Consider the following 72,089-nt stretch of genomic DNA (forward strand, 5'->3'; position numbering starts at 1 on the left):
TAAAGGTCAATGGGCAATTGAAGAAGATAATCTTCTGAGATAGCTAGTGCAGCAATATGGAGTGAGAAAATGGACTCAAATTGCTGATAAGTTGTAACATCCGTGTCCAAAATTTAATTAATATGCTCAATATTAGATTGGGTTATATTATTAGGTGATGAAATAATTGGTTGAATAATATAGATATAGTTTAAAAACTAATTTTATGTATTACATGTGAAAAAAATTAAAAATTTAAAGTGTGTATTAAAATAAATTATAAATTAAGGACTTTAATTAATATTTTGTAATTAATATATAAATTTATTAAGCATCATATGTGTAAACCTCATTAATCCTCCACTAAGCTATTAAAGTGGTTGTTCAAAAAAAAAAAAAAGCCTATTAAAGTGATATTTCTGATTATGATAATAAAAATTAAATAAAAGAAAAAAAATGAGAATGAAAAACGTGGCATGTAAATGGCATTGATAAAAACACATGTTAATCTAATGCTTATCTAAGTACATCTGTTAATTTAATAGTTATCCACCTAATCATAGATAATGATACATAACACATATAAATGTCTTTTATCTTTTTTTTTAATTATTTTAAAGATAGATGAAAATAGATATTGAGAAAGAGAGGGAAAGAAGGTGAATTTGGAAGGAGTTTAAGTGTTACGGATATTAGGAGCTATCAACGGACCACACTGATGAATTTTTGGTGACCGACGATGACATTTCGGTAACAAAATTTTATACTCAAATTATTTTTAAAATGCTATAGGTATGATTTTGTATAAGTTTGGTTCTGTTTCGTTAAATTTTAATAGATTTATTTAGCGTCTATCAATTACTAATAAAGTTTAGACTAGTTGTCCTTTAGATTTATCAAAGTGAAATTCCGTATTAAGACTTTTAGCAATGTCACGAGTTTAAAGGTATAATCCGTCTAAATTAACTATGTCGGTCTAAAATACCGGTTTGAGTTTACCAGGAAGAATTGGGAAACAGTGTAGGGATAGATGGCACAACCATCTAAAGCCTGATATCAATAAAGATTTATGGATTGAAGAGGAGGATAAGATACTGATACAGACACATAGAGAAATGAGAAACAAATGGACAGAAATTGCAAAAAGATTGCCAGGAAGAGCTGAGAACACAATTAAAAATCACTGGAATGCCACAAAAAGAAAACAATATTCCAAGAGAAAGTGCAAAACTAAATATCCAAGAGCAACACTTCTTCAAGATTACATAAAGAGCTTGAACTTAGACACTGTAGAGCCTAGTGCTCCTGAAACACCAAGTTTGAGCATGTTGGAGGTGCAGCCGCAACCGCAACCGCAGGCCAATGAGTTTATGGCATACTTGTTGCAAAAGTTTGAAGGGTGGAGGTTTGGGCATTAAGGACTTTAGGATCTTACACCAGGCTCTCTTGTGTAAGATGTGTTGGGAATTAATTCAAGGCACCAGTCTAGCTATTTCTCTGATGAAGTCTAGATTTCTGGCTGTCTCTGGTTTGCCTAAAGGTACCATTGCTCCTTCCTCAATTTGGTCTTCTTGTAAGTTTGTTTATTCATCCATTTGGGACCAGACCTTTTGGTGGATTGGCCAGTCTTCAACGCTCAATTTCTGGACAGATAGGTGGATCATTCCATCGGTGGCGGACAGATTGGGTCTTGATAGGATAAGCGTTCTCGCTATAATTCTGTTGATGATTTTTTGGTAAATTCGGAGTGGCTTGATTTAGGTACTCTACCTTCGGTTTTTCAAGATAGTATTCAATCTATTCACCGGGGTAGAGATGATATTGATTTCTGCGTTTGGCAGCCCTCTATGAAGGGTATTTTCTCTGCCAAAGAGTATTATTCGGTTATCAGTTCTAGTTCCTCCTTGGTGGACTGGTATAAATTTGTTTGGAATGCTCACACTCCCCCTTCTCGTTCCTTCACTTTATGGAGAGTTTTGCATGGTCGGGTTCCGACTCATGACCTCCTGTAGCGTATAGGATTCTCCATTGCCTCTCATTGTGTTCTATGTGGTAGGGATGTTGAGTCCATTAACCACTTATTCATTAGCTATTCTTTTGCAGATTCTCTTTGGAGGGACCTTGAGACTCATTTTGACTGCTCTTTGCCTCGTCATTCCCAATTCATCCACTTCTTCAACACTCTTCGTAGCATTCATTTTGGCTCACAGGTGTCGATGATATGGTGTGTTGCCGCTGTCATTTACATCTGGTTAATCTGGCATTGCAGGAATGAAGCAATCTTTAAGAAAGTTTCTCCTGCTATTCAGCACTCGAAGATCACCTTCTTTCGAATGATTCGAGAGTCCTTTGCCACTTCTAAAGGTTTTTGCTCTTCGCGGGGAGATGCTGTTATCTTATCCCGTCTTCTAGAATCTCCTAGACTGCCTCCTGTTCCCAACATTATTCCGGTCCATTAGCTTAAACCTCCTCCGGACTGGGTTAAATTCAACATGGACGGCTCTGCTTTTGGCACTCATGGAGAGGCAGGAGCGGGAGGTATTTTTCGCAACTATCGAGGCTTCTTTTGCTTATATGGCTGAATTGAGAGCCGTTATTTTCGCAATTGAACTTGCTTGGGAGAAAAATTGGCATCAACTTTGGATTGAGTCAGACTCAATGTACGTAGTTAATCTGCTTAGACATCGTTCCATGGATGTTCCTTGGAGTATTCGACAATAGTGGTTGCATTGTCTCAGCATTTGCTCTAGGATGAACTGTCTCTTTTCACACATCTTTAGGGAAGGAAATAGAGTTGCTGATGTATTGGTAAAGTTTGGAGTGTCTTCCTCAGTGATCAATTGGTAGCCTTCAACTCCTGCTTTTTGCCACAGGTTTATCAATGATGACATTTGTAGTATTTCACATTTGCGTTTTTCTTGATTTTTCCTATCTTTTCTCCTCCTCCCTTCTTTTTGTTTGTTCTCCTTCCTCTTTTCTTGTTCAAACACTCACTTTTTTCTTTTATTAATATATTGCGGGTTTGTCAGTTCTTGGACCATGAGTGCTCACTCCGCCCAAGTTCTGTCTCGTCCCAATTTTTATAAAAAAAAAACAAACAATTTAAAAAAGGGTAAATTACAAAACTAGGTCAAATGGGAGGCCTATTTATATATGTAACCCATTCACTCAACCTACTACATATCTAGACTGTTTCTGTGTGACTTTCCCATAATACCCTCAATATTTACGTGCGTCTGTCTCCCTCCCGTCTGACTTCGCAGATTTGATCATATGCGAAGCCTGCGAAGCTAATGTTTGGTTTACTTGATGAATTTAATTAGCAAATGCGAAACCTGTATGTGTTTTTAAGCTAATTTGCGAAGTGATATATAACAAAAAATGCCAAACAACAACGAATTCTAACATTAAAATCATAACATTATCAAAATTTACAACAAGATTGCCACAATAAACTCCTAACAAATCATTTCATAATACATAGGCTCCTATTCAATACCAATGGATGGATGTGTCTCACGGTACAGAACAAGATTGCCACAATAAACTCCTAACAAATCACTTCATTATACATAGACTCTTATCCACCACCGATGAATGGATGTCTCACAATACATAGGCTCTTATTCACCATTAAGGGATGGACCTGTCCCACGGTGTAAGCTCTTATTCACAACCGATGGTTGGAAGTCCAGGCCTTTTTGAAATGGATGTCTCTCATGGCACCCCAACACGTCGGCTTCCAGGAATGAATATTATGTATTCAACCACCTTCAGAAACATTTAATCGTGTTAGTCAGAAAAAAGGAAGATTTGGCTTCGCGAAACGAGGATTCGCTAAGTATGCGAACATAAATGTGCAAGGAAGAGAGTGATTTTACTTAGCGAAACAATGATTTCGCGATGTCTGCGAGGAGAAATGTGACGCTCTGACTTCGCAAAACGATGATTTCGCATAGTCTGCGAGAGAAATTTATCGAATTACCTCGCAAACTTCGTGTAATCATCGTTTCGCGAAGTTAAATCATAAATTTCTCCCCGCAGACTTCGCGAAAACAACATATGCTAAGTGAATTTATGGGAAAAATGTAGAAAAAACAATATATACTTACATTTTTCGACGAAAACAATATGATAAACTGGGAAAAATAATGAAAATAACGTAGAATCACCATTTCTTCGATGGTCACAAGAAGAAAGAAACCAAGAAACGAGCAGGAAATGGAAGATGAAGAACCATGACATCGTTTTCTAGGATTAGGAAGTTGCAGAATCAAGAGATGAAAAGAGGAAGAAGAGAAATACATTGTGATTTGGAGAAATGGTGCAGATTTCGTGCAATTTAAAGGAAGATAGGAAGGTTAAAAATCTTGGAATCATTAATGGAGGAGCCAACTGTTTCGCGTAACCAAGGAGAATGGGGAGAGACTGTGCGTGTTGGGGGAAGTGGGAAGGTTAGGGGTATTATGGGAAAGTCACACAAAAACAGTCTACATATGTTGTAGGTTGAGTAAATGCGTTAAATATGTAAATGAACCTCCCATTTGACCTAGTTTTATAATTTACCTCTAAAAAAATGTAATTTGAAATAAATTGAGTCGAATGAAACGGAATAAAAATAGGAGAAATTTTACAGTACTTCTAAAGTAATACTTCCAGCCAATGAATTCACGATATATACATATATAGTTTTTCTTTCCACCAATCATGTCCATGTAGTGAGATTTAAAACGATTTTCATTGGCCGGAAGTATTAATGTAAAATTTCTCCTAAAATAGTTACAAATAATTTAATGTAGTTTCACAAAAATTTAATATAATAAAAAACAATTTCATCTCGTATGATTGATTTCACTTAATTTAAACAATTTTCTTTTAAAATTTCATTCCATTTCTTCGTATTCAGTCGAATTTTATATAATTTTATCTAATTTAACATCCAACAAATATCTTCAAACAAACACAGCAACTGTTTCAGAATGTACTTCAAGAAAAAAACGTTTTTGGCATCTTAACTGTCCATGTCAGTCAACGACAGTGAGAAAGCGCGCGCTCCGCTTTCTTACCTTACCTAATAATTTCGACATAACCATTGTCGTAAGCACAGCAGCTTCGTCGAGCTCCAAATTGCCAGCAACAATGGCGAGAAAGAGAGGCCCCAAATCGACGTCGTTTCTACTTCTCGTCATCTCTCTAATGGCATTTGGAGTCTTCGTTCCTGTCTTCGCTCCTCTCCCTTCTCATTCTCACTCTCACTCTCACTCTCATCGCCACAGAAAGGTCTTCCTCAGAGTAATTCTCTCTTAAACTTTTGCTTTCTTTCTGAGATTTGATCATAATTTGATGGGTATGATGTTAATGCCTCAGGCTAAAGATCGAAGCTTTGAGATTGAGGATGATATGTTCTTGAAAGATGGTAAGCCTTTCCGAATTATTGGTGGTGATTTGCACTATTTTCGAATTCTTCCTGAGGTATATTTCTCTCTCTGAGAAATGAGAATTGTGTTTCCTGATTTTGTCAATTTTATCATATCTAATTATAATCTGCAATTATATCTCCATCTTTTATTACTCGACCAAAGCTACTGAGATAAGTATACAAGATTGATCGATTAAATTAAACCAAAATTGTTGTTTTGGGTTGTAATTTTGGTTCATTTTTCCAATGAAGTACTGGGAAGATAGGCTGATGAGAGCAAAAGCTCTGGGGTTGAATACAATTCAAACATATGTTCCTTGGAATTTGCATGAACCTCAACAGGGGAACTTGGTTTTTGAGGGTATTGCAGATTTAGTTTCTTTTCTCAAACTTTGCCAGAAGCTGGATTTCCTTGTTATGCTTCGGCCTGGACCTTATATATGCGGAGGTTATTGCTAACTATAGTGTGTTGAAGTTTCTTAGTTAGGCCCAGTGAGGTCGGTTCAATGTGTCAATGGAATTGTTGTTTCTATTGCAGAGTGGGACTTGGGAGGTTTTCCTGCTTGGTTACTGGCCGTAGAACCAGCTCTCAAACTCAGATCATCTGATCCTGCTTATCTACAATTGGTACGTCATGACAATTAATTGCTGCAGAAATTAGTTATGCTGTCTTTTGTTGATAACTTGGTACATTTTTTTATATTTTGCTGAATAAGGGTTTAGAAGGATTTTTTTTTTTTTTTAGTTATTCATTGATATTGACTAAAATTTGGTAGGTTGACAAATGGTGGGGAATTCTACTTGCAAAGGTTAATCCTTTGCTTTATAACAATGGAGGTCCTATTATTATGGTTCAGGTATTTGAAGATACTAATTTTCCTTTTTCGTAGTATAAGTTATGTGATTTCCAACAGATTATAAATAGGAACATTATATAGATTATATTGGTTGAAAAATTCCAACCTGTAAAGAATTTGAACAATGGTGCTTCTTAGGGAACTTTTCTTTGAAATATTGAACACAGCTCAGTAAGGAAAGGCTTGCCCCCAATACACAGCTTAGGAGCGGCCTCTTGCCAATCAAATTGGTAAGGGAAGGCTTGCCCCCAATACACCCTTGTGGTGGGACCCCTCCCCGGACCCTCGCTCAGCGGGGACGCGTAATGCGACCGGGCCGCCCTTTTTTTTTTTTTTATTGAACACAGCTCAGAGCCTTACTATTAAGAGCTACATGTTGTTACTAATAACCTAATAGTATAGAGAATAGAATTTTCTTTTTTATTTGGAAGTATCTCTTTTATGGTTCAAAGAATCTTTCTCTTTGATTTGAGTAATTTATCATCAAATTGACTGTATACTTTCGAATTGATAATGTCAAGTATTCCTTACTGAAACACTACTAAGAAGATCATATTGACAGATTGAAAATGAGTTTGGTTCATATGGAGATGACAAACCTTATCTTCATCACCTGGTCAAACTGGCCCGGGAACATCTTGGGGATAACATAATCCTGTAAGAGGTTCTATGTCTTCAGTCTTATGTTGATGTTTTCATGTAGAATATGTTCTTTCTTGTTTGTATGCATTGTAAATTTTTGTTATTGCTTGTGTAATTTCACTTGCAAATTCAATTAAAGTCCTAGGTTGTCTTTCTCTAATCATAAACTCTAGAATGTAGGACCGTTCCAGTTCATCATACTATACCCTATTCAGTGAACCATTCTTGGAGAACAAGTTCAGTATCATATGCTTTTGGATTTGTGTTGGCCACATGAAGTTATTCACTTTCTTATGCATTTATATGATTTTCGCCTCATCATCATAACATGTTAGGTGTCATCTTCCAAGGGCACATATTCCTATCTATTACATGATTTTCTTCTTTCTTACCAGATTACATTTTATCTTCCAGACATATTATTCTGTTGTGTATTACATCCCCGCAAATTTTGTAGATGTCTAGCTTCTGTTTTTTGGCATATCATCCTTTTCTTGATAAGTATTTCTGTGTTTAGATATACCACAGATGGAGGTTCTAGGGAGCTTCTTGAGAAAGGAACCATTCGCGGAGATGCTGTATTTACAGGTAGATCTCAAATATCTTACTTTGATTGTAATCATTGTATATGAATTTTATGTAATTCTTATCATGGTTTTTGTCATGTCTTCAGTGAGGAGTAATGCTATGGTCACTTTAACATATATGTTACTAGATAGATATATATTTCCTTTCTTTCCTTCCATACTTCCCTCATAACAAACATACCATAAATGTAAAAGTGTTTTTTCTGATTTTGAGTAAGATATATTGTTGGCTCCTTTCTATAAAGTATGATGATATATCTTTGAAGTACATGTTCAAGTGGTAATACCCATACTAAATCATCCTTCTCTGCTTTTATAATTTAAGGTAGACTAAAGATTCAAAATAACTATGAACTTCTACATGAATAACATGTTTTGCTTATTATTTATTTCCTATATGCAGCTGTCGATTTTACCACTGGTGATGATCCATGGCCTATATTCAAGTTACAAAAGGAGTACAATGCCCCAGGAAAATCACCACCACTTTCTTCGTACGTTCCTTGTAATAAAATCATCACTTCTTAATCATTGTTCAATGCTTGTAATGGTCATAGTTCTCAGGGAGTTCTATACTGGCTGGTTGACACACTGGGGAGAGAAGATTGCACACACAGATGCTGATTTTACAGCATCTTCATTGGAAAAGATTTTGTCACGAAATGGTTCAGCTGTTCTTTATGTATGTCCCAGGGTTTGAACTTTTTACTGATTTAAAAGTTGATCCTCTGTGATATGCCAAAATCTCATCTATTCTGATGTCTAGATGGCACATGGTGGAACAAACTTCGGTTTTTACAATGGAGCAAATACTGGTGGAGATGAGTTTGATTTCAAGCCGGATCTCACTTCCTATGATTATGTGAGAACAATGCTAACTTGGGTATTACATATTTTGGAATTGCATTTGCGGAGTACTTGTTTGCACCAAACCTAACAAATATTGTTTTTACAGGATGCACCAATTAGGGAATCTGGTGATGTGGATAATGCAAAATTTACTGGTATTGATTCTTTTTACCCAAGTCTTGATTTGTATGGTTTCTCTCTCCCTTTTTTACCATTATGCAATATGCAGTGTGCAACGTTTCTTCTTGCTTAGAATTTAAGATAGTCTGATTACCAATTAACTTCTTGGTGACAGTGACCTGGGGAATTAGGGGCTTATATAGAACATAATGCAAAGCATGTGTTTTCAGTTATTTACTTAATATATCTTAATCTGGATCTTGTGGCAAGCTTTTGTTTCTCATGATTTTGTCTTACCTTGGGAGAATTTAGCCCAATGCTTTCTTAACTTTTCAATGTTTGCTTCAGCATTGCGTAGGATTATAGGGCTTCATAGTGCATTACCACTTCCTCCAGTTCCTCCCAATAATGAAAAGACAGGATATGGACCTATTCGGTTGCAGAAAACAACATTTTTGTTCGATATGCTTGATGTGGTAAATCCTGCTAATGTGGTTGAATCCCAAAACCCAGTTTCTATGGAGTCTGTCGGACAGGTGAGTAACTTTGTATAGGTTTATGAATTTACATGACTGTACCAATCCATAATTTATCAAGGCTAGTCATAACAAATACTTTTTATTTTGTTTTCAGATGTTTGGATTTTTACTATATGTTTCAAAGTATTCTTCAAAGGATGGTGGAAATACTTTGTTCATACAGAAGGTATTATTCGTTCTTTTTAATTTCACTTGTATGTTTTCGTTGTGTTTAGGTAAAATCTCCAACATCCAACTATCTTATTTTGGACTCTCTTTTCTAGCTTCAATTATGACAACAATGCAACATTTAAGCACCTCATTTAAATGTAGTTGTCTTAGCTCCACTTCTTTCTCTGAGGCATTTTTAACTTTATTCATATGGACATGTTACAGGTACATGACAGAGCTCAAGTGTTTACATTGTGCCCTTCTGATGGTAATGGTGGAAGGCCAAGATTCGTTGGGTCAATTGAAAGGTGGTCAAGTCAAAAACTTGGGCTTCCTAATAATGGCTGTGCTTCCGACATCAGCTTATTTGTTCTGGTATTGTCTATTCCCGATAGGTAGATGTTGAAACTAACGTGTTCATTAAACATAAAAAATATTTAGCACTATTTTTCTTGTCAATTTCCTTGGGTATTGTGCTTTTCCTTGGATAAGCAGGAACCTTTTTGAAAGTTCCTGTCATGTTTTATGGTCCATTATTGACCTTTACTGTTGAAAACGCTCATGTGATTGGCTTGAAAGCTGTAATGAAAATGGCGGCAATCAAAGCTTAAGTTTTTAATAGGTCCTCCTTTCATGGTTGAGGCTTTTGCCTGTGGTCAAGTAATTTTCCAAAAGAATTGTTATTTGATGTAAAGTACTTTTTATTTTGATACCCAGTTATTTTGTGCTGAGAATCATACCAATATTTTGATTAAAATCAATTTATTTTTTACTCTTATAGGTGGAAAACATGGGCCGCTTGAACTACGGGCGATACCTTTTCGATAGGAAGGTAAAGCTATTTACGGAAACTGTGTTTCTTCCTTCTTTCAACTTTATCATCATAAGATGAGAGTGTTATTTATCTAACAGATCAGATATGGCTGTTAACTTTCTCATTTTTGCAGGGCATTTTATCATCTGTTTATCTAGACGGGAAAATTTTGCATGGATGGAAAATGATTCCAGTTCCACTTCACAACCTGAATGAGGAGCCAAAAATCAACCCCATCATTCAAGCTGCACATATGGGATCCAGTGTAGCATCAGTGGTTACAAAATTAGAAGAAAAGCGACACAAGCCTAGTACGTCCCAAAATTATATAATGCAAGAATAATGTTACCTTTCTTATTTAGTTTTCACCATCCAGTTGAATATGGACTCAAGTCAGAATATCATTTTTTACTTTCTAGTCCTGAATGATCTTGGTTGTGCATTGACATGACTCCTTAGTCCATCGTTCGGAGAGCTAATGTCATTTGTTTGGGGCATGATTACAAGCAATGATCGAAAATAAGAAAACTAATCAGTAAGTTTTCGGTTCCTTTTGTAGGGAGTATTTCCAAAGAACCAGCATTCTATAGAGGCCAATTTACTATTGAAAAAGAACACCAAATCAACGATACGTTCATCTCATTCAATGGTTGGGGTAAAGGAATAGCATTCATAAATGATATTAACATCGGAAGATATTGGCCGGTAATTTTAATGCTGAGCTTCTCTATCAACGTTGCGACCTTTTTACTTTGTTGGTTGATTCTCTTATTCTTACACATAACTACTCCTTTCCACTACTAAGATTCCATGAATGGCTTCTTTTTGCAGTCATTTGGACCACAGTGTAACCTTTATGTCCCTTCTCCAATCCTTCGGCATGGAGAAAATGTTCTGGTATGGGATGTCTTTTCTGCACATACACATAATCAAAAGTTAAATTTTGCTCTATATACTAAGCACAATTCATCATTTTGGCTCCTCTTCTTTAATTTGGCACATTCTGTCTCTGTACTTTAGTTTTTTTTTTTTTTTTTACCAAATTGAGTCCTTGAACGATTCCTTTAACAGTATATATACTGTTAAAATGTGCATGATTGAACTATGTCTTTCAATTGTGTAATGTAGCGTGTAATAAACCAATAATGGAATCGCTTGTTAAGGTCCAGATTTTACAAAAATAGGAAGTACATGGGGACATATATGTCAAAATCAAAGAACAGGATGCAAAGAGACGAAATGTGGCAAGTGGCAAGTATAGGGCCAAATTTTTGCCTTTTCTGATACACATACATCCGAAATTGAAATTCCGAAGAAAGGGAGTCATTAGTTTCTTCTAGCAGCATTATTAGCAGTCCAGGGATGGTTCTTTATTGCAAGTGACTAATTGTATTTGTAAATGCACAGGTTATACTGGAGTTAGAATCTCCTCATCCTCGGCTTGTGATACATTCAGTCAATCAGCCAGAATTCGGTTGTGGTTCAAGTAAATCGAGTGTACATCAACTTTAATGGCATATTGCATCTACGTATAACTCTTCTTGGAAGGCGACAACAATAAGCTGAATGCGTGACCGCAATGTCTGGCATGCTCGACTTCTAACTGAAGTTCAGGCATATGCAAATGGAAAAAAAGAAAGTGTGACATGTCTCTTAGAACGTAGGGATTTGGGTGAATTAGAATACACAATGTAGGATGTTGATCAGTTGATGAGAAGAAATAAATTTGGAGATTTTTAATTATCTTTCTATGCAACCACAGCAGTTTTACTTTTCAAGTAACCTCACTTGGGTAAAACTTCATTCACTAGCTCGAATTTGTGAGCCAATTATTGTTCAGCCATTCCTGTACATTATTTGCACTCTTTTCTCGTGGCTTGGGCGTACCTAGTTTCAGCAATGCTTTTAAGTAGGGGGTACTTAAACAATTTTTGTAAAAATGTAAAGTATTTCTCATTTTGTATTGCTTTTGAAAATATTTCTGGATTTGTGACATTTTTTTCCCCAAATGTTTGTTTGGTAAGCGGATGAATGCTCAGTGGATTTCAGAATTTCAAAAGTAATCTGTCTATAACCATTGAACATTGCAAGGAGAGGCATTACTGCTTCCTTACTACATTTTAATGGGATAAATTCTACTTTGACACTAATTTTAATCCTCACTATCAGCAACAGGATCACCCTTATGCATCAAATTCACAACTTCACATCAGAGGCTTCAATCAAAATTATATCTCTATTCATTTATTTCTCTCAGTTAATGTTTTCTTGTGATCAAGATCATCACACAGCTCAAACATACATTCTGCTCCCGAGATACGCAAAGGGAACAGACAACTACAGTACAAATGCTACTACAACAGACAACAAAAGAAAAAATAACAATGATCATTTTGAAGGTGAAGGTGAAGGCGAAGAAGGATCATTGGAGTCGTGTTTTCCTCCTGACATAGCAGCACCTGCTGCAATTGACATGGCAGTTGCTGCAGCCCCTAGCTTTGCGCCTCCAGCAGCCTTCATAACACCGGCTACCTTTGCAAATATAGCCACCCCTCCAACAAGTATAGCCCTCAAAGCAACTGTTGGTTTTACCTCCATTTTTTATGGTTTCTGCAAAATACATTTGCATGTCAAACTCAAAAGATAAGAAAATTACTGAAATATTGAATGACCATAGCACATCCTGCTAAGGCAAGCAACCTGGAAGTCTGGAATGATAAGAACAAATTATTAGAAGGGACCAAAAACAATGTGAAGAACCCTGCAATGTTTCCAAAGCAGCAATTTTAACATGTATTCCAATATTTTTCTGCTACGAACCACATAGTTAGCAAAGCGCCTCGCTATGAGAATCGAGTTTCCGCTAACGCGGCTAAGTCTTGAACCTTCACACTGACCATTCGTTTTCTCAGTAGCAAAAGACACATCTTTGCCCCTTAAGTAGAAGGATAAGAGATTTTTGGTTTTATTGCTCCATGCTCGTCAAGTCAGCTTTGCTTTTTAAGACGTGAAACGGCAGCATCAAAGATGTGTATATTTACGGTTATGGTTTCTAGACTGTGTTTCAGAAAAAGTGGCCAACTTGAAGGGGCGGGTACTCTTGTGTTTCAACCCCACTATACTATTCATAGTTGTGGGCCACTGTGTACTTACAGCCTCTACAATAAGCAAGTGAAATGGGGACGGTGTTCATCAAAGCCAAATGTCATGCCTAAAGTGGAATTAAAAGTATCAGCCACTGTTATGACATGCACCTATAATTCAACAGTTTCAGCTTTTTAAAGAAAATAATATCATAGGAAAAATGTCCCTAGAAACTTGTTACCTCACTTATCATTTAAAGGTTTACGAGAAGATTACTTTCTAATAGAAACTACTTGGATCAACCAGTTCAAATCTTGCAAATTCAAAATTGTTGTATTTGAAATGCCTAATAATGTCCAAAAGGCAATCTACTCGTAACGAAAAGTACCTGAAAACATATTTTTCTTGATCAATAGTCAAAAACCCTAAAACTCCCCAATCCTCTAACTTCTGATCTTTAATTAACAATCCATTTCAATACTGTAGAAGTAACTACAGACTAGTTTAGAAACCTTAGATAGTAAGAGCGTTTTCCTCTCCTAGATTGTTGATTTACGTAACCATCTCTGCAGCTCCAGTCTACAGCCTTATTGGAAGAGATGTTGGATATGGATAGTTACAGCCCAGTTTTAGCGTTGACCTTCACCCTGAAGGGCCAAATATGAACAACTACCAAAGAAGCTAAAGTCTAACATATCATAGTTCCATCCTTCCCCTTCTCCTGATATTCTATTTGAAAACCATAAATCAATTTGAGTTAAAAAAAAAGGATGTGAACGAACAGTTTGACTATGCACTAAAACATTCCTAATATTCCCAGCTCCTTTAAGTACTATGAGAGCAATTTCACCTGATGTTGACAGAACCACGCTGCCCGTAACTCCTTCCCCTGAGTACTAAAAGAGCGATTACACCTAAATGCGAGAAAACCAGGCTGCCTGATGACTCTTTCCCCTGGAGTTCTACCAATGAACAATTTATGAAAGGCTTAATACCTCTGCCGCCCCCTGAACTTGTCCCATTTTGTCACTTAGCCCCCTCTACTTAGTGGTCAACCTATCAGCCCCCTCAACTCAAAACTTGTCATACAATTGGCCCATTTTGTGCCTACATGGCATTGAGTATACCTCCCAAGAGGCTAATCAATGCCATGTAGGCACATAAAGAGGCACTAAGTGTTACATTTGGTGAGTTGAGGGGCTGATAGGTTGGCCACCAAGTAGAGGGGGCTAAATGACAAAATTGAACAAGTTCAGGGGGGAGGCGGAGGTATTAAGCCTTTATAAAACAATCAATTGAATCTAGGAAAACCTGGAAAGTCAATGATGTGAACTTGTGCTTGCAAAATACCATGATCTTTTACACTCGCAAAAGCACAGAATGTCATTAAGTTTCAAAGAGAAAAATGACATAGGTACAAAGAGATAACAAAAGCTTTCCTCATGACAAAAGTGCAGTCTGTTATTCTTTTGTTCTTTTCTTCTTTGAACAGCCTTCATGCTAATTTACAAGACTCCTTTATTTTACATTCCCTCACTCACCCATAAGAATTTTCATTACATGTAATCTAATATTTCAATACACTAATCATCTATGCAAATAACCCTAGTTATACTATGAGAGAAAACATCCTTTGCACTAATTTCCTCCTTGATTTTGGTATAATTTATGTCAAACTTCCTTAAAAGGTAAACAATTTCAGACTATATCAGCCACAAATCAACAATTTTCAAATAATAGTAGGGACTCATTTCCTCCTTGATTTTGGTATAATTTATCATTCACTGCAATTATCTAAACTTTCCCAGGGGGATTCAAAAAGCAAGGACAATCTCATGCTGCAAATTGATTTTGTTAGTTTCCTTAACATTTTAACATGTACACAGAACAAAGAACACAAAAGGCTATTTGGACTATAGGCAAATCCTTCAAAATTTCCTACTGATGCAAAAATAGCCGAATCAAAAAGGCCCAGATCATATTTCAGCTTCATTATTCCACATAACATAAAATTTAGCATGTTTCAACACCCATGCCTGCATTCATATAGAAAGAGGACAACATAAAGCTGCGAAAGAGGGAAAGAGAGAGAAAGAAACACCTAAAATTCAAAATCGAAGAAGTCCCTTAGCAGATGATGATACAATTTGCAGCGCAGAAGAGGAAAGACGGGAGATTTTGCGGATACTTAAAGCACTCCTATTTCTGCTGAGCTACAATTAAGGTCTTGCATTTGTTAATGGCAGCGGTCCCAATTGATCTCGTGAAAAGAGGCAAAAGTCCTCTTTGGATATGCCCACAACAAATACGACATGGCGTTTAGACGTTTGCTGAAAACAGTACGGTTTATGGTTAACTATATCCAAAGTCCTCCAAATTTTTAGAAATTTCACGTTATTACCACAAATCTTAATTTCTTAGCATAAAACTTATTTTAATTTAAATAAAATTTCATCCATAGTTGTTTTATTCAGATATCAATAAATACAGTCTCCGGTGATGGCAAATGGAAGACATCCAAACAAAAAAATTCGATGTGAAAAATACTAAAAACAAGATTAAGTGTCAAAAAAGAGTACGGTGTTGTTATAATTGTATTTATATGACATATACTTTCTACACAATTATATGTCATATAAATACAATAAAAATTGTCTCGATTAAACGGATGTCCTTTATAAATCATATTAATTTATAAAAAATTAACAATCTAGTCGAAAATTGCGGATTTGTTTACACCTGATAATTATTATGTCCGAGTCGTGTTTGTGTCGTGTTATTTTCAAGTTCGCGTTAAAAAGAGTAAAATCAAACCCAATCCAAAAACTTTCATACAATCGTGTTAACATGTTTGGGTTAGTATCAATTTCGTATCGTGTTTTTGGGTTACATCTAATTTTATTATGCATATATATTAATGATAACTAAAAAAAATATAAGAAGATATGATACTATTTTTAAATATTTTATGTCATTCTTAGATTAGTATGTTAACACTAACCATTTAAAAGTTCGCTAATATTTTCTTTATTAATAAAGTGATATATAAAAACATAGGAGAATATAACAATAATTTTAAATATTTGTATTATTTCGTATCGTTCTCGGGTTAGCATATCAATCCTAACATAAAAATTTGCGTGTTAGTTTCGTGTCAACCCAAAAACGACACATTACCTACTAAGTTAAATCTAAAAAATTTAAACAGAGTGTTTTACTGTTATTTAATTCGTTATTTAATTATCACATTAGACCTTGCAAACATAAATTGTCTAAAATATTTATTATATTACTAGCACAATTACAAATAACTTGACGAAATAATAATATTTAAGTCAGCCACATATACAAGTTAATCACCAAAAAAACTGCATAAAATGCTTACTTTGTTATTAAAACATGTATAACAACCAATCAAAAAAACATATAACTACGTTATTTTATCAACAAATTTGTTTGAAAGATACTACATCTAATAGTCGAATAACTATCAAATCAGTCAGTTTAAAAATTCTATTCTATACGAGTAAATTTGCACTATTAGAAGCACATTATCCCTAATTTTAACTTCATCTCCCAAATAAGGTGGAGGATGACAATTTATTTTAAAATCCTTCATTTGATCCCAAGCAATGTGTTAGGCCTTATTTGATAATAAAAGAAAAACACTTAATTGAATAGTTTACACTTATTTATATTAAGCAAAACCCATAATTAAGTCTCTAAATTTTAGATTTACTTTTCCATATATTAAGTTATTAATCATTGTTGAATTCGTTGTTGATCTAATCCTTTTCTAACTCTTCCATCCAATTTGCTCTTAAAACTTAAAGATGAATCAACATAATGACGTGTAATTTTTTTGCCATATGGAAACTCATGAATTGAAAACTAATTGATGACTAGGCAATGTAATTATAGCTATTTATCAATAAAGAAATTTGAAACAAGGTTTACTAGTCTACTCTAACAAAAATTGACAACTTCATAAAAGCCGAGAGAGAAAGAGAGAGAAATGGAAGAAGATAGGTAGTTGTTCTGATTCAGGAGAAATTATTAGAAGCATCCGGTTCTCTATATCAAATGGAGGACATTCCATATATATTTGGATACGTGTAATATGGACTCACGTAAATTATAAGAGTCTTCACTATTTTAATTATTATGTAGGGTCACAATACACGTGTCCAAATATGAATTAGGGGTCCTCCGAATGACATGGAACACCAAGTGTTTAATATAAGAACTCCTGATTCGGTGGTGCAAGTTGGTGAGAGAGTTAATATTCATACCTATGAGGAAAAGTCAAATACTTAGTGATGTGGTAAATGGATTCAAACCCATCAAGTGTAGTAGAAGGGCGGAGATAGACCCATGAAAGGCCCAACCTTCGACATTCCTAAACAACCAATGGCCTAAGCCCAATAGAGTACCAAAACGATCCAAACTCATCCATGGCCAAAAAAGGCAAATTTTAAGGGAATTAAGGATGTTCCATCTTTATCCGACGCATATAAATATTACATCTGAGCTTCCAAGGAAGGGATTCAGGCTATCTTGTTCTCTTTATACTATTATAATTTCTCTCTAACTTGATGACTGAAGTGTATTCAGGAGACTGCCCCCGACGCAGACTAGAGCATTCCAAAAAGGAAAAAGAAGTCAATCTCAATACCTTATTATTTGGTGCGGTGAGCATGAACAAACATTCTCTCTTATCATTCACTATGAACAAAGATAGCGAAAATGACAGAATCTCCTCCTCCTGAAATCTCCCTCACGAAGGAGATAGTCGAAACTAGTGGGCAAGCAAAAGACAAAGAAAATGAGAACCATTGTATGAAAAACCTTTGAAGATAATGTTTGTATTTAGGCAGACTCGGAGGATGAAACCATAGACCCCACTGCAAAACTAATGGAGACTCTTCAGAGTTTCCAAGCCACACAAGTCTGGTACGATGAGATCTAAAGACACATGATCGAGACTCAAAATGTGATCCATGAGTATAACAAAAACTTTAGGAATTCCTCTGAGTCAAAAACCTGTCCGAATAGGAATTGTGTTAAACCTAACCAATCAACTTACAGATGCGATGGACTCCCCACAGGAGCCCAACCTTTAGATGAGCATGCCACCACAAGCACTCACCGAGCACTCAAAGTTCAATACAAGACATCGTTTGACCAAAAGGACACTTGGAAAACAAAGTTCTAAAGGTTCCTAAATAGGAAAGCCTTGGATGCGGTCATCAGAGGCCAAGTCACCTCAAGTAAAACCCTTTTGGTCCTCCCGATCATTGAGTCAAAACTTTCAGTAAAATTAGAAGACTCTTAAATTGCCTTTATATACCAAATTCGAATATCACATTGAGCAATATGCCGCATTCATGAGTATAGTCTATCTATACTCCAAGGAAGACCATGTCATGTGTAAGGTTTTTCCGATGACCTTGGTTGGGGTGGTGCAACAATCGTATAACAATGGTATAGAGGGAAGGGGGGGGGGGACGGAAGAACGTAATCCTTCAGCGGGCTTATCGGGTCGAAGACGATATCTTTTTTAGAGTTGAAATTATTGAAGAAGCTAGTTTCAATGTCTATCTCTCTCCTAATCATTATTTAATTCTCAACTCAATAAATATCAACGTGGTAAAAAAGTTCCACATCATGTTGATTTAAAATTAACATGAGGGTTAAAAAAGGACTAATCAATAACAAATTCGGTAATTGAGAGTTAAAAAATAAATATCTTATAAACTTGAAAGATTTAATTAATTTAAAAATTAATCCAATATTTTTTTAATTTATCTGATTTCTTAATTCAAAATTCGTTACACTCTTTAGGTGAATTTTTCATCAATTAAAGCTTTTTGCGTATATCAGTTTTCGAATTTTAGAATGAGATTAAGTGACTTAAATTTTTAACCACTTAAACCAATCTTTTTTTATAATACCACTCTAACCAATCTTAATTTATACTTAATTAAGTGTTTTTTATCCTTAAAATATGCTTTGCTTTTATTTTAAGTGATGTTTGGTAATTACAATTATTCTCAACTAGTTAAGTTTTTTTTTGAACCAATTAGTAAGTTAAAAATTAGTCATGTTTCAAAAAAAAAAAAAAACAAAAAAGAGTTAAAAATTAGTCAAAGTATTTATTTATGAAACAACAACCATATCATTTAATATTTTCTAACGTTTTTTTTTTAGTTTTTTGGTCATCATCATCTTGTGACGGCAGCGGCAAATTGAACAAAATTGGTTCATTCCTATAATTTCTGCGACTGTGGTCTGCGATTCAGGTAAGGAAGAGAGAAATGGATCATTCGTATACAGCAGGAGCGTGGACAATGATCCCCAACGTGCCATCCCACAGTAACTCACCTGCTCATTCTAATCAAGACCAATTTTACCTCCATCAACAGTCTCAACAGCAGCAGCAATTTAATCAACTTCAACAACAACAATTTCAGCAGCAGCAACAGCGTCTGGTTCAACAACAGCAGCAGCAGCAGCAGCAGCAGCAACAACAACAGCCACCACAAAATCAACATCACCAATCACTCGCTTCTCACTTCCACCTTTTACATGTGAGACCTAACTCTTTCCCCTAATTTGTGTTTCTTTTGATGTTTTTGATTCCAAATCGAACAATATCTATGCGTTATATGATGCAGCTGGTCGAGAATTTTTCTGAAGTTATCGATAATGAAACTCGAGATCAGCAATCTGATGCTTTGGTCTGTTGTCGTTCTTTTACCTAATTTTATTTGCTTTAATGGGTTATATTTTACTATTGCGAAACTGGCATGAACTGTTGAAAAGTTGCTGATTTTATTTCTTTTTAGATTAATGAGTTGAACAACCACTTTGAGAAGTGCCAGCAGCTATTGAATTCGATTTCCAGCTCCATTAATGCAAAAGCTATGGTAATCATCCAAGTCCTATTTTTGTTACTTAGTCCTTTTTTCAACCGTTTATGAGATATTTTTTACTTTCATACTTGGTTTGTCTTTGTAATGGTTTCAGCTCACGAAACAAGAATATGAAGAAATTTGAAAGTTTAAGTTCCAACATTTGATGTCATTTCTGATGAAGTTGCTATTGATTAATGGCCTAGTCCATGGCAAACGTGTTTGGAAAATCAGATGAAATAATTTAGCTTTTATGAGATAATAAGGATATTCTGATTCTCAGTTATTTCCTTCCAATATCAAAATTTGTGGATTGAGTTGTGGCCTTAAGTTTCTTAGCTATTTAAGATTTTCTTGGTATGATTTATGGTCATCCCTCTGATGTATTGATGCAGACTGTAGACGGGCAGAAACGGAAGCTGGAGGAAAGCGAGCAATTACTAAATCAACGGAGGTTTGTGATAAGTAATTCAAGACTTTTTCTTTAGTTATTAGTTTCAATTTGCTATTTACACGAATTGATCTATTCCAATAACAGGGATCTCATAAGCAAGTACAGAAACTCAGTTGAAGAGCTTCTCAAGTCTGAGCCATGACTTCCTGTTGCCTGGCATGGGTAAGAGCTTACAATAATAGAACCAAGTTTCTTTACTAAATGAAGATTTGAGAGCTCTTTTTACTTGAAGAGGAACCCTTGTGTTTCGGACAGTGGTTGAGCTTTTGCAATTGTATATTATAATATTGAAGATCACATGAAATTTATAGTTAAAATCTTGTTTATGATAAGATATTTCCTACCATTTTCTGTTTTATGGCAGGTCAAATATAGTCTTAGGCATAGGTTTTATAGCTTCTATATATTGTGTTTCTGAGGTTCAGATCCTTTTCTATTTGCTTATTCCCTTGCTAAACTACACCAGACTTGGTTACACTGGTTGTGAATCTGGCAAGTGGCCTGTGAAATTGCTGTGGTTTCTACTTGAACTTGTAATACTATCATGAACAAAATATTATTGCATCTTTGAGCTGCCTAATGCAATGATAATCATTCAAAACTTCATCTTATGTATCCATAAAACTTACCTTTGGTATATAGAGATGCTAATACACATAAAAGGTAATATGGGAATTAAGGGACTCGTGATTTGGAGCCAAGAGAGTTAGTTATAGGAGAGAGAGTGCTTTATTTAGTATATATAGAGGTGTAGAGTGAGAAGGAGGGGGTAGGAAGAATTGTCTCGTAAGCACATTTTTAGTGTTTGGCTCGGTTCTTTGAGCAGAGAGAGAAGTTTATCTTCCTGTGGGAGTTGAGACCTTTCTCAGCTCAATTTATCTTTCAGTTTCTGTCAATTTTTAGTGTTCAAGCTTATCAATACAATTCTATTATTCCTATTTGTTGTGTGTGTTCTGTTTACATTTCTATCAGTGCTATTCACATTTTAGTACTCATCTAAGAAGGCTTGTTCTTATTGTATAACAATGGAGTAAATATACAATTCCATGACTTGTTTCAAGCAACAAAAAAGAGTTGTAGTCTTCCAAAATCTTCAACGTTTAAGTACTTTTGATGAATTGAAGTGCATTTCATTTTGGAACAGCCAAACATAACTTTTTTTAAGGTAAGATTTCAAATTAGCGTTGTTATTTTCAGGTGTGGTTCCGAGAGAGCATGGAATGCTATTGTTCAAGGTCTGAATGGAAAGGCAAGGTTGAGTGAGTCTGGAATCAGATTCAGCTCTGTCTATTTTACTCCAGATGGAATTTCCCAAGTATAGCATTTTGATGCCCATCTGTTCATTCAGTCAGAGTTCTCGGATCTCCGGTAATGACAGAACGAAAATTGCTGACACTTGTAGTTGTAGTCCAGTGCTTATGTTATATAGTAGTTACACTTCCATTTTGGTAACATTCACCACTCTATTCATTACTTACAGCCGCATAAACGTCTATTCCTAACTCTCTTTCAGAATGCACCACTTTTTTTTTTTTTTTCTTTCTTTCTTAATCACTTGCTTTTGTTACGACTTGCAATGGAAAGTACAAAATACTAATAATAACAACAATCAAATTGATCTCAAGGTAAATTCTAAAAGAAAAACCTTTGTGGTTACACGAATTGTTAGACGCATGTTTGTGCTTTTTTTGTGATAAAGAATAATTGAGGTTTTTCGTTTTGCTAAAATCGACGCATATCCCATATTTAAATCCATTGGAAGGGGAAGGAACTATGTTGGAATTGGCTTGGAGTGCTGTTTGAGGTGGAAAGTGTTTTTCTTGGGTTGAGTTGCGAGTGTTTTTCTCCGATTCAGTTGTGCACATGAGCAGGCTAATGTCTTGGCTTATTGGTTAGCCTCTCGGGCTATTAACCTTTCTCAAACCGCCTACTAATCTTTCTCAAATAGAAATTTTTAATCAAATGAATTTGTTTAGTTACTAGATTTCGACTTATTATGATTTTGATCTCCAGAAAAATACTCATGGAATTCATTTGACCAATCAAACTCAAAGTCTTATGTGAATATAAGAGCTTCTTTAAAAAATTGGTTGTGTATTTTGGAGAAAACTCTTGAATTATTGTATTTTTCATGTTTTTTTCGTTAACTCAGCATAGTCAAACTCCGGAATCTTTTTGTGTTCGATTAATCAAGTTTGAAGTAGATAAGACATGTGTCACTTTAAAGTTTAATATAAGCGATTATTAGAGTTTTTTTTTTCTTCTCTCAAACTAACTCTAATTACTGGCATAAAAAAAAAAAAAAAATTAGAGGGTTAGTTTGTTTCAACTTTTCGAAACAGCGTTTAATGTGTCAATCCAAATCACAAAAAATATAGTTTTTTTTTTGTTAGGTATATACAACAACTTTCATTTTTTTTATGAAAACAGTAGCATTTTTTGGAGGTTTTCAGGAAAATCTAATTTTTAGATATTTTCATGAAAAACTGTTTATATTTATTTTATGTTAGATAAAATAATCCTTCTTATTTTTCACAAAACACGTTTCTTCTTTAATGTTATTCTTATTTCTAATATTATTTCTGAAAATAAGTTTTACTCCATTCAAAAAAAAATATTATTTCTAATTGTTATTTAATTATTTTTATTAATTTAGTTATTACATTTTTATAATTTATTTATTAATTAATTTAAAACATGCCGTTATTAGGTTTTTTACATAGTAACACAACATTTTATCATAATTTTCAGTAGTAATTAATCTGCAAACAAGAAACAACTAAATACGACTGTAAACGACTAATAAAAATAGCAAAAAAACCGAACTAAAAAGACCCTTAATGAGATAAGTTGATTAACTAATCCTCTTTATCACGTAAGAAAACAAAAAATTCTCTTTGTACATCAAGAAGCCTCAACTTGGTGCTTTCCTTTCCCCTATATAAAAAAAGTAAATTACATATTATTGAGTTTCGTATTTGATTTTAATTAAGTTACAGCATAAATTATGTATAAAAACTTACTAGAATATTGATATGAAAAGACGTTCCATATATATTAACTAAGCACTATGTTAACAAGAACGCGATATTTAAAAAAAATATGACTTGTGATGTGCGATATAGCTGTCATATATCTACCACGTCACTTATAAAAGTTCACATATATTTATCATGACATTGATCGTAATGTCTTTATTAAAACCAAATGTGAAATTAAGTGTGTAGTAAAAAATTAATTACATATAGTCACCGGAGTAGAACGAATTTAGTTTCAACTTACAAAACAATACAATCTTAAGTACAGGGGCGGATATAGAAGGGTCAAAAGGGGCATTTGCCCCCCATTCCGTTAAATTTTTTTTTTAATTCAAAATTAAGGGTTAAAGTACAAAAATATCCCTAATGTTTTAGGTCAGGAGCAATTTTATCCCTAACATCTAAAATGGTACAATTTTATCCCTAATGTTGGAAGCCAAGAGCAATTTTACCCCTAACGTTGATAAATTAGCTCAATTTGAGAAATAATTCATCAAACTGTCTTCTCGGTCATGAATAATAGTGTCTGAAATTGATCCAATTTATCAACGTTAGAGGTAAAATTGGTGCAAAATTACAAAATTGATATTCAATTGGTGCAAAATAAAGAAAAAAATGACTGTATTTTATAATAGTGTCTGAAATTGATCCAATTTATCAACGTTAGGGATAAAATTGCTATTGGCTACAAACATTAGGGGTAAAATTGTACCATTTTAGATGTTAGTGGTAAAATTGCACCTGACCCAAAACGTTAGGGATATTTGATGCGTAACAACCCGAGAATCCCGGAAATGGATGATTACGAGTCAGAAACATTATAATTTACGTTTTTTATCAAAAGAAATCATGAAAATAATGCATGACAATTGAACGATTTTGCATTTTTCGTCACCAAAAATTGAACAATTTTGCATCTTTTGTCATAAAAAATTGAACAATTTTACATTTTTTGTCTAAATTTTTTTTACGTAAAATTTTGCCCCCCGCTCCCTCAAATCCTGGATTCGCCACTGCTTAAGTATATCGTTTACCAGACGGTGTAATTTCAAGCCTCGTTAGAGGGTGAATAGAGTATGAAATTACATAATGAAAAAAACTCATTTTTTGTTAATAAAACTTAACAAGTGATTATTTGATTTCTTTTTCTCCTCGCTTAGGGAACGGGACTGCACATGTTGTTGCACGTCATGTCTGTTCCAATACTAGCTTTTTTCATTTTTCTCTAATTCCTAATCGGCTAGGAGATGCTCTTTGTAACGATTCGGTTTCATTCGCTCTTTTCAAAAAATAATTATTTTCTAGTGTTAAGAGTAATAGCTGATGTATTAAAGTCATTACTTCCAACTTCCTTATACGCCAGAAATCATAAAAATTAGTATCACAATGAGGATTCGATTGGAAGATTGCCAAAACTTCAGGGGCCAAAGTTAGATTATAAATTTACATTTACCATCCTATTAACAATAGAACGTAGCGTCGTTTGTAAGCCCTCTAACAGTATCGACATTGTTTCCTAATCCTAATTGGAATGAGTTTCTAATCTTTACATGGAAAGGACTAAACAAAACACAAACTATATATAAATCTATACCATGTTTTCTTCATTAATTCACTCGTTTATGTTTATTAAACTCATGATGACACTTTTATTTACTCTTTGTTGCAAATATGATTGCAAATAAATTCAACTTTGAAAGCCTCAAAACCAGCAATATCCAACCCAAATGCATCGATCAAGTTCCGAAAAATAATTTCAATCATAGCAACAAAACAACACTCAAACTTACCATTGCCTCTTTCTACATACCGAAGACCAACAAAGCGAGACCACAAGGCGAAGATGCGCACTTCATTTGTAAAGCAAGTAATGTCATTGGTGTCGTTGATGGAGTTGGCGGTTGGGCTTCTCAAGGCATAGAGCAGGTAAATAAGCTCAACAGCTCATGTAAAACTCTCTGTATGCACTACGCAATCAAAATAAAGGCTCGATCAATCCAGTAAGAGTCATATAGAAAAACTTGTTCTAAAGGATCGTCGACAGCTTGTATTATTGCTCTTAACGACTATAATGTGTTGCGGTATGCGAATTTGGGAGATAGCGGATTTATTCTGTTTAGAGACAAAAAAATTCTGTATCAATCGCGGGTTCAACATCATGAGTTTAACTGTCCAGTTAGGCAGTGGTAGCAGGGATACTCCAAATTTGGCTTACAAGGAAGAGATTCATGTGGAAGATGGGGATATTATTGTTGCCGCGACTGATGGATTGTTCGATCAGGTGTATCCGTGTGAAATTGAGAAGATTTTGAATTGTAATAAAGGCAATGATGTTAACAAGTTAGCCTCAGAAATTGCTGAATGTGCTTTGGTTAATTCAATGGACAAATGTTACTATTCTCCTTTCCCTAAAGCTGCTGAAATGGAGAGATTTAAGTTCAAAGGGAGGAGGCAAATACGATGATATTACACTGGTTGTTGCGAACATTGAACCCAACTTATCTCCGTCTATATTGATTACTTATCAAATTAATCAAATTATGTATTCTGATATAACTTGAAAAATTACAAAACATCCATGAATCAATCACTATGATGAAATGACTAATTGTGTAGAAGGCATATACTTCCTGGTTTCGACTAAGTCATCTGCTTCAAACTTGACATCATTAATATCCAGTAACGGCTTAATATCATCGCAATCATCGACGAAATTAGGCTGTTTAAGATGCAGAGATGAAGATAATATCGTAGAAGGTGAATTGACACTAGTTGAATTAGACTCTTGAATAGTTAAAGAATTGACATTATTGTGCAACTGTTGATAATCTTGAACATACTCTTGTTCATCTTGAGTCGAACATTGGGGATAACTAAATTGCATCATAGAAATAGAAGAAGGATCATAAATAGTCTCTGCACCGTTGACATTAACCATCTCACATCCTAAATTGGCTGAATCGTCAGTTTCAACTTCGAGCATATGAAGCTGTTGAGTTTGGGCGCGACAAATTGCTAATTGATGAAGAACAAGATCGAGTTCGGCCTGGTGAAATTCAATCTGGCGTTGAAGATCACGAATGATTCGATAACATCCTCCAACAGGATCGTTAGCACGAACATCAGATTGGAAGATAATAGTACGCATAGCTTCGTCTTTGTCAGGTTGATTTAGGTTCTTGATGATTTTAGTAATGTTACTTACGCCGAATAATTTATGTGCATTAAGAAATTGGCGTTGTCGATCGTGAGGAAAGTAAGGAGCGAGAATACAGTCAGGAGCACACTTTCTTCTCTGGTATTTGCAGGCAGCGCAAGCTTGGGTTGTGCCATTGCCAATCCTTGGAATACTCATAATTAATTGAGAGAAATAGGTTGCGTTGCCGGGGATATCTGGCTTTCTTTTTTTTCTCTGAGAAGCGAAGAAAACGAAGGAAAATGGGAGATGGAGAGAGATGGGAGGAGAAGAAACAGAGATATATTGTTTGAAAAAGATAACAAATTCTGTTAACCGATGATAATTTTGGATTAATCTAACAGCTTGGAATAGGGGTTTGAAATTTCTTCTACTTAATTTAATTTAATTATAAATTAATTAAAGCCTAAATTTAGTTTTGGTATTGAGTTTGTATATATTTAGTAAATTTGGACCTGTTTAGGACGATTTCAAATATGAAAGTGAAACCAATCATTAATGTTCTAGAAAAAGCACAGACATTCCAATGTTATTTTCACAACTTTTTTTTTTTCAACTTTTGAGTTTATCTTCATGAGTTATACATATATATACTGTTCAAAACGAAGTCCGCCTCGATCGTCTAGGTTCCGTAGTCGTTCGAAATCGAGAATACGTCCCGATTTTTTCCAAATAGTCCTTCTAAAGGTTTTTTTTTGCTCATTGCCGATTTTTAACCGCTTGGGTTCTGCCTAGACCGTCTAGACGCTACCTAAATGACTTGTGAATTTATTTTTTGTTTATTATAATTCACTTTTGAGTTGTTTCAATATATTGTTGTTGAAATATTGATGTTTGCACATTTTTAAAGACATAAATATACGTGTTTTTCTATATTAAATAATTTTATACTATTGTTTTTAGATACTATAATACACATTAATTGAATTTATATAATAATTTGTTGATTAACAAAGAAAAAATATAAAAATAATACAAATCCGATTAATTCTTGAGGATCCTGTTCGTTCGACTAGCGTCTAATATTTTTTACAACCTTTTATTTATATATATATATATATATATATATATATATATGAATTAGTGAAGTTTGAAATATGTTTCATACAAATAATTTAACTTTATTATTTTTTATGGGATCAATACAAATCTCTCCTATAGTTGCTAGGATAGAACGGATTTTACCATTCGCTATTTGTAATTTTAAATTTAACATTTATAATGATAGTGAAATTGTATTAGCTACGAGTTGTTTGCTCCGGATAATATATTACCAAACTCGGACCAATAGGTCTTGTCTTTGTGTATACTGTCAACAAGGAAGATGGCATCACAATCAAAAATTATATTTGTGCAGTTCAGAGATAAAGCCCACTTAATCGCAACCCGAAGCATCACAGCCTCGACAACTCGTGCCTATGCAACAAACACTAGAAAATAATTAAGGGATAAGGTACAAAAATACCCCTAACGTTTACTGCTAGGAGCAATTTTACCTTTAACGTCTAAAATAGTGCAATTTTACCATAATGTTGACAAGTTAGGTCAATTTAAGAAATAATTCATCAAATTGTCTTTTTCGGTCATGAATCTTATCATCTACAGTTCATAATGTGCATCATTTTATCACTAATTAATAACAAGTCACAAACATATGATTAAACGAGAAAAAAAATAAAAAATAAAAAAAATATAATGCATTTTGTACAAGATGGAAACAAATTCAAATATTTCACCGAATTTAAAAATTTTAATTTTCAATTCTATTATTAAATCACAAAAAAATATGAAATCTTTTTTTTTAGAATCAACACACATGCAGTTGGTGCAGAATAAGAAATAAAATATCTGCATTTTATAATAATGTATGAAATTAATCTAATTTGTCAATGTTAGGAGTAAAATTTAAGGACGTTTTAAGGACCTGAGTGGCGTGTTTCGATGTGTGAGGCACTATAGCTGAGGTTTTCGATCTCCGTCTTTTGACAGACCATATTTTTGCAATTTAATTGATTTTTTGGAGTATTTCATTTAAGTTTTTGGGTGGACATAATATTTATTTTGATTTTTTAAATATTTGAAAATTATTTGAAAATTACAGAAAATAATTTTAAATTTCTAACAAATGTAGAAAATTAAAAAAAAAAATTGTAGAAACTCTAAAAAAATTATTTGGAGCTAAATAGAATTAATCAAAATATGTTTTTGACTAATACAAAGATACAAGTAGACGTACTTTAATCTTTTTATATTTTCTATATAACAATTATGGCTATCATTGTTTTGAGTTCATGTTATTGTTTGATATTCTAACTAAATTATGAGATTAAAAATTTGAGAAAGGAAATCAAACATTGTAAAATGAGTCGGTTTGTCAGAAGAAATGAAGTAGTGACAATATTGTCTTATATAATAAAGCTGCAAACATTAATGCAAGAAATTATTATGGCCGGAGATTTAGCTTGTGGACTAAATGATAAACTGCTCTTCAATAGATTGAAGAAGTCATTTTCAGTCCCGAATATGAGAGTGTTTGTTAAATGAAAGTTAGATATTTAGTAGAAAGTGTTAGAGTCCAACGTATTAACTTTTTTGGTATTTTTTTTTAACATAGAGGATGTACAATTCCTAAGGGTTGTCACGTTTTTAAAGCTTTAGTTTCTGTTTCTTAAAGAGAAAATAGAAAAATGATTGTGTTTTCTAAAAAAAAAAAATGGAGTATTTACATGACATGGAAGAAAATGAGGATTCAATAGGTGATCTAAGAATGGGGGATTTAGTCCGTTATTCTAGCTAGAAACATGTTTTTTTTAGTATAATCAAACAGAAAAATAATAAAGCGGGGAAATGTTTTAGCAACAATTTTTGAAAAAAATTCCCCTCTTCATATGCTATTTTTTCAACGGTTGATCGTCGGTCAACCAACAAATGGACCAAAATGACCAGCCAACACAGCACACGAACTTCGATGAAGCTTTACTTTCACTTTTTATGTTCAAATTGTGAACCATCAGTTGTATAGCAATTATAACAAGATAAAGAAGAACTCTATGTATTACTATAAACCAAATTGAAATCCTAGAAAAAGTATAAGAAAAAAACTAACCTTCAGCTGTCTCGAAAAATCTAAAACTTTGGACATATCATAACTTTTTCTTTAAAAATTGAAATTGCATTCCTTAAATCGAGTTGGAACCCTTATAAAAATTAAAATGAGTTTTGAGAATAAACCTAAAGTTTACACCTCAACCTAATTTTTTTTAAGGCCAACTGACAATTTTTTAATGTAATAATATGTAACTATATTGTTTTAATATATCAATGTATCAAATATTGAAATAGTAAAATAACTTGCAATATTATACATATAGTAATTAGAAGTGTTGATGAGTATGTTGACTTGTCTTTTAGGTTGGAACTAGATGTGTATATTTGATGTTGAGCCTAATTTGACCCGAGATTGCACGTAAAATGGATTGAGCTTATAATTTTTTCAAAAATTCAAGTCCAACTTGATCCGCCTTTACATTACGAATCAAAAGAGAATTTATTTTGAGATCCTAAAAATATAAACAGTTTTTTTTTTTCAATAAAGCAATAAAATCCTAAAATAAGACTCAAACAAGGAAGCAAAGAGTGAAGTGCCACAAAATAATTAACGTATCAAACATCACCAAATATAGTAAAATAATTTGTAATGTTATACATATAACAATTAGAAGTATATATATATATATATATAGAACAATTAGAAGTGCTTATGAGTTTATATTGGCTTGTATTTTACGGGTTAGATTGTCCATAAATATAAACACTAAAAAAGTCAAGTCTAATTTGACCAGTCCTTATATTATATATTTTTTTTTTCTTACCTAAATGTAATTTTTTTTTTTTTTTTGAGAAAAGTAATTATTTTTTTTCTTTCTTTCTTTTAAATATTTTTATTTGTTTAAGGTTATATTGGTTAAGTTTTGCTGAATTTATTAATTAAATTTTAGTTTGTTATATTTTTATTATTCATAATCATATTTTAGTTTTAATTTTAATTTATTATTTAATATATATTAGTTGGTAAGCTGGATTGGATTTGAAAATTAGTTCAATTTGATCAATAATGATTCGAGCCAATGTAAAACAATACGGATTGAGTTTTGACAAAATAATAATTACATGTTAAGTTCGATTAGATTGAACTCCAGTGTAGTCTAATCTAACCTATGAAAAAATCTAATAATAATAGCAAAAATTATTTGTAACCACAAATATAATATATACATTATGAAATTAAAATTATTACATAAATAAAATTTTCTTCATCTTTAGAAAAATATTTTCATGGAAGGATAACATTATTGTTTTCATTAATATAATTATATGGTATATGGAGACAATAAATAGTTAATTTTAATAAAATTTAAGAATTTTATAATTTATTTTTTATTAGCTATATTCTCTTCGAACCAAATAAACCGCGAGCTTGAAAAGTTATTCAAAATAAGAGTATTCGAGAAAGGTAGTCAAATCAAATATTCAAATTAAGTCAACGATACGAGAATTAATTTAGTGCAATCAGTTAGCTATAAAAGGAGTATTTGAGAAATGGTATGACTCTACTTTTACTTTTACTCTATTGAACCAAATCCTATATTCTTCCTCTATCTCTCACTCTCACCATGTTTTTCCAGTCTCTCATTGATTTCTGTTCTAGGGTATTATCTCCTCCTTTTCCGGTAATGGCTAACCAAGTCCGGTGCGGCAGCGCAACAACCGATGTGGATATGGTTCGTCCAGTTCCTCATCAATTGGATCAGACAAAAGTCAGTTTCAATTTCAATTTCTTCTTCTTATGTAAATTAATGGATTTCAGAAATCCTAATATCACCTGTTATGGTTATATAAGAAAGCACAGCTTTCTATATTTTGGTGTTTGTTCTATGAATAAAAATTTGATCTTGTCCATCATTTTTGTAACAAATATTTGACCTTCATATCTGTTCTTATAAACCAGGATATCTCGGAAACTGATCAGGGAGCAGCACCAGCACCAGCAGCTCCACAGGATAACTCGAAACCTGATCAGATAGAAGCAGACGGACCACTTCCACAGGACAACTGGGAAACTGATCAGATAGCAGCACAAGCACCACTTCCATATAGATCTGCTCAAAACAGGAAAGACCCCAAGATGTTCATACGAGGAATTCCAACAGAAGGGCGGATAGACAGATTACATGTTTGTGATTTAAATACTGGTGTTGAAGAGAAGATGGAGAAACCGTATAAAAATAGTGCTAAGCCATATGGTTACTGCAATGGTTTAGTCCTTTTGCTTGTTGATTCATCCAGACTTGTTGTATGGAACCCCTCCACCCAGCAGTATCGAACACTTCCTCGTTGCCCTATCAAAGTCCCACAAGGTGGCCATTGCAATAAAACCGCAATGGGTTTGGGTTATGATTCGACTACTGATGAGTACAAGGTTGTGCTTATTGAAGAAGTGAAAACAGATAATAATGTTCTTGATTCACAAGTTTGGATTTTCGGGCTGAGGTCGAATTCCTGGAGGAGGAGTAGTCAGACGTTTCCTCACAAAAGAGATAAATTTGCATACTTTGGACACTTTGTTGATGGCTGTCTAGACCAAATAGGCTTGAATATGCTCTTGTTGCATTTGATATGGAGAAAGAAACGATATCTGAAGTGTCTGAACCTCTTTATCCATACAAAAGCCGAATGCCTGAGACTGATATACATGTTCTAGATGGGCGTTTATGCATGAGTTTCTTCTCTTGGAACCCATTGGAATCTGTGTTTTATGTGAGGGAGAAAGATGGGAAATGGAATGAACTATTTTCTATTACACCTGAAATACCATTACTGTTTGATATACACCGGTTTAAGAAAGTGAAAGTTTTGGGATATTGGAAGGAAGGAGAAAAGATCATGTTGGGTCTTGGATTTAAGTTTATAGTATTGTATGATCCTAAAGAGAAGACATTTGCAACAACCGAAAAGAGAAAACTAGTTGATGATGACGATGATGATAAAGGACTTTGCTACTATCCATTCATTTGTCATCAAAGTCTCGTGTCTGTACAGGTTGAACCATTATCAGGACGGAAAAGGAAAAACAACAGCCTTAATGAAATTGATGCTAAGAGAAGAAGGAGATGATCCATATTCCATGTCTCTTTCTTTCTATGTATTTTATAAAGGCTAGTTAAATGTTTATCTGGATTTTGAAGAAAAATTGTTTAAAATTACATATCTTTTTTGCTATTTTTTTTAGTTATTTCTGCTAATACTAAATCAACTGATATGACTCCTATTTTTGCTGGGGAATTTGAATTAAAAACATCCAGTGGATATGGCTAATTCTGCTTGCATGAATATGGTAAGTGGACCATCATTTAGGTGGATATTACTTGTTTAAATATTTATTTTTTAAATATTCATTTGACTAATAAGGAAAATACTGAAAAAAAATAGAAAAGGAAATCAACCATGAAACAAATAATCAAGCAAGGAATATGGTAAAAAAACGAAAATGGTAAAAAAAAATTAGTGGAAACATGAATTTTAATTATTTAATATTTATAAAAAATTTACAGAATTTTAACAAATTATTTGTTCATGTGGTTTAACGCTATATCTTAACTCGTAAAAAAGGTACATATTCATAAGTAAAATGTTAAAACAATTAAAAGAAAAGCTTAATATACCAAGAGTCCCTAAATTTATAAAATGTCTCGTTAGTCCTCTCAACTTGCTTAAAATAATTTATTGATCACCTAAATTTATTTAAAGTGACTTATCAGCCTCCGAATTTGCTTACAGTGATCCATTTTCCATCTAAACTTATTTAAAATGATATACATTTTAATTTGTCACGATATGTAAAAAGAAAATTCAAAACTTAAAAAATAAGGATAAATTCGTGATCTAAGTCTTTAAAACAAATTAATTTTCTGTTTTGTACATTTTTATGGTGTTTCTATAGATTTGTAGACTTAATCATAACGTTTTAAGCAAGTTTATAAAGCCAATGAGATACCATATAAATTCAGTGAGTCAATCAGCTTTTTAGACAAGTTCAGATGATAATTGATGTATTAAGCCTAAAAAATTAACTTTTAAACTTTCATTAATATTAAATATAAACTTAATTTGAGACAAAAATGTGTTGCGTAATTTTCTCTTTAAAAAAATAAAGGAGGGGGTTTTCATTCTAAATCTAGTAAAAACTCAATTAATTTAAGCTTCTTTTAGGTGTCATTTGGTTAATGGAATGAAATAGAATAAGTATTATTAAAAAATTGAATAGGGATAATAGAACGGAATTGATATTCCTTAGAAATAATTATTCTTATATTTGATTAATAGAACGAGATTAATATGAAATAACTATGTTGTTGTTCAAAATACAACTTTATCCCTCAAGTGTAATTTCCTATTGATTTTCAAATTTTAATTATAACTATAAATTATTCAAATATTTAATATATATTATTTAGGGATAAAAATGAAAACGATCAAGACAGAAAAATGCGAAAAAAAACGTGAAAACGGTACAAACTTGAAAAATATGAAAAAATAGTTAAAACGTGAAAAACGATAAAAACACGAAAAATGAAAAAAAAAACAGGAATGATAAGGGTAATTAATTTATTAGTCCCTATATTTTGATAAAACACACTGTTTAGTCCCTGTATTTTTAAAAACACATGGTAAAGTCTCTAACGTTTTTCTCGGTGAACTGTTTAGTCCCTAACGTTTTTCTTGATGAACTGTTTAGTCTCTGCCGTTAGACTCTCATGAAGATTCTGTTAGTCAATTTGGATTTGCGTTCTTCTTTTCCTTTATTTTCATTTCCTTTAAACTATAATGCATCATGAAATCAACTTTGAATGTTCTTCTTCTTGATTTTCTTCTTAATCGTTCAAATTCGTAAGCATTGAGTCTGTTCTTTTTCTTGTTCTCCGTACAAATAGCCCTTCTTCTAAATTGGATTTCCTCTTCTGAAGTTTGAAGGTAAATAGTAAAGGATAATTTAGTAATTTCCGAAGTCATAAACGGTAAAAAATCTAACAAACAGACGGAAGGACTAAACAGTTCACTGATAAAAAAGGTTAGGGACCTTACCATGTATTTTTGAAAATACAGGGACTAAACAGTGTGTTTTATCAAAATATAGGGACTAATAAATTAATTACCCTAATAACAATAATAATATTCAAATTGGATTTAATTAGTTAACTATTTGCATAATATGGTAGTTAATACTGGTTGTACATATATACCATATATAACATACATAACTTGAAATTAATAATTACAATTTTTGATTTTTTTTTATAGTTTGACCAATTTATTAGTTCGAGACTCATCAGACATCTTTTAGTAGGATTGTAATCGAGCCCGAGCCGAGCTTTGGCTTGCTCAAGCTTGGCTCAGCTCGTTAGAAAATAAACGAGCTCGAGCCGAGCTTCGAGCTTGTTTCAAACCCAAAATTATCTTTGGACTTTTTCATTAAGAAAATTATCTAAACATAAATTGTTTGTGAGTAAATCATTAATTATATTTATGGAGTTTGCTCACAAATAGTGATATAACACGGGTTGAAAATCCGGATTCTCATATGGAGCGACTACGGTTCGAGGCACTGTTTCTCATGGGTTCGCATCAAATAGCTCTTTAATTGTGTACACAAATAAACTCACAAGCAAAATTCGTAAATAAATAAACAAGATGCTTACAAATAGTTCGTCTATTACTCATTTATTATATTTGTAAACAAACTCATCTAATAGCAAATGAAATAATATTAAGTTTAGATATTTATGAACTAACACAAAACTATATAGTTTTCTACAAAACTAAAATTTGTTCATAAATGTTCTAATCGAGCCTGCTCGCGAGCTTTCGAGCCGAGCTTTGGTCTGCTCAAGATCGGCTCGTTTACGAACCGAGCCAGTAAATCATGCTCACGAGCGGCTCATTACAAATCGAGCCGAGCTTTTATGGAGCCGCTCATGAGCGGCTCGGCTCATTTACAGGCCTACCCATTAGGTGGATACTCTCCCAATTAAATCTTTCTACGTACGTTAAGAGGGTAAATTTCATCAATGGTATACAATATTTACCCTATTTCACATTTTGGTGTACGACTTTCAATTTGTCTCAGTAATATATATGAACTTATAGGTGACCTTCCACTTTGATGTATGACCGGTTAAAATGACTGGTCAATCCAAAGTCAACGTGCCACCTCATCATTTTTTTATTACCCATTTATAAAATGAGACCCAAACATAGTGAAATTACAAAAATAACCCTATTATTAAATAAAAAAAATAATCTCACCATTTTCCGTTTCTCTCTTCATCTTTCCCATTTCTCTTTCTCTTTCTAACTCCCCTCTCTCTCTCTCTCTCTTATTTCTCTCTCGTTAAATATAAAGCTACACACAGATGATATTATAGCAATGAAAGTTAAATATAATAGTGGCTTTTCATTCGAAAAATAATCTTTATAAATAGCTTCTGTTATTTCCATTGTAGAAGCGACTCAAATCACGTCTGTCATCGGACATTGTAGAAAAAAGCAAACAGGAAATCTGCAAATTTAAGATATGTAAATAGGACCGCCATTACTAAGTGTTTAAGCTTTTTCGATCCAAAAAAAGTGTTCAAACTGTGGCTTTTTGTCTGATTCATCCTTCATTAGGATTTGAATTTGGCCAACTTTGAACACATAAAGATAAAACAAACATCAACTCTTTGAAAGATAAATGGCATTACATTAATTATACAACAAAAGGGGAATGAAATAATAAAAAGATGAATTTCACTTCTCCGTAAAGATGAAATAATAAAAATTGAAAAGTATATTTAAGAGAAAAAATATTAATTAGATGGTGTAAAAGTAATTTTGAATTAGTGGATCCCACAAATCATTTTTAAGGAGTTGAAAAATGTTGATGTGGCAGTTTGACCGGCGTTGACCGGTCATACACCAAATTGGAAGGTCACCTATAAGTTCGTATATATTAGTGAGACAAATTGAATGTTGTACACCAAAATATGAAACGGAGCAAAAGTTCTACACCATTGATGAAATTTACCCTACGTTAAGACTTAAACTCGATATCTCCCTTAAGTGACTTAAGACTCTTAACTACTCAAGAAAATCTTAATTGGTACACTTTTTTATTCTCATTGGATGAATTTTATTTAATTTGGGTTTCATCTGTTAACTGTTTGCATTTTAAGTATTTCATAGCTTATAGGAAAACAAATTGGATGATGATTCAAGCCTTCAATTTTTTTTAGTCTCACATAAAGTTTTCTCTCAGTCTAAATCCTATTATCTTAGAAAATCAAAAGGAATTTATATCAGTGAATTTCTAAGATTCTCTATTATCTTAGAATTACTAACGTTAACTTGATTACACAATTCAACTAATTCATAATTCAACCTAATAATACATTTATTTTAAAATTAATTAGTCTAACTAATTTAATTAATCCAACTAATTAAACAAAAATCCTAAATGAGTACAAATTATAAAAAAACCCCTGTATTCTATAAAAAAAAATCTAAATTTAACTAATCTAATCTCTCAAATTAAATAAAATAAACTGAAAGAAAATAATAAATTATTTAAATATTTAACCAATATTTTTTTTAATAAAAAAACTCTTATTCAAATCAGAATCAAGCACATCAAGAAGAAAAGCGGGTGGGTTATCCCACTTGCCACGTATAGATATAGAACTGACTGCCTTAGCTAACGTATGAGCAGCCTGGTTCGCTGAACGTTTAACAAAAGAAATATCTATAGAATCTAAATCTTGCATAATTAAAAGACAATCTACAATAACATCAGACATATAGGAAAATTGCTGCATTGGATGTGTGAGTGCCATCACAACTGATAGGCAATCAGTGAGTATCATAATGTTGCTACGTGAATTGATTTTCAGCCAAGAGAGTGATTCTCGCATCGCCATCGCTTCAGCTAGGATAGGTTCAAAATGATCCGCAATCGCCCTATGCATAGCATACTCGCATTCGCCTTGGTGGTTCCGCAATAGAAAGCTCACTGAGCAATAACCTGCTTCTGAAAATACTCCAACGTCGACATTACAAAAAAACGCATCGATAGGTGGTCGATGCCAGTCCGTAACCCTTGGTGAAATATTCCGCACGCCCCTCATGCAATCAATTGAGACTACTTACATGCCTCGAGATCCTGTTTTGCTTCACAAATAATACGATTTGGTCGAGTAGTTTTCTACTCCCAAACAAACAGATTATGTGCCTTCCACATGGACCATATTTACATTGTTACTCCAGCAGCCTTTTGTATAGCCATACGCGTTAAAATCGTTGCTAGCCAAATACGGAATGACCTACCTGTTGCATTCAGTTATCACCAAAGTATAAGGCCCAAACATCTAGTGTGGTTGGAGACCTAAGAAAAATGTGCTCGTCATCTTCCCCAACTGTTTGACAGCGGCTACAAACATCATCCATTTGGAAATGACGACGTATAAAATTAGCAATTGTAGGGAGTGTAGTAGTGAAAAGGCGCCAAAACCAATTTCTGACTTGTGCCGGTACCTGTAATGCCCAATAAATTTTCCAGTCCACTGGTTGGGGGAGTAGTAATAAGCAATGAGGCGTCTGTCTGGTAGCCACTATGAACCGTATACTATCCATTCTTCCCAAATATCCAGTACCAGCCGTCAGGATGAGCAAGACGATGCCATGGAATGGACATGATTAAGCGTCGATCCCGTTCCTTGAAACATCGAGTAATAATTTGATGATTCCATTGACCATTATCGAGTAAGAGGCTACGTACCAAATTTGGCGGATGAGAAATGGGGATCAGACTTGTTGGGTACGGGTAACTGACGTCTGGCAGCCAAGGATCCGTCCAAGTATTAACCCTAACACCATTTCCGATTTTACATCGGATTCCTTTTCAGAGTAGCTCATGGCCTGCCAAAATACTGCGCCAGATAAAAGATGGGCTATGGCTGAGCTCACCCGATATGAACGATGCGTTTGGATAATATCTAGCTTGAAGCAGGCGTGAAACTAAGGAATTGAGATACTGAAGAATCCTCCAATCTTGTTTAGCTAGCAAAGCTAAATTAAAAGTCTGAAGATTTCTAAATCTCATCCCTCCATTAGCTTTAGTACAACATAGCAGTTCCGAACATTGCCAATGAATACTAGAATTAGATGTCCCCGAGGATTGCCACCAAAATTTGTTGAGCATGCGGTTAATTTCAGTACAGAACTGTTTTGGCATAAGGAAAAGGCTCATAATGTAAGATGGAATGGACATATTTGATTAACATCTCCTTACCTGCCTAGGAGAAGAGTTTTTCTTTCCATCAATTAATCTGTATACATATGTGTTCCTTTAAGTAGTTAAATATCCTAAGATTGCCTCTGCCAACAGCTATCGGTGCTCCCAAATAACAACCCATATCCGCAACTTCTTCAACTCCAAGTATTGATGTAACTGTACCCCGCACTGCACCATTAGAGTTATGACTGAAGAAGAGAGTGGACTTGGTAAAATTAATTTTCTTGCCTCATGCAGACAAATGTAATCGGAGAATCTCTTGTATAACAGAAGCTTCCTGATGATTTGCATAGAAGAACAAATAACTATCATCAGCAAAAAAAAAATTTTAAAAAAGAGAGATTGAGGGGGCAGACCTAGCAATCTGGCATCCGTGAAGAGATCCTTCCCTCTCCTTTGCCTGAATAAGCGCTGACAGACCTTCAGTACACACTAAAAAGAGGAATGGAGACAGAGGATCTTCCTGGCGTAAGCCCCGAGAGGGAATATTTGGTCCAATTTCTTTACCATTGTGAGTGATGGTATATCTGATTGAAGTATCACACATCATCGACCATTGAGTTTTCTGAACGTTAAATCCCATTTTCTGCTAAACATTCTATAGAAACTGTCATTCGACCCTAGCATAAGCTTTGCTCATATCCAATTTGAGTGCTGCAATGAGATGCTTCCCCTGTCTCATTCGTTTCAGTAAATGTATAACCTCATAAACAACAATAATGTTATCAGTATTCAATCGGGTGAACAAAAAGGCACTTTGAAACTCCAAAATCAGTTTGGGTAAAATTTGCTTGAATCTGTTTGCCAATACTTTGGATATAATAACTAACATATGAGATAATTTGAAACAAAAAAACCTAATAGTATGTATTTGTAAGAATTTTTTTAATCGAGCAAATCTCCTTCATTTTTTGCCAAAAGGTATGGAGATTTAGTTTTTGTAGTTTTTGTCTGTGTACTCTTGAGATTTTATTCCATGTATATCTTATCTCATAAAAATCTCATTTTATTTTTGAAAACAATCATAAGTCATATGTATTTATAATTTTTACATGGTTGAATTGCTAATATTTCAATTCTTGATAATAATAATAAATAAAACTTGATCATTGCACTTATAAGTCTCTAATTCTTTTCAACCCAAAAGTCTTAGTAAATCTGACCCACTAGAAAGCCTCACTTGCAACATATCTATGCTAGGGTTGTAAATAACGGCTCGGTGATCGGCTCGACAAAAGTTCACCGCGAGTATAATTTGTTGGCTCGATTTGTAAATGAGCCGAGCTTAGCAGACCAAAGCTTGATTGGAAAGCTTGCGAACAGGCTCAGTTAGAGACTCGATAAATGTTCATGAATAAACTCGATTATAATATTTATGTAGCTTTATGTTAGTAATATTATTTATATTGGCATGTCAAGATATAATATATTGCTATGTATATTTTATTTATTTGATTGATTTATGTTTAATTTATAATATATCTATCATTAGTTATTAGAAGTGAAGATAGAAGTGCTAGTATTTGGCATGGTTTGGATTCTTTTCATGTTGTCCTATCTAGAGTTTTAATTGAATATAAAATTTTTGGTTCTTTAAATCTTGAATTGAGCTGAGTGAGTTCCTCTTAAATTTGAGTGGAGGAAATAAGCTGTTTACAATTAAGCTTGTAAACAAATTAAATTGATACAGATCGGTTTTATCTGAAAGTTTTAATCATAAACTTATAAAGATATTTCTTCTCTAGCTAAACTAGAAGGAGTGAATCCCGAGTTTTACAGACTAAATCCGTAGGAATCAAAGATCCCCCATTATTGAAGGTGAAAACCTTAACAAGCTTCTGGAAGAAGATTAATATTTGATTGATAAAAAGTTAAAGATTACAATAGAAAGAGATGTATTTATATCATCTCAAAACCCTAATTGTCAAATTACATAAAGGGCAAATTACATCACTAATTAAAACATAAAGATAAGGGGTAAATGGGTTAAATATAAAGGGGTGGCATGGATGGTAAATAGGGAGTGGCATGGTTGTAATAAGGGCGTGGCAAAGGTGTAAATAATGAGTGACATGATTGTAAATAAGGAGGAAGCTGGAGTAAGGAACAAGTTCCTTAAAATGAAGGTACGCGGGGCGTGCCTAATTATACGCAGGGCGTACTTTGGCTGTTGAACTCTTCTCCGGATCAGATACTCAAGTACGCGGGGCGGGCCCAAATCTACGTGGGGCGTACTTTGGCTGTTGAACTCTTTTCCGAATCAAACACCCAAGTTGCTTGCCACATATTGATGAGACGTGTTCGTTGTGAATGAACCCAAGCCCTCAAATCGAACCAAAGTGTTGTTCGAGATGAATTCAAGAAGTCCACTCCGCATATTGTCGGACTCACCTTCTCCTCACGAGCTTTTCCCCATATCTCCACAAGTGCCTCACCCCGGACTTCATTTTCCATGGTACTCATCTCCCCATCTCCACCAATATCGGATGCTCTTCCAACATCGAACGGTATGTCTTGGCGAAGCTTGTCAAACCACTTCCCAATAAATGCTTGGGTAATCTTCCAACGCCCCTCATTTGGTTGCACAGACCACCCATGGATCCTCTTGATCTCCCCATCACGAACTTGAGGAATCAACACACTCTTCTTTCGCTTTTGGCCTACCTTGAATTGAATGTCCCGACGACACGTATCAACCCAATTAGAATCAATCTCACAAATATTCTTCAAAACCCCAACATGATCTTGAGTCGAATATGCCCGGACCTCAATGTACCTCACGCCATCAACCCGGATGCTAGGCTCAATCTCCACTCGATCATAGCCAAACTCAAATGACATGTCCCGGTGCCATATATCAACCCAAATTGGAGCGATCCCTTGAGTACTTTTCACAACCCAAACATGACTTTGAATTGAATATGCCCGGACGTGGCTATCACTCATTCCACTAACTCGGCTATCATGCTCATTCTCTCCTTGCCTATGGCCCACATCAAACGGAATATCCCGACGACATTTGTCAACCCACATCATAGTGAACCCAAGTACACATATAGTAGCTCCATCCTCACCTTGGGTTAACAATCCCGGCACTTTAAAACTTGCCACCTTACTAACTTGGCCATCAATCCCCAAGTCTTGAATTTCTTCTACCTTCTCAACATCTCTCGGGTGGCTATCCCCATTCATCAAAGACTTCATAAACCCCACTCTCTTCATCACAAGCTTGCTTCTCATTGACTCCACATAATGTTGATGCTTCCTCAATAAGCACAACATATACCCACACACATACAAGTCAATAAGGCACACACTAGTGAATTCTGAATCTACCAAGTCTTGACTTCCTTCCATCTTCTCTATATTCCACGGGAAGCCATTCCCCTTCAACAAACAATCACCAAAGCCCACAATAAGATCAACCCTCATGGTCCCATCATAGGAAATGTTCTCCCTCAACATAAAGTTCACATCCCTCACAACAAGCTTGCCTCTCATATGCTTATCATAGGGAAGGTTCTCACTCAACATAGAGTCCACATTCCTCACAACAAGATCATCTCTCATGGGCTCATCATAGGGAATGTTCTCCCTCAACATGAAGCTCACACTCCTCACAACAAGATAACCTCTCATGGGCTCATCATAGGAAAGATCCTCCCTCAACATAAAACTCCCATTCCTCATGACAAGTTCACCCCTCATGGGCTCATCATAGGAAAGGTCCTCCCTCAATATAAAACTCCCATTCCTCATGACAAGATCACCCCTCATGGGCTCCTCATAGGAAAGGTTCTCCCTCAACATACATAACCAAGCTTCCAACACATATATTTCAATAAAGCACAAAAGAATAAGTTCATTTTACCCAATGAGTGACTCGATTCTTTTGCATGTGGCATGTTCTAGGCATCTCGGTGCTATCAAGAGGCTTCATAGAGTAACCTTCCTCTTCCTCTCTAGAGCTCAACTCACCATATGTAGAGCTAGGTGCACTATCTCCCGGATCCCATGCTATGTCTCGTGGTAGCCTTCTCAAAGGTGGAAGCCCTTTAGGAAGCCCTTTAGGTGGCTCATTGAAAGACACGTGCTTGTCACCCTTGAACATCGGCTCTACTTCCTCACTTCCAACTTTGCTACCCTCCTTCTCAACCTCATTCTCCTCTTTGGATTTGACTTCACTAGGAGAGTGGTTAGCTAACTCATCCATGGAACCCAAGTTAAGATGATTCAATGTCTCACCCGTTCCACCATTGCACCCATTCACGTTCAACTCCTGAGTTGGACAACCTTCCAAAGTGGTCTCCGTTTACTTACTATGAGAACTCTTCAAAGGTGTAAGGACATATTGGATTCCGCCTTTGCGTATGGTGTAGGTGTTGCTTCTTCCCGCATGTGAGGCATCACAATCAAATTGCCATGGCCTACCAAGTAGCACATCACAAGCACCCATCTCCACAACATCACACATAGCTTCATCCCCATAAGCTTCAATAGTGAAAGGAACTTTACACCAATGAGTAACTTGAAGTTTTTCCACCTCGTTGACCCAACCAAGGCGGTAAGGTCTAGGATGTGGCTCGGAAACCAACCCAAACTTACTCACGGCGGACCGACTAATGATATTCACTTGGCTTCCTCCGTCGATCACCATCTCACACTTCTTCCCAAGAACTAAGCATCGAGTTCTAAATAATCGATGACGTTGGCTAGGCTCCTCTTCACTAGGCATTGGCACCCTAGTCACCAAATACACATTGTGCTCATTGCCATCATCATCATCAACTTCTTAGGTGTCTTCATACTCAACACTTCCCGACTCATCCTCATCTTGGAACCGATTTTCTTCACCATCATAAGCATCTTCATTCCGGCTCCACTCTTCATTTCCCATCTCATAGTCATCTCGGAACCGATCTTCATCATACTCATAAGTGTCTTCATTTCGGTTCCACCCAATATTTCCCGACCCATAGTCATCTCGGAACCGATCTTCATCATCATAAGCTTCTTTGCTTCGGTTCCACTCTACATTTCCCAACTCATCACCACGATGGAACCTACCTTCATCATACTCATAGATATCTTCATGGTAGTTCCGTTCAACATCCTCCAACTCATCATCACAATAGAATCTAACTTCATTATCTTCATAAGGAGCCCCGTGTCGATCCCACTCAACACGCTGATGCCCATTCTCATCATAGTAGACCCCATCTTCGTCTTCCTCATGAGCGGCCCCATATTGGTTCCACTCAACTCTTTGACGTTCATCCTCCTCATAGTAAACTCCACTATCTTCATCATAATCAAACTCATATGCACTATGACAAAGTTCACCATCCTCACAGATTTCATATTTGGAAGCGTGTTCTCTCTCTTTAACCTCATCCACGAATTCGCCTTCATAATAATCACGTTCCCCATTTCTTTCTAGCTCATTCTTGGATTGGTTCTCCTCTCCATCAATCTCCTCTTCTAACTCCTCTTCTTCATGGTTGTATTCAAATTCATTTCCATCTTCATCAACGATCCATCTTTTCCCACGACCTTTTGTTTCCTGCCACTCCTCTTCATAATTCGAACCGACTAATTCATGTGCCAAGTCGTCCAACTCAAAAATCATGCTACAACCCAATATGGTAGAACCACCAACATCTCTCCCATCTCCATAGCCATCAATCTCGACACATAAACTAACTTCATCATGTTTCCCAAAGAGATTAACAAGCCCAAACTCCTTCTCCCCCTCTTCAAGACATATGCCATCAATTTCCTTAAGCATACTTATATAGCTAGGCCTAAGGGGCATTTTATCAAACACTTGGGGAGTATCCCTTGCAACATGGGTTTCCTTAATATTACCACACACAAATTCAACCTTCCCCATGTTCTCACACACAAGCATCCATTCCTCCTCATCCACACATACATTTAAATCCTCATTCACAAATATCAACAACTCCACAATGAGAATTTAAATTGCTAACAACACCACAAACAACCAAATCCTCACTAAGAGTAGGCATACCCACAACTTCCATATCAAGAATTGAAAGCTTTGGATTTACCTTTTCCTTGTGCAATAGAGGACAGATTTGGGATGAATCCTTAGGAGGCGAGATAGTGGTTTCTCCATCTCCTTTCCGTTGGGCTCGACGTTGTCGCCTCCGGCTACTTCGGGTTCTCCTTTGGAGTCTTTCCATCTCTTCTTGCTCTAATTTCTCTCTTGTCTTTCTTATCATCTCAACATATTGGAGCTCCATCTCCATTGTCTCGGCTTCAAGACGTTCCTTTAAGGCTTGTGAATAACTCGGTTGAATCATTGTCGAAAGAAGTCTCCGTTCAAGGAAAACGATCGGCTCTGATACCAAATGATATAGATCGGTTTTATCTGAAAGTTTTAATCGTAAACTTACAAAGATATTTCTTCTCTAGCTAAACTAGAAGGAGTGAATCCCAGGTTTTACGGACTAAATCCGTAGGAAATCAAAGATCCCCCATTGTTGAAGGTGAAAACCTTACCAAGCTTCTTGAAGAAGATTAATATTTGATTGATTAAAAGTTAAAGATTACAATAGAAAGAGATGTATTTATATCATCTCAAAACCCTAATTTTCAAATTACATAAAGGGCAAATTACATCACTAATTAAAACATAAAGATAAGGGGTAAATGAGTTAAATATAAAGGGGTGGCATGGATGGTAAATAGGGAGTGGCATGGTTTTAATAAGGGAGTGGCAAAGGTGTAAATAAGGAGTGGCAGGATTGTAAATAAGGAGGAAGCTGGAGTAAGGAACAAGTTCCTTAAAATGAAGGTACGCGGGGCGTGCCTAATTATACGCGGGGCGTACTTTGGCTGTTGAACTCTTCTCCGGATCAGACACTCAAGTACGCGAGGCGTGTCCAAATCTACGCGGGGCGTACTTTGGCTATTGAACTCTTCTCCGGATCAGATACTGAAGTACGCGGGACGTGTCCAAATCTACGCGGGGCGTACTTTGGCTGTTGAACTCTTCTCCGGATCAAACACTCAAGTACGCGGAGCATGCTATAAGGTACACGGGGCGTGCCTGAGCTGTTGAGCTGTTATGTGGCCCTGTTTTTGCCTCTTTACTCGCTTGTTGCTCGTGCTTGGTTCTTCCTCCGACTTCCCTCGTACGGACCCGATCCTAGGGAAAGATGCCCTGCATCATAAATGAGATGACTCGTGAACAAATGAGTTGTTATTCGAGCTGGATTTGTTGAGCTCATTAAGAATTTGCTGAGTCTGTGCATGTCAAAACTCGGTTCGGTTTGGCTTGATTTGCTTACACTATCCATGCCCATCTACCTTTTTATGTTTTCTTAATTTTTCCTAACTATAACGACAATGTTTTAGGTAGGAAAATTTTAAGGAAAAAAAAATAGGGGCTCGGCCCGCATCTTTGTCTGCGTTTTTTGTGATCTTCGTCTGGGGTAAATGCCTATGTGCCTTATAAGCTCTCATCTTGTACCTATTGCTGAGAATTTATCCTTTCAAAGTTCATAAAATCCATTCTTATTAAGTAATAGGAAAATAAAAATTAAAACCTCTAATTGCTGCGATGATATATGATTATAATAAAATTGGAATTTGAAATCATAAAGAGCCCAATTTAATAAGAAAGAACACTCTTATGTATGCAATTCTAATTTGATTAAATCCTTAAACTAAAAAAACCATACACATGTAGATCAATTATGATGCAGAAAACATTTAGCAAGTTTCAAGAAAACTGATACTAAACATGCATCATATCAATCTTTAATTAGCATTTGCAATTTCCACTGGTTGTTGAAGTGGATTTAGCCTCTCTTTTTCCTTTTCTGACTTGATTTTTGTTACGAGTCTCCCCCATCTAAGGACACAAGACTTTCATGACAAAGAAATGGATAGTTGCAAACCTTTTTACGATCATCATCAACTAGTTTTCTACTTTCAGTTGCTGAAAAAAAATCTTCTCTTTAAGCTCATACAATACAATGAACTTGAAACCTAGATCCAGCATAACCTTATCTCCGTCCGTCGAATATCCCAAAACTCTCGCATCCTTAAACCGATTCATATCGAAGAGTATCGGCATTTCAGCTGTAACAGAAAACAGTTTGCTCCATTTAAGCTTAGTTCCATCTTTCTCCCTCACATAAAAAAAATAGCTTTTGTAGGTTTCCAAGAGAAAGAACTTATACAGAGACACCCATCTATAACATGCAAATCAATTTGAAGCTATCGGCTAAAGGCCGGATAAAGAGACTGCGACACTATCGTCTCTTTTGTCATGTCAAATGTAACAAGAGCATATTCACCCAAGCCATTATTACGCAACCAATACAAATAACCATTTGCAAAATATATAAAGCCATTTTTTTCTCCCTGGAAAATCATGAATCCTTTTCCACGAATTCGACCTCAATCCGAAAACCCAAGATTGTAAAACATGAGTGTTGTTAACTGTCTTGACATCTTCAATTAACACAACCTTGTAACTCAATCTGATTGCTCTCTCTCTCTCTCGTATAATCAGCTTACGGTGTTTATTGTTTTCAGCAGATCTATTGTAATGCATATTTATAAACTGGTCGCTATCAATGATGATGCAGAAAGATTTTGAAACGCATCTTAAACACAATAGAGCTTTCACCGGTGAGAAGAGTAGAATTTCAAATATTAGTTTGGGTTATGACTCTACTAGTGGCGAGCACAAGGTTGTGCTAATTGAAGAAGTCAAGACAGATAACAATGTTCATGATTCATAAGTTTGGATTTTCGGGTTGAGGTCAAATTTGTGGAGGAGGAGCAGTCAAACGTTTCCTCACATAAGATATAAAGTTGCATACTCTGGATACTTTGTGATGGCTCTTTGTATTGGCTGTGTAGGCCAAATACGGTTAATTATGCTCTTGTTGCATTTGATATGAAGAAAGAGACTATATCTGAAGTGTCTGAACCTCTATATCCATACAAAAGCTGATTGCCTCAGACTGATATACATGTTTTAGATGGGTGTTTATGTATAAGTTTCTTGTCTTGGAACCCACTGGAATCTATTTTTTATGTGAGGGAGAAAGATGAGACATGGAACCAACTATTCTATATTACAACTGAAATGTCGCTACACCTGTTCAATATAAACCGGTTTAGGGAAGTGAAAGTTTTGGGATATTGGAATAAAGGAGATAATAAGATAATGTTGGATCTGGATTGAAGTTTATAGTATTTTATGATCTTAAAGAGAAGACAAAGTCTCCTGTCTGTACGCGCTGGACCATGAGAGCTATTATTAGGGCAGAAAAGGAAAAACAGAAGCCTTACTAGAATTGATGCTCAGAGAAGGGGTTGGTCCATATATATTGTGTCCTCTATTTCCTTGTTGTTGATAATTAGATTGACAGAATTAAGATATTATTTGACAATGGAAGCACAGGCACATGCACGGCCACTGATGGGACCAAATCAAAACATTTGGGATTAATTGAAGAGAATGGGTTTAAATTTTTATATATATATATATATATATATATATATATATATATATATATTTTGGGTAATTTATGTCTCAAATTTTGGTAATTCTAAATCAATTGATACTGTGAGTCCTATGGGGCAATGATTAAGGAAAATCCACTTTTAATATTGCTAATTCTACGTGCATGAATATGGTAAGTGGTGCACAATTAGCTCAAGTCTCTCTTACTAAAACTTTTATGGAATAATATATACAAATTTCTCATAAAAGTTGAATTACAACTACAATTGCGGATATTACTTATTAATATCTTTTGATTAGAAAAAATACCAACCAGACAAGCAAGGAATAGAATTTATTGGTCAATAAAAACAAGAAAACAGTAAAAAAAAATAGTGGAAATGTGAATTAAAAAGTGTGTTAATTATCTAATATTGTATACAAAGTAATAGAATTTTATCAAATTATATTCTTGTGGTTTAAAGGTGTATCTTAACTCGTAAAACGGTATATAGTAACAAAAGTAAATACGTAAAATATTAGTCTTTTAGAAAACGATTAGAAAAAGGGCTCAATAAGTCCCCTAAACTTGTTTTAAGAATATGATTGGCCTCTTAAATGTATAAAGTGTCTCGTTAACACTTTCAACTTACTTAAAATAATTTATTAGTCATCTATATTTATTTAAAGTGACTCATGGCCTCATGAACTTGCTTATAGTGATTCATTTTCCCCTTAAACTTTTTTAAAGCAATATACATTTTAATTTATCTAATTTTGTAAAAAAAAAAATAAACTTAAAAAATAAAAGCATAATTCATTATTCTAATTCTTTAAAACAAATTAACTTTCTGTTTTGTACATCTATATGACTTTTTTTATAGATTTATGGACTTAATCATGACGCTTCAAGCAAGTTTATAGGGTTAATGAGACACCATATAAATTTAAAGAGTCAATCAACTTTTTGGATGAGTTCAAAGGACAATTTGTTAAGTTTAGTAGCAGTTGTTAACTAGCTGTTAGTTTGTTAACAGTTAGTTAATCATCACTAGTTAATAAATCTAACTATAGTTACAAGATTAGTTAGACAGTTAGTTATTAAGGACAGCTGTCCTAGATGTAGGCTATATAGGCTAGTATACTCTTGTATCTTTTCATTACGATTTTGGATTGTAATTTCTGTTTTCTCTTCAATCAAAGAATTGTCTTCTCTTCATCTCATTTCTCTAGATGGTATCAGAGCATTCCGCATAGATAATTGATGGTGGGTAGGAGAAAGAAGAAACAAAGACAGAATAACAAGAAAGCCAGCAATCTTCGAATCCTTGAATCAGAATCCGAAGAATTTGAAGAACCACAATCGCATCACCGTTCTAATTCAGCAAATTCCAGTCGAAGTCAGCAAATAGAGGAAGAATCAAGCGAAGAAAATTCCAGTCCCAGAAGTCAGCAAGACCTAGAAGAATCAAGTGAAGAAAAATCGAAGGCCTCTTCAGAAGCATCTTCAGACGAAATGACGAGCGATACTGATTCAGATTTGCTCAAATTGCAAAAGTCTGATAATCCTGGATTATCTCTTGTAAGTGCACCACTTACTACCACAAACTATTTTTCCTGGCTTCGAGCAGTAAAAATAGGACTTCAAGCTAAAGATAAGATGGAATTTGTCCTTCGTGATGATCTTGAGCCACCAATTGATTCAGTTGCCTTACATAAGAAATGGAGGAAGTGCGATAATATGGTTCTTTCATGGTTACTTGGGTCTATAAGTAAAGATCTTTCAGAATCTTTCTTATACGTGAAAACAGCAAGGGAACTTTGGCTTGAGTTAGAGCAAAAGTTTGGCGAGTCAAATGGGCCTCTGATTTATCAAATCAAGAAAGAATTGAACTCATTGACTCAAGGAGATATGAATGTTTGCGTATATTTCACAAAAATGAAAAGGCTATGGGAAGATCTTGCTGACCTTAACCCAATACCAACTTGCAATTGTACTGTTTCTGCTAAAAAGATGGCAGATATGATGGAAGTAGATCATTTAATGGGGTTTTTGATGGGTTTAAACGATTTCTATGAGCATACTCGAAATCAGATCCTTATGATGGATCCCCTACCTTCTGTCAACAATGCGTATTCCATGGTCCAGAAGATGGAAAAGTAGAAACAAAATGTCCACATTGGTGCTCAGTTTGATAAATTGGAGATTGCCAATGTAGCAGCAAGTTTTAAGAATGATTTGGATGGAAAAAGTAAAGAAGAAATGGTATGTTCTCATTGCAAGAAACCAGGTCATCTCAAGGAAACTTGTTTCAAGATTAAGGGTTATCCTGACTGGTTTAAACCTAAGAAACGAGGAAATAAGAGGGGCGGCACACAGCAGGCTCATTTGGTTCAAGAAGCATGTGCAGAAGGAGATGATGAACAGGATCAGTCAACTTTTCTTTCTCAGTTAATATAGAAAGAGTTCCAGAAATACCAAAAGTCTTTCTCTGCACCAAAACCTGCAAATGATTATGCTTGCTTTTCTGGTTTTGCAGGTAACACATTTCATTCTAAATCATTAAAATATGCAAGTAGTGACATATGGATAATTGATTCGGGAGCTACAACACATATGTGTGCACATTTGTCTAGTTTAGTTGAGATCTATCCATTGCCTCAAACACAATCGGTTTATCTACCAGATGGGAGTATAAAACATATTACACAGAAGGGTGTGGTGAAGTTTAGTGACATTTTTCAATTGAAGAATGTCCTATATGTACCTTCTTTTAAATACAATCTACTGTCAGTAGGATAGCTACTTCAGGAAGAACAGATTGGTATCAAATTTTACCCTGCTCATTGTGTTTTACAGGACCTGAAGACTAAAAGAGTTTTGGCAATAGGGTTCTTGGAAGAAGGACTTTATATCTTGTCAAAAAGATCTCTTCAAGCTGAGGTATTACAGGATAGGAATTTTCTTTAAGATTTTGCTTTAAGTAATGTTTGTAAGTCTAAAGTAATAGATGAGAATGTTCTTTGGCATTATCGGTTGGGTCATGTGTCTTGGAAGAAGTTAAAGAATGTTAAATCTATTCAATGTACTGAAATAAATGTTCCTTGTGAAGTTTGCCCTCTTGCTAAACAGCACAGGCTTGTTTTTCCACACAGTAGCTCACAATCTCATCATATTTTTGAACTTGTACATGTTGATACATGGGGTCCTTATCACTTAGAATCTACAAATCAATCTCGGTTTGTTTTAACAATAGTCGATGACTATTCTAGAGCCTTGTGGACCATTTTATTGTCAAGCAAATCTGAGATTTGTAATTACTTGAAGCAGTTCATTTTGTTGGTACAAACTCAATTTCAAATGAAAATCCAGACTATCCGCAGCGATAATGGTACTGAATTTGTCAATAGTGCTTGTCAGTCCTTATTCGCTTCTTTTGGCATTCAACACCAGAGGTCTTGTGCTTATACTCCTCAATAGAACGGGATTGTTGAATGAAAGCATAAGCATCTCCTAGAGGTCACAAGAGCTCTTTTATTTCAGTCTGGACTGCCGCACAAATATTGGGGGGAAGCTTTGATGACCGCTACTCATGTGATCAATTTATTGCCTGTGGAAATGCTAGATTGGCAGACACCTTTTGAGAGATTACACAAACGACAACCAGATTATTCTCACTTAAAGGTATTTGGCTGTTTGTGTTTCGCTACTAATGTACTTCCTCATAAAGATAAGCTAGCAGCAAGGGCATATAAAGGTGTTTTTCTTGGTTATAAGCCTGGACATAAAGGTTACATGGTTTTGAATTGTGATACAAATTACATACATGTAAATCGGGATGTTATTTTTTATGAGGATGTGTTCCCATTTAAATCCAATGTTCCTGCATTACTTACATCAGATTCACCATCCTCCTCAACTGGTATTCCCACATTGTTTCATTCCACTGCCTATTATAAACCAGATTTGATTCCTGCACCTATAATATCTCCTGTTTCCAATAAATTACCTCTTGATCACACTATTCCAAATGACACAACTACAAGACCGAGCCCGACTACAGAATCAGCTTCAGAATTGAATGAAGATCCTCCTAATCCGCCCCAGATACAAACTACAGTTTCCTCTGTACCCCAACAAAGCACTATACCTCAGCAAAACAGGTTTGGTAGGCACATCAATAAACCTTCTTGGCTTACAGATTTTGTGAGCAATGTCATCCTAGTACCCAATTCCTCTTCTAACATCTGGCACTCTCCTATTTTTTCTAAATCTCATCAAGCATTCCTAGCAAACTTAATAGTGGAGGAACATGAGCCAAAGTCTTATAAACAGGCTGCCATGGATGGTAGATGGCAGGCAGCCATGGCTATGGAATTGCAAGCTCTTGAAGAAAATGGAACTTGGATTCTCACAAGTTTGCCTCCACAGAAGAAAGCTATAGCCTCCAAATGGGTTTTTAAGATCAAAAGAAAAGCAGATGGCACTATAGACAGATTTAAAGCAAGACTTGTTGCAAAGGGATACAATCAAACCTATGGTCTTGACTACACATAATCTTACTCACCTGTGGCTAAGGTGGTTACTGTCAGGACTTTTCTTGCACTAGCAGCTGCAAGAGGCTGGGCCATTCATCAAATAGACATAAATAATGCCTATTTACATGGGTATATAGAAGAGGATTTATATATGTTACCTCCTGAAGGTTATACTAAGGCAGCTTCCAATCAAGTTTGCAAACTAGTTAAGTCATTGTATGGACTTAAACAAGCTGGCAGAATGTGGAATAAGGAAATGTCTGCAAAGTTATTGCAGTTTGGTTTTCATAGGTCAGTACATGATCACTGTTTTTATACACAGGAGGAAGGGAATCATTTCACAGCTTTGGTTCTTTATGTAGACGATCTGCTCATTACTGGTACTTCAGAAGCGCATATCAAAGCATTGAAAGATTTCTTACATAGCCAATTTACCATCAAAGACCTCGGGTATGTGAAGTATTTTTTGGGTATAGAAGTGGCAAGATCTTCTGATGGCATGATTCTTTCCCAAACTAAGTATATAAAAGACCTTCTAGCAGATGCAAATTTGAAAGAAGCTACTGCAGTCTCTTCTCCATTACCTTCAGGTTTTCAACCAAAACAGGATTCACCTCTTTTACAGTGTGCAGATGTTTATCGGAGACTCATAGGACGACTCTTATACTTAGGGTTCACTCGTCCAGATATCTGTTTTAGTGTTCAACAGCTTAGTCAGTTCATGACTACACCTCAACAGCATCATTTAGATGCTGCAATACATGTACTCAGGTTCTTGAAGGGTACAATGACTCGAGGTTTGTTTTATCCACAACAAAAAGATTTGAACCTAATAGCATACTGTGATGCAGATTGGGGGGTCTGCAAAGCAACAAGAAAATCAGTCACTGGGTATTGCATTTTTTTAGGCAAATCTCTAGTTTCATGGAAGAGCAAGAAGCAATCAACTGTCAGCCGGTCTTCAGCAGAAGCTGAATATAGAAGTATGGCAACCACTGCTTGTGAAATCAAGTGGATCACATTTCTACTTGCTGCTTTCAAGATTTCAATTCCTAAGCCTATATCTTTGTATTGTGACAATACTTCTGCAATAGCAATTACAGCAAACCCAGTGGATCATGAGAAGACCAAACATTTTGACATTGACATACATTTCGTTAGGGATTATGTGGAGCAAGGATTTATTTGCACCCCTCATGTATCCTCAACTTGTCAACTGGCAGATATTTTCACAAAAGTTTTGACAGGGAATCAGCTTGATCGATTTCTGTCCAAGTTTGGTATTGTCTCTATAAACATTACCAACTTGAGGGGGGAATGTTAAGTTTAGTAGCAGTTAGTTTGTTAACAGTTAGTTAATCATCACTAGTTAATAAATCTAACTATAGTTACAAGATTAGTTAGACAGTTAGTTATTAAGGACAGCTGTCCTAGATGTAGGCTATATAGGCTAGTATACTCTTGTATCTTTTCATTACGATTTTGGATTGTAATTTCTGTTTTCTCTTCAATCAAAGAATTGTTTTCTCTTCATCTCATTTCTCTAGACAATTGATGTATTAAGCCAAAAAGAAATTAACTTTTTGATAAAACTCAAAAAGAAACTTGCATTATTATTAAATGTAAAATTAATAGACATAATATGTAGCGTAATTTTCTCTTTAAAAAAACAAAGGAGGGGGTGTTGATTCTGAAGCTAGTAAAAACTCAAGTAATTCAAACTTTTCTTAGATGTCATTTGGTTCACGGAATGGAATAGAACAAGTATTACTGAAGAATATAATAGGAAATAATAGAATGGAATAGATATTTTTTAGAAATAATTATTCTTATATTTGATTGATAGAATATGATTATATGGAATAGCTAATGTTGTTGTTCAAAATACAACTTTACCGGTCAAGTATAAGCTCCTATTTATTTTCAAATTTTAATTATTACCATAAATTATTCAAATATTTAATATATATTATTTAAGAGAAAAAATGAAAGCCCTCATTGATAATAAATTCCACTATAAACCCTCATCGAGGTCTATGGTTTGCCCTAACCTTGGGAGTGGGTAGACATACTCTTACTTAAACTTTTTTCTACCAAAAAAGAAAAAAAATGAAAACCGATCAAAACGGAAAAATGCAAAAATGCAAAAAAAAAAAAAAAAAAAATGAGATTGAAATATGTGTGACTTTAATTTTAATTGTTCTAGCATTTTACTGTTAGAATTCACAAAGATAGTTGGGAATTAACGTCTCACTTTTTTATTTGATGAGCCTCTGTATATTCTTCTTTTTGTTTGATGATTCTTGGGATACTAATATTTATGGAACATTTTTTTTTATGAACATATTTATGGAACATTTGAACGTTCATAATTATGTTACAAGCTAAGAATATTGACTGATTTCATCAATTGAGTCCTTATCCTACCTAAAATTAGAAAATGTGACTATTTGATATAGACTGTAATGATATTTGCGTAGACTCAAAATGGATTTCGGGAAAGACTTTGAAACTGTTCAACCGAATGATTTTGGTGCAGACTCAATTGATGATTTTTTTACTTAATTAGGGACCTGATTAGAGATTTTGATAGTATAAAGTCCTAATTGAGTTTGAAACTTTAGTTTGGGGATCCAAATTTGTATTATGTCCATAAAATATTGTGAACTTCCAAGGCATAATTTGAAACTATGATACACTTTGATGTAAATGAATAAATATATTGTAAGGATTAGTATTTTTTATTAGTCAAAATATATAATAAGATAATACTTCATCCGTTTCATATTACATGTCTTTTTAGAGAGTTGTATAGAAATTAAGGATATTGGAAAAAAGATATTATTGTCCCTTATTTATTGGTTCCAAAATTTATTTATTCTATAATAAGTCCATTATTCTAATTAATTTCCATAAACCCGCGTTTTATAGCAGAAAAAAAAAATTTAACGTGTACTGATCATATAAAATGTCATGTAATATGAAATAAAAAATAATCCCTAAAAAGACATGTAATATAAAACGGAAATAGTATATTTTTTTGAAAGTAGCATGAGAGGTCATCGCTATTTGAATTTTGGATATTTTATCTCATTATAATGGAGAAAAACCTATGTTAGAGGGCGGGTGTAATTTAGAAATTTTGTAATTAAAAAAAAAGTTTGTAACACAATAAAAAAAAAATCCAAATGGAGGACTCATAAAAGAACTACCTTGTGGCATTCCAACTATGTGAAGCAATATGTAAGTCTTTTTTTTTCTTTTTGTTGAGGTTTTTCCTTATCTTATTCTATAGTGGACATATCTCTCTACTCTAAGACTTTTTTTAACAAAAAAAAAAAACCCAAATAAATAAGGAATATATCAATTATAAAAACAATTAAGAGCTATCAAGCCGGCTCTAGTATTTTAAAGGTCATAGGCAGAGCCGAGCCTAACATTTTTATGGGCCTTGATCGAAAAACGAGATAAGAAGCTCTTAGGGGGTGTTTGGTTTAAATTTTGGAATCGGAATTAGAATCAGAATCGGAATGATAGGGAATCAGAATCGGAATCATAATTTAATATTTCTGGTTGGTTTAATCCGTAATCGGAATGTAATATTTATTTATTAAATTAATTAGACTAATAATGATTTTGAAAAATGTAATTTACTAAAATTGAATATAATATATTATTTACTATTTTTTTATTTTATATATATATATATATATAACTAATCATGAGTTATAAATATTGTAAGTGGATTGTTTTTAGGATATTGGGTGGGTTTTACGGTTTTATCTATTTTTTTTATTTTTTTATTAAATTGAATAAATATGAGGGAATGAAATTTGATTAATGGGGTTAGAAATGGGAATCATGATTCTCATAGTTTGGGAATTAGATTCTCATTCCTTAACTAATTTTAGTGAATCAAACATTATAAAAGGGAATGAATTCTTACCAAAAAAAAAATAATAATAAAAGGGAATGAATTATTTTCATTCCCATTCCAAGGTATATTTTTAGTGAACCAAACACTCCCTTAATAATAATAAAATTCTTCTTAAAGATTTAAAATAAAAATTTGGGTCTATTTTAGACCTAAACTATCATATTATTTGGTCATTTTCTATATATAAATGAGTATTATAATCATATTTTAAAAAATTACTATTTATACAGTAAAAAATAATTTGGGCCCTTTTTGGTAGAGCTGACAATTATTGTATTCGAGTCGTGTTCGTGTCGTGTCATTTTGGGTTCGTGTTAAAAAGAGTAAACTTAAACCCAACCCAAAAACTTGCATGTTACAGTCGTGTTAACCTGTTCGGGTTAGTGTCGATTTTGTATCGTGTTTTCGGGTTACATATAATTTTGTTATGCATATATACTAATGATAATTTTTAAAAATATAAAAGGATATGTTACTATTTTTAAATACTTTATGTCATTTTTAGATTAATATGTTAACACTAACCATCTAAAAGTCTGGTAATATAGTATGTTTATAAAATTTTAGGAGATTCAAATCATATTTGCAAGTAATAATTATAATTTTATTATCTTTATTAATAAATTGACATATAAGAACACGAGAGAATATAACAATAATTTTAAATATTCGTGTCATTTCGTGTCGTTTTCAGGTTAGCTTATCAACCCTAACCCAATTCAAAAATTTGCATGTCATTTTCCTGTCAACCCAAAAATGACACATTACCTACTAAGCTAAACGCAAACACTAAATTTACATGTCGATTTTGTGTCGTGTAATCGTATCGTGTATACTTTTCATCTTTAAAAAAAATATTTTCATGTTATATATGTTGGAAGCATAAAATTATTTTTTTCATTAATATAATCATACGTATTTTTATTTGCTTAAAAGAACCATATGTAGTATGTTTTTTATCAGCTTATATTCTTACAAAAATAAATAACCGACAGCTTAAAGAGTAATTTAAAATAAGATTTTATGAGAAACGTGGTGAAATAAGAATTTGAAATCAAGTCAAAGTAGGAGACTTTAGTACAATCAGTTACCTATAAATATGAGTATTTGATCTTCGATTTTAGTCCTGTATCTCTCTTCTTCTTCCAGTTTCTCCTTGAATTCTATTCTACGGTATTATCTCTTTCTCCTCCTCCGATAATGGGTAACCAACTCCGGCGCAGCAGAGCAACAACAGATTTGGATGTCGATGTCGATGTGGTTCCTCATCAATTGGATCAGAAAAAGGTTAGTTTCCATTTCTTCTTCTTCTGATACAAAGGTTTTGTTCTTTATCGCTGAAAAAAACTGAACTGAATTGAATTGAACTGAACTGAACTGAATTTAACTAAATGTTACTGAACTTAACTGAATTCTACCGAACTTAACCAAACTTAACAATAATGATGATATTAGACTTTAAAATAAATTTAATGATAATATTGGACATTAATAAGCTTATAATAATAATAATATCAATAGTAAATAATATATTATTAAAGATAAAACTAAATTGAATATAAAATAATAATAATAATGATAATAAATTATAGATAAATAATAATAATAATAATAATAATGATAATAATAAATTATATATAAATAATTATAATTATAAAAAATAATGATAAATTATTGAATACTGAAACTGAATACTGAAATTGGATGCTGAAACTGAATACTGAATTGAACTGAACTGAATTGAATTGAACTGAACTGAACTGAACTGATTGATACTGAAATTAAGTGATAAAGAACAAGGCCTAATTAGTGGAATTCAGAATCGTAATATGAGTTGTTTATGGTAGTCATAGTATAATATATGCAGATTTAGTGTTTGTTGTTTTTACTGTTTTTATAGTATAATAAGAAAGCACCACTTTGTGTCTTTGGGTGTTTGTTTTATGAATAAAAATTTGATCTTTTCCACCAATTTTTATAACAAATATTTGATCTTCATATCTGTTCTTATAAATCAGGATAACTGGGAAACTGATTATGGAGCAGCACCAGCACCAGCACAAGCTCCATCAAATATCTGGGAAACTGATCAGAGAGATGCACAAGCACAATCACAACTTCCACAAGAACTAATCACCGAAATTCTAGTTCGTTCTTCAGTGAAATCTCTATTGTCTTTCAGATGTGTTTCTCAATCTTTCTGCAACATCATTGATAGCAATGACTTTATACATCTGCATCACAATAGATCTCTTGAAAAAAGGAAAGACCGCAAGATGATCCTACGAGGAAATCCAATGGAAAGGCAGCGGTTAGACAGATTACATGTTTTTGATTTAGATACTGGTCTTGAACAGAAGATGGAGAAACCATATAAAAACAGTGCTAAGCCATATGGTTACTGCAAAGGTATAGTTCTCTTGTTTGTTGACTCTGTCAGACTTGCTGTATGGAACCCCTCCACCCAGCAGTATCGAAAGCTTCCTCGTTGCCCTATCAAAGTCCCACAAGGCTGCCATTGCAATAAAACCGCGATGGGTTTGGGTTATGATTCTACTAGTGGGGAGTACAAGGTTGTGCTGATTGAAGAAGTCAAGAGAGATAACAATGTTCATGATTCACAAATTTGGATTTTCGGGTTGAGGTCGAATTCGTGGAGGAGGAGTAGCCAGGCGTTTCCTCATAGAAGAGATAAAGTTGCATACTCTGGATACTTTGTTAATGGCTCGTTGTATTGGTTGTGTAGACCAAATAGAGGTCAATATGCTCTTGTTGCATTCGATATGGAGAAAGAGACTATATCTGAAGTGTCTGAACCTCTATATACGTACAAAAGCCGATTGCCTTACATTGATATACATGTTCTAGATGACCGTTTATGTATGAGTTTCTTCTCTTGGAACCCATTGGAAGTTGTTTTTTATGTGAGGGAGAAAGATGGAAAATGGAACAAACTGTTCTCTATTACACCTGAAATGCCACTACTGTTCGATATAAACAGGTTTAGAGAAGTGAAAGTTTTGGGATATTGGAATGAAGGAGATAATAAGATAATGTTGGATCTTGGTTTCAAGTTTATAGTATTATATGATCTTACAGAGAAAACATTTGCAACAACCGAAAAGAGAAAACTAGTTGGTGATGTTAATAAAAGATTTTGCTACTATCCATTTCTTTGCCATCAAAGTCTCGTGTCTGTACGCGCTGCAGACTTATCACGACGGCCATTATCAGGACGGAAAAGGAAAAACCGGAGCCAGGAACCTTAATGGGATTGCACAATTTATGAAAATTGCAATTGATGCTAAAAGTAGAAGGAGCTGACCTATCTTTTATGTTTTTTTTTATCTATTTTGTAAAGACTATTAAATGTTTTTTTATCTATTTTTTTTATCATAATTGAAATTTACAGCGTCTGATCTGTGTCATTATACTCACAATATTGTTGATAATTGAATTAATAATTGCCACACCACATGGTTGCTTCCTTTAGGTGGATATTACTTATTAATATATTTTGATTAAAAAGAATATTCATTTTTTTAACTATTCATCCAGGAATACCATGAAACAAATAATTAATTCAAGCAAGGAATAATGGCTAAAAGAAAAGAAAACTGTAAAAAGTGGAATTGCGAATTCAAAATTTTTAATTATCTAATATTTTATAAAAATTGTAGAATTTTAACAAACTATTTATTCCTATGGTTTAAAGGGTGTATCTTAACTCATAAAAAACGGTATATCTTGAAAAGAGGTAGAATAAAATATTACTCCATCAACTTGATACATTGATTGATGATAGGTTAAAACTTACAAAATGTTTCGTTAGCTCTATCCAATGGCGAATGCAAAATTACTCGGTTGGGGTCCGATTTTATACGTGCGTTCAGAATTTTTTTTTCTTTCTAAACCGAATATATATATATATATGCATGTTATAATGATCCTTTAGTCAATACGCATTATCCGGTAAGACTTTATGAACTTGGAATGATTCTTCTCCGCTAGGCGACCACTTACCTAATCAAGGATCTTTAGCACCTATTTTCTTGTTAAATCAATGATTCTTCTCCGCTGGGCGGCATCTCAACAAACTTGTTAAATCAAATATGCAAAAATTTTGCAAATAAAAATAACAAAATATAACAACTAACACAAGAAATACATAGACCACACTACTAAAACAATTAACTTTTGGTTAAAAATTTAGTAATGGTAAAAAAAAATGGCTGAAGCCTAAAAGAAAGGAAGCAAAAAATTTGTAAAAAATTTCGGTACCAATGTTTTTTTTAAATTTTGGGTACTGTGCGTGCCAAAAATTGTTGGCCTGGGCTAAGAAATTTGGGTGATAGTGAAGTGGGATAATGAGTGTGAAAAAAATTATAGACGTGAAAAAATGAGCCTAGATGCAATTTTTTGTAGCCTAAAAAAATTAAGTGTTTCGAGTAAAAATCGGTACTAAAGAAAAAAATGTTTGTGTCCCACTGGATGTGCCAAAAATTGTTGGCGATATTTTCGAAATATTCCAATTCTCAAACTTGATACGCGTGAGTAGGGTTAAAGAATGGTAAAAATAACACGGGCGTGTCAGAGAAGCTAGTTCTCCACGGGTAAAATGATAACCGAATAAAATAAATGCGCCTAATGACTTGATTTCTAATGAAACGATTGGGCGAGAGCTGCAAGGACTGAAAATAAAAACAGCTCTCTTAGGTCCCGAATTTCGCTTGGCAAGTCAATCATAAAACAATTCTTTAAAATATGGTACCAAAAATAAAAGCAATAAAACAAACACAAATATATAAATTTTTTGTTTTTCTTTTGTATTTTTATTGATTTCATAATTTTTCAATGTTTTTGGATTACAAACATGAGCATAAGGCATGAAGATTACAACTGATAAATAATACTTTAAAGCTGGAAATATAAATAAATCATGAAAAAACAATATATACGGGGTTAAAACAAAAATAAACAAACTTGTTGACGTTGTTAGAGTAGCCACGGGCGAGGCTTGGAACGTCCTAGAACTTGGATCAAAAAATTGTCGCGTCGTCCGGGTAATTCTAGGCGAATTTGGAGCTACTCAAAAAGTTCAAAGACTTAAACAACAATTTGTCATTTAAATAACAAATTAGCAACAATTCTGGGATTAAAAATAATGAATTCGTGGGACTTTGGGGCTCTATTTTGGAGGCTGTAGAGATCAGATTTGAGCAAACAAAAGCTAATATTTAAAGATCGTGTGTAAGGGAAGGGTCTAGAATTGGAATCTCAGAAAAATATCAAGTAACAAGTTCGGAATAAATTTTTTAAAATGGCTTTGACAGAATACTTGTTTGATAGTTGTAAAATCAAAATCTTGATTCTGTTTCGTGGAGGCTACTTCGAGGATGATTTTGAAAGTTATAGAATGCCGTTTTTTACGAAATAAAAACTGAGATGACGAGATTTTTTGTCAATAAAGGGATTAAAATTAATTTGGGATGAAATAAAGGAGTGAGGAGTCAGGAATAAATTTTGGAAAAGTAATCTCCAGAAAGATTGTTTGATGAATTTTCAAGAATAAAAATTCAAAAACTTGTTTTCGGGTCTTCTTAGTTGATTTAAAATCAATAACAAGTCTCCAAATAGGATTTAGAAAGAGTGTGTAAACTAAAAATGACTAGAAAATGGAGTTTCGATGATCTCGATTTCACGAAAATTGCTATAAAGCTTTTGAGGAAAACGATAATGTTGATTCTCAATCTAGACTAAGAGAGTTTGAATTGGTTGTTGGGTAATGTTGTTAACGATTAAACTAAGAGGTAGAAAAAATCGAATTGGGATTGAAGCCAGGAAAAACGAATTTGAAGGACTGCTGATTTTTCATCTAGTTTTTTCAGCACCAATCAACTTTAAAAAATTCTTCAGGTTTCAATACAGCTTCATTTTGCTCCGTTTTTTACATTCTGAAAATCTAACATCCCAAATTTTCAGAAAAAAAATACTGGCCATCTGAAATTTCACCGATTCGGATCCGATTTTATCACCGAAGTTACTGACCGGGTTGCTGAAAAATAGTTCATATTTGATCCTGATTTTATACTATTTTTTTTCCTTTTCTTTTTCTGTCGTTGTTATAATTTTTTTTATATTATTTCTTATTTTTCATTACATTTTTATTTTGTTGAAAGAAAATGCAAAAATTAAATTACCTTAACACGAGCTAATAAAAATTAAATTAGCCTGGTTTGGCTCGATTCATTTACAACCCATCTATGCCCATCTACCTTTTTATGTTTTCTTGATTTTCCCTAATTATAACAACCTTTTAGTTAGGAAAAAATTTAAAATATATATGGGCTAGGCCCCCATCTTATGCGTTTTTCTGGGATAATGCCTCTGTGACTTTTAAGTTCATAAAACCCATTCTTATTTCTAACTCAAGGAAAAGTAAACATTTAGAAAAATAGAAATTAAAACCTCCAATTGCTCTGCTGATATATGATTATAATAAAATTGGAACTTGTGAAATCACAGAGACCCCAATTTAAGAAAGGACACTCTTATAACTAAGTCTGTATGCAATTATAATTGACTAAAACCTTAAAGTAAAAAAACAAACACCTGTGGATCAATGATCTAGAAAACATTTCGCAAGTTCCTAGAAAACAGATACAAAACATGCATCATATCAATCTTCAATTAGCATTTGCAATTTCCACAGGCTGCTGTGTTGATGTGAATTTAGGTTCTTTTCTTCCTTTTCTGACCTGATTTTCGTTGGGAGACTCCACCACCTAAGGACACAAGACTTTCATGACAAAGAAATGGATAGTTGCAAACTTTGTTACGATCATCATCTAGTTTTCTACTTTCAGTTGATGAAAAGAACTTCTGTTTAACATCATACAACACAATAAACTTGAAACCTAGATCCAGCATAACCTTATCTCCGTCATTCGAATATCCCAAAACTCTCACATCCTTAAACCGATTCATATCAAAGAGTATCGGCATTTCAGTTGTAACAGAGAACAATGTGCTCCATTTAAGCTTAGTTCCATCTTTCTCCCTCACATAAAAAACAGCTTCTGCCGGATTCCAAGAGACGCAACTCAAACAGAGACACCCATCTATAACATGCAAATCAATTTGAAGCAATCGGCTAAAGGCCGGATAAAGAGACTGAGACACTATCGTCTCTTTTGCCATGTCAAATGTAACAAGAGCATATTCACCAATGCGATACTTACACAGCCAATGCAAATAACCATTTGCAAAGTGTCCAAAATATATAAAGCCATCTTTTCTCTCTGGAAAATCCTGAACCCTTTTCCACGAATTCGACCTCAATCCGAAAACCCAAGATTGTAAAACATGAGTGTTGCTAACTGTCTGGACATCTTCAATTAAAACAACCTTGTAATCACCACGAGTAGAGTCGTAACCCAAACCCATCCCGACTGTAGTGCAATGGCCACCGTTTGGGACTTTGATAGGGCAACGAGGGAGATTTCGATACTTCTGGGTTGATGGATTCCAGAGAGCAAGTCTGAATGAATCGACAAACAAGAGGATCAAACCGTTGCAGTAACCATACGGCTTAGGGTTCCTTTTGTATGGTTTGTTGATCGTCTCTTCAAGGCCACTGTCTACATCAAAAACATTTACTGATCTGTTGGACCACCTGCCGATTGCTCTCTCTCGTATGATCAGCTTGCGGTGTTTCTTGTTTTCAGCAGATCTACTGTAATGCATATTTATAAACTCCTCGCTATCAATGATCCTGCAGAAAGATTTCGAAAGACATCTAAAACACAATATAGCTTTCACCGGTGAGAAGAGTAGAATTTCAAATATTAGGTCTTCTGGAAGTTCTGCTAGTGATGCTACCTGATCAAACATATGCACAAAAAACAGATATGAGGGTCAAATTTTGTCATAAACTTGGCGGATAACATCAATTTTTTATTTATCAAACAAACACCCAATGTTGCTCCCCTGAAACCTTCACTCAATTATACATTCTTCCAATCAAAATAACCACATTGAGCTAGATTTTTTAGCCCGGATCAATATTGAGCCGTTTTAATGTTTCAAAACATAAAAAATATAAGAATTATGTACAATAATACCTTTCTCAAGAGAAGAACAATTTTATAAACGGTAAAATTGACCAAACATCAGTACAAAAAAAATTAAATATATTCTTCCCCTTGTTTTGCACCAATTAAGCATATAAACATGTCTTTAATCATTGATCTGTTGTGAGTGATAATATGAAGATAACAAGAATTTGTATCAGAAGAAGAGTAAGAAAACCCAACTCCAATTGGCAACTCGAAACGAGCCAAAGATCAGTCAGTAATTTCTTATTCTGTACATTGCAAAACAATCAAAAGAACAAACACTAAATCTGCATACATCCATAACAGCTGATATTGCGAATTCAGAACTCAATTAACAAGATTATTATTATCACCGATTCACAATGAGCAACATAAAGGAATCGCAGAGAATAATCCAATTCATCAGTCGACTTAGAATGCTTGACAAAAGTAAATGAGGCAAAATTACAAAATGAAATTGAAACTAACCTTATGAGCCAATTGATCTGGGACGCCATCAGTTGTAACTCTGCCGCAGCAAACTTGGTTGTCCATTACTGGAACCGGAAAGAGGGAGGGGGAGGAGGAGGAGATGTTTTGTGGTGTAAACCCTAGAAATCAAGAAGACATTATAAGGGGAAGATGAAGAGGTTTTCCTTTGATATCTTTCTTTTTTATTATTTTCCTTTTCCGTTCCCTTCCATATCTGATTCTGAATTAACTCAAATTTGAACTGTAAAATGCTCCTAAATACATCTTCTTTTATAGGTACTGGTTGGAGTTTGCACTATTTACCATTGATCTAAGATGAATAAATATGATCCGTCCAATTAATTTTTGATTTTATCATTAAATAATTTGATTTCCTTTTCAAAAAAGAAATTGATTTTCTCCCTCCCTCCCCCTTCATCTTCCCTCTTGTACGGTAAAATGCAGTTATCTTTCTTTTCGTTTCGTTTCTTTTCGAGAAACTGCAGTTTTCTTTCTTTCTTTCTTTTCCTTTCTTTTCTTTCTTCCCCTCTAATGTTTTGTTTTTAAATATTCTCTCTTTCCAACGTTAAAATAACATTAATTATTGACTAATACTAATTTGACCCATACACTAAAACTTAAAATTAATTACAACATTAAACTATTAAAATTATCAATTAACTTTCCGAGCTAAGTAAAAATCATTAATTGAATTCTCATTCTACTCTAAAATTAGAAGTTGTTGCTATTTCATATAGACTATAATGATTTTTATAAGGACCGGTTTTGATAATTCATAGCCTTAGACGAAATAAGAGATAAAAGTCTTTTTATTATTACGTAATATTTTTTAAAATGTATTCCAATAAATGATAAATAAAAAAGTATTTCATTAATATATATACGATATGTATTATTATAATTCACTAAATATTTCTGTTTTCGTAAAATCAAAAAGATGTTTCATACTTTCTTTAAACTAACAATTAACTTATTACTATAAAAAAAACAATGGATCTACTTTGAATGTAAAATATCAATTATTTTGATCTTTTAAAACTCAGCTGGTATTAATATATGTGCTGGTATTAATATATGTATTTTTACTCTATATATATATATGTAGACCTATTAATTATTTTTGGCCCTCTCCAACCTTAGGCCTTATATCGGTGCATTTCTAGCATAGATCCAAAACCAGTCATGATCTTTATGTTGGCATAAAATGTGTTTGAAGAAGATGGTATGAAGATGTTCAACCAAATGATTACGAAGAGGACTTAATTGATGACTTTGCTTAAGATAGGAAATCAATTATGATTTTACTTAATTCAAAAATCTGATTAATGATTTTGATAGTTTAAAACTTTAATTTGGAGAGCTAAACGGGTGTTATGCCTTAATTTTTAATTAATATTTAATAAATTAATTAATATTTTAATATTTTCTTTTAATGAAAAAAAAAAATTATATCATTTATATATATAGTGATATTAGTATTTTATTTCAAAATAATTTAAATTTGCAGATTATAAATAAATTAACAAATATACTTTTATAATTGCTTGATAATAGTGTTTGGAAGTTTTTGAAGTCATAATCTATTGCCCTTGTTGACATGTTTGCAAGGGTCATTCATTTCCATTCTTGTATAATATTTTTTTTATATAATGTTGCATTTTAAAAATATTTAAAACACTTTATAACACTGTTTTTTCAATCAAATTCTAGCTCTCCTGAAGAAAAAAATTCTCCTACTTTCTAAAATCTTTGATAAATCCAAGAATTTGAAATAAGCATGTCTTTCTTTTTAAAATTTATTTGGTTTATATAGTTTGAAGGTTTAAATATTGTGTTAATTATTACAACGAAAAATTAAATGTGTTATAAAAAAATTTCAGTTATATTGTTTTTAATGGTATTTATTAAAATTAATTGAATGGAATTTGAATGGATCCTTACATATTTTTTTATCGTTATATAATTTGTTTTCCATATGATATTTTGTAAGTTATTTTATTATATCTATTAAATATAATTATAAAAAAAATTCAGATATATTGGTCTTAGTGCTATTTATTAAAGTTAAGCGAATGGAATTTCAATAGATCCTTACATTTTTTTTGTCAATGTGTTATAATTTTTTTCAGTTATATTTTTTTTTTTGGTAGAAACAGGAAAAGGAAAAAAAACAAACAAACAAAAAAGAAAACCTATCTTGGGATCAGCCTAGGGAAGCTAACCCCAATCTTATCTTCTAAAAGAAGAGAAGGGAGAAAAATAGGAGGATCAGAAAGGGTAGTGACGCCCAACATCCCCTCATGACCAGCCGCCGCCAATCGATCAGCAACCCGGTTCTGTTCTCTGAAAATGTGGCTGAACTTTATGAACTCAAAGGAAGAGCAGAGCCTTTTAATAGCTTTGATAAGGTTTCGGCTATTAAGACAAATAACATGATTATCAGAAATCATTTTAATGGCCTCCATGTTATCAGACTCAACAAATAACATCTTTAAACCCAGACTCTTGGCAAGCTTGATACCAGAGAGAATTCCCCAAAGCTCCGCTGAAAAGGAAGAGCCCAACCCCAGATTCTGGGTGAACCCAGACAGCCAGGCGCCCCCCGCATCTCTAAGAACACCTCCGGCAGCAATCTTCCCATCATTGAGGCAGGAGCCATCCGTATTCAATTTCACCACCCCTTCTTTCGGCCTGCTCCATCCAAGGAGGTGGACATCTCTCTTCTGGGTAGACCTAGCAAGGGAATCCCCTTTGAAACTCTCAGTAATATTAGAGAGTTTTTCCGAGAAGAACTCAGCTAAGTTAGGAATAAAAACAGTTTTATCACCAAAAATCTCCTCGTTCCTCCACTTCCAAATTTGGTGACAGATAATAGCAAAGAAAATATCACCATGCTCCATGTTAGCCAGTAACTTCCCACTAACACCATCAGAGAACCAGTCACGCTCAAAGTGGGCAAGGAAGGAAGAAAGAATGTGGTGTGGGAGAATTTTCTTCCACACCTCTTTACTCTTAGAGCGGTCCCTAAGAGCATGGCACAAAGTTTCATCATGGCCTCTGCATCTACTGCAAGCTCCTGAATCCACCAGATGCCGTCTATGCCTATCTGAATTAGTAAGCAACCTGTCCTTAACCCCCAGCCACATGAAACTCCTAATACGGTAAGGGATTTTTAGGGCCCAAATGAATTTCCAAGTATCAGAGAGAGGACCGGACCTGTTGAGGGTAAATGCTTCAAAGGCCGATTTGTAGGAATAAGCTCCATTGTTAGTCAGGGCCCAGCAATGACTATCCTTATCATCCTCTTGATTACTTATCTTCACTCCTCTAATTCTAAGGAGAGTATCCAGGCTAAAGAAGGTGTCAAACTTAGACCAAATACAGTCCCCCTCAGAATCAACCACATCGGCGATCCTCCAATTACGGATATTACTAGGCGGAGGGGAGCTACACACTTCTAATAACGGTTTGTCTCCAATCCAGATATCATTCCAGAAGCTAATGGATTTGCCATTACCCACCTCCAAGCCAACCCCCGAGCATAACTCTGCAAACACAGCGCTAAGCCCTTTCCAGAGGAAAGAACAAATGACAACTCTCTCTTTAGGGCCCCCAAAAATTTTGTCTTTTCGATACTTTCCACAGAGAAGACGAACCCAAAGAGAGGAGGGGCATTGCCACATTCTCCAGAGGAGCTTCATTAATAAGACTTTGTTATTATCCTTAGCTTGTCTTATCCCAAGACCTCCCATACTTTTCGACTGGCAGACCTCCTTCCAAGGGACAAGGTGAATCTTTTTCCCCTCTCCAGACTCTCCCCAAAGGAAACGCCGGTTAATTTTGTCAAGCTCATTAAGAATAGGCTCAGGCAGTCTACAAGCTTGCATGATATGATTAGGAGCCGCGCAATTGACAGACTGAATTAATTAGACGGCCTGCCAGGGAAAGAGAATTAGCTTTCCAACTAGCACACAACCCCTTAGTTTTATCCAGAGTTTCTTTAAAAGAGGTTTTGGAAACTCTGCCGCTATGGAGGGGGACCCCTAGATACTTACCCAAAGAGTGAGTAAGAGGAATACCAGATAAATCACTTAGCCTTTTACAAACGCCTTTATCCATGTTTTTAGAGCAAAGCATCCGAGATTTTTGGATATTGATCTTCTGGCCAGAAGCAGCGCAGAAACAATTAAGGATATCCATAACCACACCAACTTGCTCCTCGTTCCCTGCCACAAAGATCATCACATCGTCAGCGAAGAACAAATGGGTAATAGGAGGGCAGAACTTGTTGATGGACACAAGATGGAAATTCCCATTGCTCACAGCCTTTTGGATCAGGTGCGATAACCTCTCCATAGCAATAACAAAAAGGAAAGGGCTCATAGGGTCCCCTTGACGGATCCCCCTGGAGGGAGAGAACTCATCAGACATATCTCCATTGATCAAAACCTGAAAAACAGGAGAAGAAATGCAATCCTCAATCAATCTCCTCTAGCTCTCTGGGATACCAGCTCTCTTTAAACTATCCAGAAGAAAACTCCAGTTTAAACGGTCATAAGCTTTCTCCAGATCCAGCTTGAGAGCCACAATACCTTTCTTACACTTCTTCATCTTCATGGAGTGAACCATCTCCTGGGCAATAACCACATTATCCATCATTTGTCTGCTAGGAACAAAACTGCCTTGATTCTGGCTAATAATCTCAGGAAGAATACGCCGGAGTCTATTTGCCACAATTTTAGTAATAGCTTTGTACAGCACATTGCAAAGACTAATCGGCCTCATTTGTAAAAAGGAGGAAGGTTTTTCAACTTTTGGGATCAGAACCAGAAAGGTTTTATTCACCAGCCTAATATCGTTGGATCCGCCGAAAACACCTTTAACAAAACTGTAAATACCTTCCTTCACAGTTTCCCAGTGTTTGTGGTAAAAACTAGCAGGAATACCATCGATCCCCGGAGCCTTAGTAGCTGCAATACTAGAGAAAGACAGATCAATCTCTTTCTGGTCAATAGGATGGAAAGCTTCCTTAAAAGCATCCTCCTCCAATCTAGGAAAGGAAATCCCAGAAAGGGCTTTATCCAGATCCACATCATCCTCTTTAAATAAGTCTTTATAGAAGTCAAGGGCCAGGCGACGAATATCTTCATCCTCATAGACCCAATCACCATTGGAGTCTTTAATAGCATCGATCTGATTCCTCTGCCTTCTAATAATAGTAGAGAGGTGGAAAAATCTGGTATTCCGGTCTCCGTCCTTAATCCAAGCCTTTCTAGATTTTTGAAACCAAAGAAGCTCTTCCTGTCTAAGCACAGCTTCCAACTCGTTCTGGAGAGATCTAAGATGACAATTCAGACTGTGATCAAAACAGATCTCCAAACAGCATTGAATGCCTTCAATTCTTCTTAAGAGTTTATTCTTTCTTCTGATAATGTGGCCAAAGATGTTTTTATTCCATCCCACCACATTCCTTCTAAACCCCTCAGCGGCAAGGAGAACATTGGAATGAGGCTGCCAATTGTCCTTGACAAAAATTTTAAACTCAGGATGGGACTCCCAGGCTACCTGGTACCTAAAAGGTCTATCCCCTTTAAGCCGATGACATTTTACCAGCTTAACGAGGATAGGACAATGGTCCGAGTGGCGGAAAGGAAGATTCAGCACATTCACTTCGGGAAATCTATAAATCGCAGCAACATTCGCATAAACTTTGTCCAACTGAACAAACACGCTATTCCGTTTCCTAGTAAACTTGTGACCAGCGGCTCCCAGGTCAGACAGCCCGCATAAATCCATATTCTGCTTGTGATTGAGACACTGGTTCACATAATGATTACCCCCCCCCCCCCTTTCTGATCACTCATAAGGGCAATATCATTAAAGTCCCCAGCCACCATCCAAGCATCCACCATGCTTGTACTTATAGAATACAGGATCTCCCACAGCCTTTTGCGGTTAGCCAAAACAGGATCGGCATAAACAAAGGTGAAAATGAAGGGTTTATTACCAGGGTAACAAACCTTACTATGAATAATTTGTTTATCCATATTGATAATATCAATTTTAACACGATCTGGCTTCCAGAAAAGCCAAATCCCCCCTGCCCGACCAGTAGCCTCAGATCTGACACAACTCCAATTCTTAAACTTTCTAACCACCTCATCTGCTTTGCAACCACTAATCTTGGTCTCAAGCAAAGCAAAACAAGAAGGATTAAATTGTTTAATTAAATCTTTAACATGGATGTGGGTAGCCTTACTAGCCGCACCTCTAACATTCCAAACAAAAAGGTCCATCAGAAAGGAAGACTACTGACCACAGGCCCAAACCCTAGACTAGGTATTTATTCGGGGCTCCTGAGAGCCTTGAAGAGGTGCCAGCAGGCCCCCTTTTATCCCAAGAGTCCAAAGAACTATGGATCTTTTTAGGATTAGCCTTAGGTTTCTTCATATTCATCTTATTGACTCCCATAGCCTTTCCATTTGAGACGTCAACATAAGTTTTC

The 72,089-nt window shown here is 34.4% G+C and overlaps 5 protein-coding genes across 8 annotated transcripts; 2 read left to right on the forward strand and 3 right to left on the reverse strand.

Annotated features, from left to right (window-relative positions):
- The first annotated feature begins 4,992 nt into the window (after positions 1 to 4,992).
- On the forward strand, positions 4,993 to 11,699 carry LOC136222964 (beta-galactosidase 17). 2 transcript variants are annotated; one of them, XM_066010670.1, is made up of 19 exons: positions 4,993 to 5,271; positions 5,347 to 5,451; positions 5,651 to 5,846; positions 5,937 to 6,025; positions 6,175 to 6,255; positions 6,818 to 6,912; positions 7,415 to 7,485; positions 7,888 to 7,978; positions 8,049 to 8,166; positions 8,251 to 8,346; positions 8,440 to 8,488; positions 8,802 to 8,989; positions 9,087 to 9,158; positions 9,368 to 9,517; positions 9,924 to 9,974; positions 10,090 to 10,267; positions 10,516 to 10,661; positions 10,788 to 10,853; positions 11,364 to 11,699. In XM_066010670.1, the coding sequence occupies exons 1-19, from the start codon at positions 5,119 to 5,121 to the stop codon at positions 11,466 to 11,468; spliced, it is 2,100 nt and encodes a 699-aa protein (XP_065866742.1). In that variant the 5' UTR covers positions 4,993 to 5,118; the 3' UTR covers positions 11,469 to 11,699. The 2 variants fall into 2 exon arrangements, with proteins under 2 accessions (XP_065866742.1, XP_065866743.1); XM_066010671.1 differs by having other exon boundaries at positions 4,993 to 5,259.
- A 474-nt stretch (positions 11,700 to 12,173) lies between these two features.
- On the reverse strand, positions 12,174 to 15,304 carry LOC136222965 (uncharacterized). Its single transcript, XM_066010672.1, has 2 exons — positions 15,142 to 15,304; positions 12,174 to 12,566 (listed from the first exon to the last, which is right to left on the reverse strand). Exon 2 carries the CDS (start codon positions 12,552 to 12,554, stop codon positions 12,345 to 12,347), a length of 210 nt encoding a protein of 69 aa, XP_065866744.1. The 5' UTR covers positions 12,555 to 12,566; positions 15,142 to 15,304; the 3' UTR covers positions 12,174 to 12,344.
- A 3,930-nt stretch (positions 15,305 to 19,234) lies between these two features.
- Positions 19,235 to 21,903, forward strand: LOC136221595 (mediator of RNA polymerase II transcription subunit 9). Of its 3 annotated transcripts, XM_066008976.1 has the most exons (6): positions 19,241 to 19,630; positions 19,718 to 19,780; positions 19,889 to 19,969; positions 20,350 to 20,408; positions 20,493 to 20,570; positions 21,606 to 21,903. In XM_066008976.1, the coding sequence occupies exons 1-5, from the start codon at positions 19,358 to 19,360 to the stop codon at positions 20,548 to 20,550; spliced, it is 534 nt and encodes a 177-aa protein (XP_065865048.1). In that variant the 5' UTR covers positions 19,241 to 19,357; the 3' UTR covers positions 20,551 to 20,570; positions 21,606 to 21,903. The 3 variants fall into 3 exon arrangements, with proteins under 3 accessions (XP_065865050.1, XP_065865049.1, XP_065865048.1); XM_066008978.1 differs by lacking the exon at positions 19,718 to 19,780 and having other exon boundaries at positions 19,235 to 19,630; XM_066008977.1 differs by lacking the exon at positions 21,606 to 21,903 and having other exon boundaries at positions 19,239 to 19,630; positions 20,493 to 20,792.
- A 4,133-nt stretch (positions 21,904 to 26,036) lies between these two features.
- Positions 26,037 to 26,801, reverse strand: LOC136222114 (LOB domain-containing protein 22-like). The gene has a single exon (XM_066009602.1). It carries the CDS (start codon positions 26,799 to 26,801, stop codon positions 26,037 to 26,039), a length of 765 nt encoding a protein of 254 aa, XP_065865674.1.
- Positions 26,802 to 63,479: 36,678 nt separating this feature from the next.
- LOC136223444 (F-box protein CPR1-like) lies at positions 63,480 to 66,045 on the reverse strand. Its single transcript, XM_066011440.1, has 2 exons — positions 65,582 to 66,045; positions 63,480 to 64,877 (listed from the first exon to the last, which is right to left on the reverse strand). Exons 1-2 carry the CDS (start codon positions 65,645 to 65,647, stop codon positions 63,729 to 63,731), a joined length of 1,215 nt encoding a protein of 404 aa, XP_065867512.1. The 5' UTR covers positions 65,648 to 66,045; the 3' UTR covers positions 63,480 to 63,728.
- Positions 66,046 to 72,089: the final 6,044 nt, after the last annotated feature.

The sequence above is a fragment of the Euphorbia lathyris genome, chromosome 3 (genome assembly GCF_963576675.1).
Source record: "Euphorbia lathyris chromosome 3, ddEupLath1.1, whole genome shotgun sequence".
In the NCBI taxonomy this organism is placed as follows: Eukaryota; Viridiplantae; Streptophyta; class Magnoliopsida; order Malpighiales; family Euphorbiaceae; genus Euphorbia; species Euphorbia lathyris.

Coding starts and splice junctions, on each gene's coding strand:
- LOC136222964 (XM_066010670.1), top strand. CDS start 5,119: ATGGCGAGAAAGAGAGGCCCCAAATCGACGTCGTTTCTACTTCTCGTC. Junction 8,347..8,439: donor ATCTCACTTCCTATGATTAT/GTGAGAACAATG, acceptor TTGTTTTTACAG/GATGCACCAATTAGGGAATC. Junction 9,518..9,923: donor ACATCAGCTTATTTGTTCTG/GTATTGTCTATT, acceptor TTACTCTTATAG/GTGGAAAACATGGGCCGCTT.
- LOC136222965 (XM_066010672.1), bottom strand. CDS start 12,554: ATGGAGGTAAAACCAACAGTTGCTTTGAGGGCTATACTTGTTGGAGGG.
- LOC136221595 (XM_066008977.1), top strand. CDS start 19,358: ATGGATCATTCGTATACAGCAGGAGCGTGGACAATGATCCCCAACGTG. Junction 19,631..19,717: donor CTCACTTCCACCTTTTACAT/GTGAGACCTAAC, acceptor TATATGATGCAG/CTGGTCGAGAATTTTTCTGA. Junction 20,409..20,492: donor CAATTACTAAATCAACGGAG/GTTTGTGATAAG, acceptor TTCCAATAACAG/GGATCTCATAAGCAAGTACA.
- LOC136222114 (XM_066009602.1), bottom strand. CDS start 26,801: ATGAGTATTCCAAGGATTGGCAATGGCACAACCCAAGCTTGCGCTGCC.
- LOC136223444 (XM_066011440.1), bottom strand. CDS start 65,647: ATGGACAACCAAGTTTGCTGCGGCAGAGTTACAACTGATGGCGTCCCA. Junction 64,878..65,581: donor CAGATCAATTGGCTCATAAG/GTTAGTTTCAAT, acceptor ATGTTTGATCAG/GTAGCATCACTAGCAGAACT.